The sequence below is a fragment of the Strongylocentrotus purpuratus genome, unplaced genomic scaffold, assembly GCF_000002235.5.
Source record: "Strongylocentrotus purpuratus isolate Spur 01 unplaced genomic scaffold, Spur_5.0 spur5_scaffold_9, whole genome shotgun sequence".
In the NCBI taxonomy this organism is placed as follows: domain Eukaryota; kingdom Metazoa; phylum Echinodermata; class Echinoidea; order Camarodonta; family Strongylocentrotidae; genus Strongylocentrotus; species Strongylocentrotus purpuratus.
In genome coordinates this window covers 24,285,207-24,352,527 of record NW_022145615.1, presented here as the reverse complement: position 1 = coordinate 24,352,527, position 67,321 = coordinate 24,285,207, and the positions used below count along the sequence as shown (strand labels likewise).

Sequence of the window (67,321 nt, the reverse complement as noted above, 5' to 3'; positions counted from 1 at the left end):
CCCCCCCCCCCCCCCCCCCCCCCCCCCCCCCCCCCCCCCCCCCCCCCCCCCCCCCCCCCCACTGAGCGACTTTTCGGCCGGCGCGATTTTCAAATTTTCGGGAGCAAAAAAAAAAAAAGTTGGGCCCCCTCCCCTAAGAAATCCTGGATCCGCGCCTGTCAGAGAGTTTCCCGATGCTACTAGCGCATGACGCTAATAACAATTATACAATGTCTGTGACTTTAAATTTAAAATGCATGCAAGGGCATGCAGGTGATAAAACGTGAGTGCAAGTCAATGTTAATTTTGAACAGCATATTGGCTCAGTATACACAAGTTCGTCTGCTTTCGATTGTGTGCCTTTATTGCACTCTGTGGACGCGTCCATACCAACCGTAGTATAACTACATCAACACGACCGCAACAAAAATGGACTGAAGGGTAATTCAAATATTCAACTATAATTATGTCCCATAAAAATTATGTTGGGATTACGTAATATTTCACACATTTCAATAAATGATGGAATGGCTATTGAGTTATCAATTTCGTCATCCTCATAAATCTTTTTTTTTAAATCACGATCAATCACTCCGGTATCAGTTCATCACTAAAATTAATCACCACCACCATCATCATAATCACTATCATCACCGTCATCATCTTTCATCATTACCACCATCATCATCACCATCATCATCATCACCATCATCATTCATCATCACCACCATCATCATCACCGTCATCTTGATCACCATCATCATCACCATCATCTCCATCACCACCATCATTCATCATCACCACCATCATGCACTATCATCATCATCATAATCACCATTGTCATCGTCATAATCACCATCATCATCATATCATTATCATTCCCTACTTCATTATGCAACCAATCCCAAAACGTCACAACGGCCACACCCCCACATCAAGATGCAGGGATGCTTAGATTTCATAATCGCACGCATCAAATCTAGACTCGCTCAGCGAACTTCACACAGCGTTTGCTTTTTTCACTGAGCAACAATCGTGAGCTCATACATTGACAACAACATACGAGGAGTCACCATTACAACGATTTGTTCAAGTAAATCCCAATTCTGTTTCTTTAAGTTTTTTTCAAAACTCATTGCTGTTCAGATGGTCTTCATATTTCAAACCGACCACACCAAGTGAGTGATTTTGTTCAACCAAACTGTCCATAGTGACACGAAATCAACGTGGAAAGTTGGGCAATAGACTGCATCGATTCCGGCTCCTCATCATTCATCTACCGTAATTTCCATGCGTCCAGTGCCTGCAGTTCTGGCGAAGGATTTCGTACCGTCCGTCGAACCGTGTTTAAACGTGCTGAAAACCGCATCGTTATCATCACGACGACGTCTGAGCTGAGAAACTCACGAAGTGTCCATTTTGATGATCATTAACATAAATCTTGGCTTTGGAGTATCGAGGAAATTGTGGCCACTTAGCATCCGACACTGGTAAGTCTTTAGTTTGATATGGTAGCTTCCTGACAATGTGATAAATGTCATATTATTCCATTTCCATGACAACGCAGTATGCAGTACGACATTTTAGAAATATTAGTGTTGACTTTTTATTCAGTGTTGCCTATGGGATGTGTTACTTTTAGAAAAAATGTAATAAACTCAGCAAAACTAACAAAAAATAAACTAAGCACACAAAACAAATCAAAACAATAACAAACATAAACACAAAAACAAAACAGATATCATTAAACAAAAAATTAATGTATAAAAAGGAGAAACCTTTTTTGCTAATAAATTAATTATTATCATTTTATTTTATTTTCTCATTATTTATTTGTTTTGTTGATTTTTTATTATCATCCTTTTTTTTGTTGGAATTAATATTGGATGGGGCACCTTAGCTTAGGTGTACCAGATTTCCTTTTTATTGGGGCTCACTATATCTTTGAAACCAGATAAATCTAATACTGTTGGTCTAGATCTGAAGTAGATAGTTGTATCTTCAATTTTTGTTTCTTTCTCTTTCATGTTCCATCACTTTTCATGTCACAAAGGCTCTTGGACTGTATAATGTACAAACCACACTACATGTAACTGATTTGGAGAGCATAGAAGACTTAATGTATAATCATTTATAGTGAATTCCTCTTTCCAGGACAGCACCAAAAAAAAAGCTGGACTGCCAAAATTGCTGACAAGTTTTGTCTAGCATGCGCATGTGGCAAGATAAGGTAATTCCCTGCAATAGGTAGAAGATCAGCCTGAGCAAAGCAACCCAGACTAAAGTTTGAAAGGGAATCCTCGTGCACATACCCTGTACTGAGGAATCACAGTGAAAATTGGCTCATCGGCCACTCTATGTGCATTAACCTCGCATTCAGACTTCCAAAATTCACTGTATAGTTGTACGATTTATAATTAATTTAAGTTTTCTAGTCTGAAGGTCATACAAAAAGCATTGCATAACAAAATGCATATTTGAGCATTGTTTTGAATGAAAGCTTAATAAAGAATCATTGTCCCTTTATTTTCTGAACATCATGTCGTACAAAAATTCATATACACTGTTACTGGGAAGGGTCTATTGTGAATGTGTACAGATGTGTGATGGGCTAGCTGTCATCTCAAGTATCCTCTTCAAAACTAGATGTACACCCCTTTCGCTATACGATTATTCTTTATTTGACGTTTCTTTAAACGTGTGTCATATATATTTCCTTTAGTATGAATAGGCTATTGGACAAGCAAGGAGTAGCAGTATGCTAATCATGTATAGCATTACAGAAATTGAGCACTCTGGGCCCAACGTTCTTAGGAGTGGGATTTTTGAAAAGCAGCTGAGCAGAATTTGTAAGTCACTGTCGCTCTTTGAAGGCCTGCTGTTCAGCATTAGGCTGTCAGTCACGATCCAGGAGTACAGTATAACCATGAATTTGAGATCATGGGATGATGAGAAAGAGAAAGAGAGAGAGAGAGAGAGAGGGGGAGGGAGGGAGGGAGACAGAGACAGAGAAAGAGGGGAGAGAGTGAAAGTCGGTTAGAGAGAGAGAGAGAGAGAAGGGGAACCACAAAGAAATAGAGGGAGAAAATATAATTGGAAAGAAACTGAAATATAACAAGCCACAATACTTTCTTGTACATTAAGGATGATAACAATAAAGAGAAGGAAAAACAAACAACTAAACAGGAAACAATATACATAGCATGAGGGCCACCACTACTTTTCCTTTCCCTTCTACTACCCCAATGAATATGATAGCAAATAAGACACTTAGATTTAAATTGTTGGAAATCAGTTATAACAAACCACAAATAATGTAATCACAAAAGTATCCAAGGTAGGCAGTGAACAGGTTGAAAAAAAGTATATACTTATAGTCTGAACACAACCTATCTTCCTGTTCCTGAGCAGAATCTTACTCCTTTTAGCATACCGTCTGTTTGGAACCAGAAGGTCGTTCATGCATATACTTCAACACAGAATTAATGCCCTTTTGGCTTTGAACATATATACAAAAAGGGGTATATCAGAAAGGATCAGTTCGCATGAGGTTACTCAGCCCCTTGTTAAACTGATACTTTTCCAATTTCCTTTTTCCAAAGAACTGGATGACTACTGTACCTTGTTATTTGATCTGGGGGGTGTTTTACAAAGATCCTAAGTAGAACTTAAAAATTATGGACAGCCATTGGAGCCTTAAAATGAAATGTATTCAAAAGCAGAAATTCAAGTATTTTAGACTTTTTTTTATAAGTTCCACATCAAGAACATGAAATCTCCTTGATGATGGAAAATATGAATGATTTGAATCAACATTTTATGCCTTTCAAAATAACTTTTACAACATATTTTCAAAGATGCTAACGGCTTTCCATAATTTTTAAGTCCAACTTAGAGATAAGTTCAACTTAGAATCTTTGTGAAACACCCCCCTGCACAATGAGCTACCTACTCTAGTTACTGTTATGTGATTGAGTGTTGGATCTAGATTAGATGTAAAGCTCTTTTCAAGCGTGGAATCAGATCATATGTACCTCCTTTGGGGAAAGACAGTATTGGTTGTTTGATCCCAAGGGAAAAACATGTAAAAGGATTGAAGGTTGGGGTTTGGGCAGGAGTGTTATGAAAATCTGTGAGCTAATAATGTTTTGTTATAAAGTGTGTATTGTTACTTATCACTTATATCATCATTGATTAATTTTTCTCATTCATACCAGAGATTTTGATATTCATGATGGCAACATGTTCCGTCCATTATTATCATTGCAATGTCATAAATTAGATAACGACTGTCATGTTTGCATCATATACTCAAATGTGACGTATTTTTAGTGTTTGATCTAGATTAGATGTGAAGCTCTTTGAATAACGCATTGAATCGGATCACATGTACATCCTTTGGGAGAGGGCAGTCTGCATCAAAAAGGAGAGATGATTTGAAGTAGGGGAAGGGCTGGCGGGAGTTGGTGTGTCCTGAAAGATTGTGAGGAATAATAATAATATTCTGTTCTTGTGTAGCGCATTTCACATTAGGCCTAAAATAAAAACTTGTTGTATTGCCCGTTAGGTGCAAGAACATGGGTCAGTCGGTCAGAAAGTTTTGTTTTTTTTAAACTTTTTTTTTTTGTCGCCTTCTGTGGGCCGATATTTTTCAGCTTTTATTTTTTTTACCCATCCTCTTTTGGCTGGTATTTCTCAGTTTGTAATGCTTTAATACATGTGTTTCAGCGTCATCATTCCATTCATATCTTTTTCACCTCATAATAATCCATGGTTTGCAATGTTGTGTTGAGACAACACTCTATACTTTCCTGCTGACGAAGTTGGTTTTCAACTACTTGTAAAACTTACTAGCAATGTGAAAATTGTTTGGAATAATTTGATTTTATGCATATATATCCTAAGTCAAACAAAATACATATTTTTTTATTCATTAATACAAAAAATTCTAAAAAACGGTTTTAACAAAAAAACTTTTTTTAAATGCCAACCATAGATTTTCAGATTTTTGGGTCGGTCGCAAAGGGCAATACAACATTTTTTTTTTTAGGCCTTATAACGTCTCTATGCGCTTCCATAAAAATTGTTTGGAATAATTTGATTTTATGCATATATATCCTAAGTCAAACAAAATACATATTTTTTTATTCATTAATACAAAAAATTCTAAAAAACGGTTTTAACAAAAAAACTTTTTTTAAATGCCGACCATAGATTTTCAGATTTTTGGGTCGGTCGCAAAGGGCAATACAACATTTTTTTTTTAGGCCTTATAACGTCTCTATGCGCTTCCAAAGAGGAAGGAATTGTTCAATGCAGTATGTAGTGTTCCCTGAATTACCCATGGTTATGATTCAGTTGTGATTGACTTGTAACCATGAAATTAACAGTCATGGCAGTGACAAGATTGAATTAATCACATGTCCTTTTCATTTTTATCTTGTGCAACTAAATCTGTAGTTATCATCATGGACATCCCCTTTTCACACCATGTAACCTATCTTTACACCTGTTACACCAAATTTAAAAACTATTCTTTTACCCATGTACTCAAAGCATGGCCTATCGTAGAGCTTCTTCATAACTTATACTTTCCTTTTTCTTAATTTATTTGTCTCAAACTTCACCAACATTATTCAAAATTGACCAGTTTTACTAACATATTTAAATTCAAATGCATACTATTTATACAAAGGTTGTTCTTGAGAACATGAAAAAAGCCAGAGGCTTTCCCAACATAGCAACAAGTAATTTATGAGACTGGATTCCAATTATTGTAGTTCATTCATTAATACCAGGCTAATGGAATAACTAATCACTAGGTCCACAGGAAAGAAACATCCATGAATTTGAATATGTTAGTGAACTGGGGGGCGTTTCACAAAACTTGTCATCAGTGTCAAATGACAGATTTTGTTATAAGCTACTGAAATCCTTGCTTCTGATTTGTTATCAGCAGATTTGTCACTGATTTTTGTCGTCATTGAAAAAAGGCTTTGTGAAACAGGTCCCTGGTCTGTTGACCTGATGTCAGGGTGGACTAGCCCTTTAACTTGGATCAACCCCTATCTAACCTTGGCTCTGTGACGTATGAGATAGTATCATTGACAAGAATGCAGGTCTCTAATTGAGCTATTGAACGGAAGCCAGGCGGCAGGAATGCCATTCATACTTTCGCTGAATCCTCTAAATGAATAGCAGACTCCGTCAAGCCTGTTGAAAGGGATGTAGAGGAAACAGGTGAAGCGATGGGTTAGAGAGGTGCTTGTAAACTGTGAATTCTTGCTCATTACATTTTGAATGTTGAGGGATTATGGAGTTGCACTTACATTGTATACACAAACTTAATGGCCCGAATTCACAAAGGAGGTTCCGCAACAAACAAGGTTTATGTGCGAAACGCCCTTGGTGAATTCGGGCCATTATAAACGCAATAATTAGAAGTAGTACAATTTCAACTTCTGTTGTTTAACCATTAATTTTCATTTCCAGTATTGAAATTAAAAGCAAAAGCACAAAATTAATTTTCACAAACACTAGATTCTGCTAGATGATAAATGATAGTGTTGCCTGAAGTATTCAAATGATTTGTCTTTGCCTGGCTTTAAAATGGCTTCCCATTAAAAAAATTAAGTGCAGTGTATCACTGTGACTGAGACACTTCTGATGCTCGATGTCCGGTATTAAAAAAAGAAAAATCTAATGGAAGCATTTTTTTTCTATCTTGATTTAAATCAAAACAATTCTATGCATGGTCTAACTAAACTAGTCCTTGTTGAATAAATTATGGTATCACCCAGTTTATTAAAAGGTCTGAAATATGAAGTTAAAAAAAATTTGTTTAAAGCTAAAGACCAGTTATGGTCATGCGATTGCATTGTGAAAGAAACGTTGTGAAATCGATCAGAAAAGGTTGATCATCTAGCATAGATGTACTGCAAGGTTCTGGAATCATCAAAATGATAAGAAATTTGGCCAAGTCTTCATAAAGTTAGAAGCACTGTACACAGAAAGATGTATATGGGACTACACACACATGCGCAAACACATGCATTTCATATCTCTTAACAGGCGAGAGATACACTAATTTACCAAATATATCAATTAGTAGGCGGTTTGCCGTCAAAATTTTTATCATGTAATATTCAAAACATATTCTTTCACGTGATTGGTAATAAGAGCTTCCATTTCATTTTTTGAAATTGGGGCGTTTCTAATACTGTTCTTTACCTTTAAAAAACCCCAGTAGGAACAAGGCTGGTGTAGGGAATATGTACTGTTTGTTGGTATCCACTATCCAGTGTGATTTTTATCTAGTTGAACTGTCTAGACTAAAGTCAGACAAATCCATGCTTGGTAGAAAGAGCTATTCCTCAAGGAATAGATAAATGGCGTCAGGCAGTTCGTTAAAGAGGCTCAAATTTATGATTTCATTCTTCAGTTAGTTGTAATAGACTCTAGTAAAAAAGGCCTGTACAAAGAATATGGACTGAGTGTAATGGTACCCTGCGGGATTATTATCTAGTTGAACCATCTAGACACACAAAAGTCAGAATAATCTATATATGCATGGTGGAAAAAAAAGTAATCCTCCGCGGAATAGATGTATGGCGTCACCCAGATGCATGTTATCTCATTGTAGAATCACAAAGCTGAGTCATCGACCCCATATATAATAACGGGCATCATTGATTCATCCGTTCCTATAGTGATGGATGATTTCCACGGATTTGATGATAACTGCATCTCATATTGGGGTTGATTGTGGTGATGGAGGGACGGGGGGGGGGGGGGGGCAATGATGGTGATATCAGTGACACTGTCTGCTTGGTCTTATTTCTGAGAGAAAGAGGGAGAGAGAGAGCTTTATTCAGCAGTTCCCTTAGCAATGGATGATTTCCATGAATTTGATGATAACTGCATCTCATAGTGGTGATGAAGGATGGAGGAGGGGGGGGGGCGATGAAGGTGATGTCAGTGACACTGATTGCACAGTCCTATTTTTTTTAGATAAAGAGAGAGAGAGAGAGCTTTATTCACCAGTTCCTAACTTCCTATAGCAATAGATGATTTCCTTGAATTTGATGATATTGGAGGTGATTGTGGTAATGGAGGGGGTGATGAATATGGTGTCAGTGACACTGTCTGCTTAATTTCAGAGAGAGAGAGAGAGAGAGAAAGGGAGAGAGATAGCGTTATTCACCAGTTCCTATAACAATGGATGATTTCCATGAATTGATGATATAACTGCATCACATACTGAGTTGATTGTGGTGATGAGGGGATGTCAGTGACACTGTTTGGTCAGTTCTATGTTTTTGAGAGAAAGAGAGATAGAGAGAGAAAGAGAGGGGAGTACCAAGTAAAGGCTACACTGAGCAGAATTACAATTGCTTTCGAGAAATGAACTATAGTGCCAATTTCAATATCTTGTTGTATATCACATGGTGTTCAAATTACATAATATTCCATTGTTATATATGTTTGCACATTTCAATAAGTGATCTAATGGAAAGTCATATCATTCTATCACGACATGGCATGTTCTATTAGCTTGTTTTGAAATGTGAGGTGTAGTGGATACAATAACAGTCATGTTATTGTATTGCAAGTTAGAATATGCCTGTATGTATTTGATTCTTCAAAACTAAGAATTATTATCCTCTTTTTCAATGCTGTGATAGTTTGGTCCATTGTGTATGTCCATGTACGTGTACATGATTAAATGTTCCTAATCGTTAACATGGGGCTTGCATTACACTTTGCAGACCAGATTCTGTTTCTCTAAGAGTATTGATTTGCTAGAATGAAAGCAAACTTGTGTGTCTTCACAGGGGGCCTAAAAGGAAACAAATCGTTATCCCTTAGCCTAGGAAAGAAAATGCACCCTGTGTTCAGACTATGGGAATTCACCGTATAGCTATGTAAGAGTCGATTACGTTAAGTAATCACTTTTTTCCTAGTATGAATTGTGTGTAACAAAATGTCATGTAGCAAACACGTGTTGGAGCATTGTCTTGAACAAAACGTGAAAAAGTACCAGGGTCCATTTATGGTCTGAAAATCGTGTTATAAATACGAAAATTATATTACTGGGCACAACTGTCAATATTTATTGACTTCTTCAAAAATAGTTTCTTTACACAATGTTTCTTTATACAGTGCTGTTGCCTATTCTGTATGCACCTTTTCACTGTATGATGATTCTTTATACAGTGGGTTTTCTTCATACGCGTTTCATATGAATTTCCTATAGTCTGAACGGACTGTTAGATTCCTGCAGGAGAATGGTGATCCAATGTGCGTAACATAAGCATGGAAGCAGTCTGTGGGGAAAGACACTGAGAGAGGAAAGACAGAGACAGGGAGAGAAAGGGAGAGAGAGAGAGAGAGAGAGAGAGGGAGGGAGAGAGAGAGAGAGAGAGAGAGGGAGAGAGAGAGAGGGAGGGAGGGAGGGAGGGAGGAGAGAGAGAGAGAGAGAGAGAGAGAGGGAGGGAGAGAAAGAGTGGGGGGGGGGGGGTGAGGAAGGGGAAAAAGAGTTCATTGACACCTGAGTTTGAAAGGCAATATGAAAATGTTAAGTGTTTTAATTGAGAGGGACGTTTGAGAATAATGAATTACAATTTAGGAAAATAATGAAGATATTGTTGGACTCGAAGCAAATCCTGTATCCTGTAGGATTTGCTTGGAGTCCAACAATATCTTCATCTCTTCACCCGCTGATGCTTGCCTCCTTCCCTTCAAAAATCTATTCGATAAGCTAAGATAATAAAGACAGAGTTTCTATGGTGGTGCTTTAATTTAATAATATATTATTATAGTCTGTTCTTTTATAGTACGTATCGCAGCATAACATGCTTTGCATTTAAATGAACATGATGGAGGCATGCAAAGACAAAGTTGACATAGTACACAGCCAAAAATAAGAACATGGCTGATATTCTAGCAATGACATCATGAAGCTTCTATTCTGTAGGAGTTGTTGACATCTGGCATACAGATTAAATTTAAAAAAAAAAAATTGCAAGATGAGTATCAAATTTTGGAAATACAAATGTTTAACTTACTGATTTATGTCTACATAGGTATGAAGCCAAAAATCAGTTTTGTCTGAGGAAAAGAAACTGAATATATTCTACCAAGTGCCATGTTACAGAAAGGAACTAGATTAAGAGATTCTCAGCACGTACCTCAAAAGAAGGGGGTGGGGGGAGAGCAATGGAGTCGACTGCCTACCATCCATGGAGACCCACGACCGGTGACGAGGTGAGCGTGACGCACCTCCGTGGTAGAGAGGTGAAGACGGGTTAGGCTTCTGAAATCGCTATCAAAACCAGATGTGAATTCATTTACGCAGAGAGTATGAATGAATGCTGGGAAGGTTCAGGAAGCGGGACGTCATCATGACTCTAGGCAAGGACATTGCTCTCAAGGGATGTTTGGGGATTTGTAGAGGGATACCATGCCCTAATTCAAAATAAATCTTCGGAAATCATGAATTTTTTATAGCCTTGTCTGCAAATTCCTAAAAACTGATGACGTTGTTTGTTTGCATGTAGGAATAATTCTGTGAACCTCTCTAGGCAAATTTGAAATCATGAATAGCAGATTTAATCTTCAATCTGAGAACCTGTCTGGTTTGTTTGTTGAGAAATTGCCTGCTGTCTTGTTGGCAACCTTGGCCAGAAACTCCCCCTCCCATTCAAGATGGATGATCGGACATTTGCTCCTGCAATATTTGATATGAGCTTCGGATTTAATTAGGTGTTTGGTTAGATTTATAGTTTGAGTCCAAGGATGAAGCTAAGATTTCATTAAATGTAAGAAATTGAATGCAGAGCTTTTGTTGTCAGATCATGAGACCCACATGCTCAAAATGGTGTAGTGATCGATGCCCTTGACTGCTGATGAGGTGTAGGATGCATGGGCAGTGGCGTCGTGGTCTAGTAGCTCATATAAGTATGGATTGATTATGAGGTGAGAAAGATGAAGGAAATGGTATAAGAAGAAATGATTTGTTGTTTTGACAGTGTTCATGTGGCAGATCTTTGCCATGAGAAATGCTCAACTCTTTGTCAATGAAATCACTCTTCACGTCTCAATGAATCAAATTTCATGACTTTCGAATCATGAAAGGTTGTATATCAATTTGGCCCTTGAAAAATTTAGCAAAATATTATTTATTCTGGTTCAGTGATTCTGCTGTTGCTGCTGCAGTGGCAGTTTAAAGAGACAGCTCCTGCGACTGCTACAATACTACAGCTACATTAACTTCTAGTCTTACTTCTTCTACTACAGGTCTTGCTACTGATGTTGGATTTGTTGATTTCTTGACATTATTCCTAATAGCATTGATTTAAAAAAAGGCACAGAAATTCAGAAAGAGAGGGAGACAAAGACAAAGAGACATAGAGAAAGAGACAGAGAAAGAGAACAGAAAGAGAGAGAGAGAGAGAGAGAGAGAAAGAGAGAAAGGGCAATGAGAAATGGTAAGAAATAAGACAAGAGAAATTTAATTTAAAAACAGACATAGGAAGGGGAGGAGTGATGAAGATTAAGGAGCAAGAAGCCATCTCTGCTCTGGAAGTGTCATCTAAATCAGATGTGAAGTTTGTTACGGAAGGCATGATGAAGGGATCATATGCATCATGAAACCTGGGCAGACAGATGATCATGGGCTGTGATATAGAAAGAGAGAAAGAGAGAGAGAGAGAGAGAGAGAGAGAGAAGAGAGAGAGAGAGAGAGAGAGAGAGAGAGAAGAAAGACAGAGATAAAGACAGAAATAAAGAGATAGAAAGAGAGAGAGAAAGAGAGGAAGAGAGATAGGGGTAATGAGAGGAGAGGAGAGGAGCGGGGAAGGGAGGGGAGTGGAGGGGGTAGATAAAGGTGTTATTTAAACAGGGAATGGCATTGGGGCAGTGAGAAATAGTTAGAGGAAAACATTTTTAAAAGAGCGAGAAAGTAACAAGAAGCCAATTCTGGAAGTGTCATCTGAACCAGATGTGAAGTTTGTTACGGAAGGCATGATGAACAGGTCATACGCATCATGAAACAAGACAGATGACCATGGGATATGACATAGGAAGAGAAGAGAGAAAGATAGAGAGAGAAAGAAAGAGAGAGAGAAAGAAAGAGATAGAAATAAAGAGAGAGAGAGAAAGAGAGGAAGAGAGATAGGGGTAATGAGAGGAGAGGAGAGGAGCGGGGAAGGGAGGGGAGTGGAGGGGTAGATAAAGGTGTTATTTAAACAGGGAATGGCATTGGGGCAGTGAGAAATAGTTAGAGGAAAACATTTTAAACAGAGCGAGAAAGTAACGGGTAGCCATTTCTGGAAGTGTCATCTAAATCAGATGTGAAGTTTGTTCATGAAGGCATGATGAAGGGATCATACGCATCATGAAACCTGGGCAGACAGATGACCGTGGGCTGTGATATATAGGAAAGATGTGGGATGTTGCAGGGTGGCGTCACAGTCTAATGGGTCTCCCAGGCCTCAAGATGGTCTTCTTGATGTAAAGACTCAAGCAAGCATTTCTAGGAATCAGACAATGTGACTGTTCAGTGTAGTATGTGTATAATGTACATAAGTGATTAAGAAGCAAGTGCTAGATGTACATGTAAATCATGCTGGCCTCAACAAGGAAATAAAGATATTCCTAGATTGTAACTCTACCCCCTCCCCCACCCCCCCCTAAAAAAAAAGGCAACATGAACATCATGAAATTCAATTCCTGATGAATGGTGAGAGGTACAGTGTGGAAGACCATGTAAGCTTATCAATCTTTGATAGATAACGTTGTAGAATTCTAAATTTGCATGGAGAAATTAACCTTCAATGAAATTTAAATTTGCATTTTTTAAATCTTTCAGTGGAAATGATAAAAAAGGATTTAGAATGATGTGATGAGAAACAAATGGTATTATGTTTACAAAAAGAAACTATCAGGGCTTCAAGTCATACATGTTTATCCCTCAAGAAAGAGTTAATGTAACACCCTTCTGGCTCGAGATTAGGAATTAATGCATGAATGAAGACATCTTCAAAGAAAAAAACCCAAAGATACTGGTGCCCTTTGAAGGATTACCGGTATGCAAATACAAATTTATGTCGTGAATATCAAGACAGAAATGCATGTGCTGGAGCTGTACATCTAGATACATTGTCGCATGAGTGCACCTTGTTTCCCCTGCCACATAAAATTACCATTTTTCTGCACATCTTTCACGTGTGGCGGGGCCCCCATTGAAAAGGAAATGACATGAGACTGCATCGCTTTAGGGCGTTTGCTTGAACTGCAGAGTCATACATTAAGAATGGGGTTTGTGGGTGTACATGTATGCATATTGTCTTTTCCTCTTTAGCTATGTTCATACGACAGTCCCTAAACTTTAAGTTTAGCTTGTGGTTTTCAGCTTCTAGGTTATTTTGAAGTTAAGAACACTGCTGATGCACTTGTTGATTTGGAAACTACAAGTTTTCTCAAAGTTTTAAATCTCAAGTATTATTATCTTTAACATGACAACTGCAAACAGTGCAAGGTCCTCATTGGAGGTTATATGCAGAGCAAAATGCAAATAACTTTGAGGTTTTGCTATCTTGTACTACAATGACTTGCTTTCACATATATGCTGTGGTAAAACTGGTTAACGGTTCGTACTGCGGCATAATATATTAAACCTCAAGAGGTAGTTGTTTTGGGCCCAGGTGAACCCTCTTCTCCTGAAGAAGGTTGTTGGTTAAAACTTCCAATATTTTACAAACTAAAAGTTATAAAACCGTAAAGGGGGGTAATGATAATGATAATAGTAACATTAACATTTATACAGTGCATAAATATTTGTATAGTCTGTCCTATTATTACCCCGGCTCTAGCCAAAACACCCTAACATGGTGCTCCGGTGTTGAAGGAATTTCTTCGTACTGGGTACTCATTTACGTAACGTGTGCGGAGAAAGGCAAATGTATATTAATGTCCTGCCAAAGGACTATGACTATGCTGTTGAACATAACGTTTGTATCACATCTCTTGACAACAAACATATCATGTTTGTGATTGATGTACAAGCTGGCTCACATTCATAAACACGGATATCAACTTCAATTATCAGATCAGCGATGAAATAGAACCGTGTGGGAGCTTCATCAACACCTAGAAGTTCAGGTGAACTAGGATGTTGTGATACCTGGTAGTGAGAGACAGAGAGAGAGAGAGAGTGAGGGAGAGACAGAGAGACAGAGACGGACAGACAGACAGAGAGAGAAATCAGAGAATGGGAAATAGAGACAGAGAGAGAGAGAGGAAGAGAGAAAGAGAGAGAGAGAGAGAGAGATAGAGAGAGAGACAGACAAACAGACAGATAGACAGAGAAATCAGAGACTGGGAAATAGAGAGAGAGAGAGAGCGGAGACAGAGACAGAAATGAAATAGGAGTGGGAGAAAGAAAATGACAGAGAGATTGATTTCTTGTAAGAGATAGAGATAGAAAGTTAGACAAACAACTAATTTAAAGGGAAGGATCCCAAGGAGGCGGAAAGATTGAGAGAGGCAGAGAGACAGAGAGAAAGAGAGAGACACAGACAGACAGAGGGGAAAAGGGGGGGGGGGGAACTACATACATGTAAATCTGGACAGCCAAACTAGGAAATTGAAAATATCTTGGATCAGAAGAAAGTGTGAGACAGAAGGAAGAAATGCAATAATGTTATAAATAGACCAAAAAAATGGAATACAGCATCCAATACCAGATGGAAATGATGAATGGTAATATGCTAAATGATTTCCTTTTTTGTATTTCTCCCCCACCCACCTCCCCCCCTCCCTATTTTCTTGGGGGCGGCTTTCTTTTACCTCTTCTTTTGGTACATCTATGTATCTATCTATCAGGCTATACATGTAGTTCATCCAGACGTTAGACAAAGCCCTCCTCATAACATTTCCATTCTCTTCTGTCTTTAGCTGTCCTAGTCCAAGCGGCCGTTCCCATGTATGACGTTAGGTCATCTCTCCATATTCTCTTCAGCCTTCCTCTTCTTCTCTTTCCCATCCTTGGTTGCCATTCTGTTAAACGATTTGTCCATCTATTGTCCTGAAGTCTTGCTACATACATGTAATCTGTATCTAATATACACTTTCATCAAATATATTTAGAAACATCCCTCACTTAAAACTAAAAGCACCTTTTGATATCAAAATGAAAAGAAAATCTTCATTTAGTCAGGTTGTCAAATCCACTGAAGGTCATGACGTGCACTTTTATGACACATCCATGTACGATCCATATTGAGTCACACCATTGTGTGTGTTTATCCAGGGACGGTGTTTTGATCGGTCTGGTATTATTCCGCTAAGTATTACTTTGCATTCTATAGCGTCATGGCCTCGTCATGCCCTCTGATGTACTTCATCAAAAGTGCACTGCTGTTAGAATGTATTATCTGAATTCATAATGAAATTGTTTACAGAATGCAAATGTGAATATCATTTGGTAGTGAATGACTAATACTTGTCGTTTCAGTGTAATATCTGTTTTAGCTTTTTGTTCCATGATATGATATGTTTCATTGATTGAAAATTGACAATACTTTTAATATCTAAGCTTAGATTTAGCTTACAATATGCTCACAAAAGGGATGCTGTATATAAACTGTATATGTCAACTCTTGACATGCAGTGGCATAGCTCAAGTTCAATCATTGAAGGGGAACTGGTGTCGGGGCTGAGGGGAGGGGTCATCAGTTTTATTAGGTGGATGAAAAGAGAGAGAGAGAGAGAGAGAGAGGGGCCATCAGGTAAGGGGAGGGGGTGCAAGAGGTGTTGATGTTCATTCAAATTCAAATTTCAAATTTATTCATGTTTCCAACAAAACATTACAAATCAATTAAAAGCATTTGAAACAAATTTAAGAAATACATGTTGGAAACAGAGGGGTCCACTATAAAGCAATGCTTGTACAAGTGTGAACACCTCAAATGAAACTTAGGAATAATGAGTAACTAAATTCCACTTTACATTCTCTCCTTTTCCTTTCCTTCGCTCCCTTTGACTGTCTTTTGTTCTTGTTTCACTGGGGGCACATGTGGTCAATCTGGTCATCATTACATATTAACAGAACAAAGTGACACATCAAATGTGAAAAATAAGAAGGGAAAATCCCAACTTGAAGAGATAACATCTTGAGTAGTAAAGGGATTTTCTTCTTAGAGGTTTATTAAAAACAAGATTACCAGTATTACCATGAAAAGACCATTAGCTACACTGTAATCTAACCAGACTTCCCATGGGTCTTTTTTAAAGGGGTCCGTTAACCAAAATAATATTTTGTTCTATATGTGGGGGGAGGGGGGAAGGGGGGATTCAATGTGGCTATACTAAAAAATGTAAGCTTCAAAGGTTATTCCTATAAAGAGATGAAATAACTTTGAATACACTCTTAATCAACATAAAAGCATCTTGTTACGTAGACAAGGTGAAGCACACGGATGCACCTGCATGAAATAAGGCACACAGTATGGAACCAAGTCAGACTTATCATCATGTACACTGTATATTGTCTTTGTACTCCTTAACCGTTAAACCATAGAATGCTGATAAAGCTGTTATTTTTAAGGTTAATTTCATATATTCTAGCTGTACACAATTTAAGTTTCTAGATGATTGGTACCTTTCATTTGCTCACCCACTCAGATTTATATTCATTGCAGTAAGTTGGAAATCAACTCGTGCATATGCCTCAAAAACACTTCCATCATCATCCATGCCGTGCTTCCCCTTCGTAAGATTAAAATCGATTCCGGGGATGATATCGAATCGTCAGAGTCGCAACAAAATACCCTTAAAACGTAACCCGATCTTACTAGGAAGGTATCGCCCGCTAATCAACATGGCAGCCATTAGCGTGATCTGTAATTGATCTGATGCGAGGAAGCTAGGCCAGAATGAAAATGGAGCCTTTTTAATCAGATGCATTTGACCTTGTGGAAGCTGGATGAAATGGATGAAATGCAACCGTTAATTGAAATCCAGTTCAGAATGCATTGTAGCATCCTAGTTGATTATGAGGTCACTCCATAACGATGTTTATATACATGTACGCCATTTTAGGCCAATGGTATCTATAGTAAATCCCTTTGTTTATCATTCATTGCAGTGTTAGTATATCATATCGCACCTACATGTAAATGGTTGATGTGTTGGATGATGTATCCGCTTATCTTATCTTCCCAGCTTGTTAATTTGGCTGTACAATTGATATGATGTGCCCATTAAATACCAAAATTAATGTCACAAAGCTATAACAAATCAGTGTGCAATAATGAAATCATTTGTAAAAAGTACTTTACCAAAAGTATATTGCTAATCAAGGTTGGTCTCTGTAAAATGATCTACACAATTATTTGACATTCTATGAATTTACACTTTTTATTGGAGCTAATACACAATTTACATTATTGACACAAAAATGATAAAATAAATACAAATGTGCCTTTTTTCTGAATTGCAAAGTAGCTAGAAGCTTTTATTTATAAAGTTATCCTGCTTAATTTCTACTGCTCCTAAAATCAGTGATCCCCTTTTCAACTTCAATGCATTAGAAACCAGTATATTTTATGCCTGATATGGTGTTGGTATAATGAAAAGACACGCTTCTCTCCCAAAAAATTAAAGCTAAAAAGCTAAAGAAACTAAAGATACTAAATTTTAGTAAAAACTTAACCGGGAACGAACTTGCTTAGTTTCTGCTAAAGCATTTATCTATCTTAGCTAGAGTAATTAATGGATGCTTCACATCGACTAGAAACACCATTAGTATTTTTCTGAAAGTGTTTTGCTCCACGGGTCTCTGTTTGTCACTTAAGCAATTTAGCAGGTGCAGCCGAGCTCCTAAACAAGCATTGTGGGTAGCGCAGGTAATGAAGTCAGCGACCCAAAAGGGTCATCTAGCGGTGGATGTCATTGTGACAGAAAGGGAATCAACTAACCAAAAAGAAGTCCTGACTGATAGTCCAGTGAAGGGTACTTATTGGAATCCACTGAATAGATAGAAGGTATTAAAGCAGGAACTGACAGGGGTTTATGACTAGATATCAAAGCTGACGGCTTTAAGTGGGTAGGAGTACGATGACTAAGTGTAGACGGGCATGTAGCGCAGGTGAAAGCTGGGCGAATGTATGCATAAGTACAGAGTGGTCAAGTTGTACAGATTTCCGGTATTAAATTTGAAAATCAATCAATCAGAACCTATATCGCATTATGGATGGCTGTTTTTGTTAAAGGAAAATCCATGTACAAGTACATACTTCTCACATTTTTAGTTTTTTAATTTTTTTAAATTGAGGTGGACATGTTTATTGGTCTCGGAATGCATTGATGGTAGATGCTTCCCAGTAATCTCCTATGTACACATATAGGCAAGTGTAAGCTCGACTTCAACATGATCCCCTTGAAAAATCAAACAAAAGCACCCTTACCCCCCCCCCCTGCAATGACATTTTGAATTCATTCATTTATAATGGCATGTACATGTGTATTTACGACAGGATATTTTTCTTTAAAAGGTCCCTCGCCTACCCCTGTGTGTGTGTAATTGGGTTTTTACAGACGTGTATCAATCATGTATGATTATTTACGTCTGGGGACCGACCTTTAACGTCACCATCCAAAAGACGTGACTCAGTTTCAAACCAGGGTCGTCTGAGTCAGTTTTCATAGGTCTTGTTTGATATTGTGTGTTCACAGAAATCTCAGTGAGATGTGAACGTAGAGACATTTGTATCAAAGGTATACTGTCTTTGAATCCTTGCCATATAAAACAGAAGACATTAACAAAGGAATCCCTTATATAGTTCGGCACATTTATACATGGAATTACCTTTGCCAATGTGCTTGAACGGGCCCACAATATTTTAATATTTACAGGATTCAACTTTTATTCACATTTTTTTGTATGTTTGTGCTCATAGTGTAAATTGAAACATTTTCTGTGAAAGAAGAGTACATACATAAAGTTCTCTCCACATTTTATCCTCATCTTCAATTTATACAGAAATGTCTATGGTTTAGATGTATTGTCCGTTCAGAGCTAGGAGGGCAGTAACAGTGTGTTGAAGTATATGAGTTAATGTCCTTCTTGCTCTCAATGATGCAAGTAAACTACAAACCAGACCAAATGTATAAAGGTGCAAACTTCATTGTCTCTTGAGACAGCTGGTAGCCAACTCATGTGTTGTATGACCAAGAAATAAATGATGAAAATTTTGAAAATATCGTTGGCCGGAAAGGGTGAAATTCATTCAGATTTTTAGCATCATGCTAAATGCATGAGTATGATATCTTCTGTTTGGGGCCAGAAGGTTGTAAACTCACATACTTAAAACAGAGTTAATGCCCTTCTGGCTCCAAACAGATAATATTATCCCTGAACTTGTAACTGGCAAGACTAAATTATATGGAGCTTTTTCTTTCCTTTGAGCAAAAAGAGTAATTACATGTACATGCACCTCATCCTGTTGATCTTATTACCCAAGTCCTAGCTTACAGTCTTACAGATAGGAGCTACACATTAGACGTTAGACTTTTTCTGAGAATAACGCAGCAGTCCCTTATTTTTAGGAGTCGGCCTCCCCCGCCCACTCGATGTTACTCCATTTCTTCTGTAAGCACCTATGCATTTAGCACGAGACTCTCAAGGGAGTATTTTATTTGGGGCAATGTTTGCAAATCAAAAAAGAGCCCTGCCGCTGACAGAGAATTTGTTTTGTATGTGTGCAGTAAGTGGAAAGTAGTTCTCTGTCAAATCATGTGCAAGTAGCTGGAAAAAGGTTATGTCGACAATCCTTGAGATTCAAGATTTTCTATTTGACCTTGTCTGTTTGTTTGTTTTACCTGACTGCTGAGAAAGCATGTGTATGCTTGTAAGTAAGCAACCAGGGCACCGACGGCTTTAAGTCCTCTCCAAGGGACTTGGTAATGGGGATTTATTACCAAAGGGCACTATAACCCATCGACTTGGTTACGAGACCACTGGTCTACCACTGAGCCCTGCGCCACTGCGCCTCCTTTAGTGCGATTAATTGTATGATGGTACTTATGATATGGCAAATTCTTAATTTTGGGAGGATGCAGTGTACTATCAAACTACAAATTTCATTCATGCATAAATCTGTCCATGATAAATGATTTCTTTTTATAAATTATAAAGAAACAAGATTACCCTTTGTTGTGTCATTTGTGTGTATTCCTAAATATGTCATGGTACTTCTTGAATCTTTTCAGCAGATGGTATGGCATGACACCCGAACCAAACAATTTAAGCGCATAAGTTACCATGATGAATGGAACTTTAAGCAAGCTTTACAAATTGTTTATTGGCACTTTATGTAAGAATTACACACCAATAAGAAATATGATGCTTTAGGCAAAGCAATTTTCCCGAGGTCTGTGCACCCGCTTGTACTATCACCCATATAAAAGTTGACATGAGTAAAATCCATCATCCCAGTCTCTGAACCGAGAGTACCGGCCAGTCTGAAGCGATGCTCCTCTCCAGATCCCAAAGAGAAATCAGAGTTGATAGTTCTTGACATCTGTCAGCGCACGGAACCAGGAGGCGTAATTTCCTCCTCTTGTCCCGAATGGGCAGGGGCGCTCGCGCACGATTGCCTCCGGGAAGCACGTGCCGACCTCTTTCGGAGGCTTCACTTGGTAGACAGACCTTAGTTTGCAGGTACAAAACCTTGTCAGTTGTTATGAGTAACTAAGTGCCTGAACTAAGAGACTACGCCAACTGCACGGTGTACTGCCACCCATAGGCTCTGTCCTTTATCTGCTCCTGACATAGCCAAAGACTGACAGAGCGAGCCTCTGCTCAAGGCTTTAGGAATCAGGGTAGAGTGTCAAATTATATTCTGTGCTTGTAGACTAGACAGACCTAGTGATTGGAACAGGGCAGACCACCGGTAATTAAACTAGTATCAGCGTCAAATCTTGGTTGTCAATGCGTGCACAACGTCAGATTTTGTTTCTTCTAAGTGGTTCTTTTCTTTCAGAAGGGTGTTATCATATAAAGCTCTTTACTTGCATGCCTGATTCTAAAAAAGAACTTGTTCCATGCTCAGAGTATGGCTACCATGTTAAACCATAGCCTTGTTCATTCATGAATAGTAAATGGCCTGCAAAAAACAGCAGTGGCAAAATGATATCAGGTTCTGCTTCAAGGGGACAATAGCCTTTGCGTTTTTCCTCTTTCCATATTTTAATTTCATCTTTATCCTTTTTTGGGAGTATACTGTACTGCAATGTTATTTTCTAATGCGTATACTTGCAGTTGTACGCCAGATTTTTGTGCTTTTAATGGATTACTTAGGAGTGGAATATGGTCAATAAACTTGAACTTTAACTTTAACATAAAAGGGTGGGCTTCACCTTTTTGTATCACATAATACACATATACTACATGGCCCATTATGTGCTGCTTTTTTCCATCCCACTTCCCATTCATATCCATGTAATATTGTCTTTATTTTACTGTGGTAGTTTCTCTTTTTTTGGCGGCAGTTAGCCATATCTTGTCTGAACAAGGCTTTTCACACTTTTAAGCTCCTTCTGACATCCCCACAAGACACCAGAGTTTTCATCATATTGGAGTCACATTTCCAATTGCTTCCCCCTGTTTCCTCCTCTCTTGTTAATTCTCTCGCTTGAACTGAGATTTGGCTTATATCCACAGGAAAAGGGAACCATTTTAGCCTTTCAGGTCATCCATGTTCATATCATGGACTGAAATAATAGAATTAGGGGAATTTTTTTCGACAAGCTTTTCTGCACTTTATATTGGTCAATTTTCTTAAAACAAATCAAATTAGTACAAAGGTTGGTAATATTTATTTAAAAAAAAAATATTAACTGAGGATTTGTTTTTTAATTCTTTATTCTGTAAAATTATTATACATGATTTTAACATGGTTGCTGAGCTTTTGATTTGGTGCGATTATGCTTGCACTAATGAAAAAACTAAAATTCTGTTAGTTGTGTCATATCAAGCTTTGATGCAAACATCAATAAAAAATGTTGCTGTCTCTCTCCCTCTCTCTTCCTCCCTCTCTCTCTCTCTTCCTCTCTCTCTCTCTCTCTCTCTCACTCTCTTCTTCCCTCTTTCTCTCTCTCTCCCTCTATCCCTCTCCCTCTCTTCCTCTCCCTCTCTCCCTCTTCCTCTCCCTCTTTTTCTCTTTTTTCATTCACATCAGTCTGATCAGTCACATGATGTCAGTGGATTTCTTTTGCTTATAATCTGCGAATGTGTAATTCATGGATGGATTGCTATAATCTATAACATTAAAGTTACCCATGCATTTTCACAGCTCTTAATGCACTTTGAAATGTCAGCTTGCAGCTTTAGTTCTAAATCTGGAATAAGGTGCCTGCAATTAACTAAAAATTCGTGATTTGAATACCAGTCTTGTTTCCATGGCATTTTGTTGATGACGTAAAGCTAAGCTATTTACCGTGCAAGAAATTATGAAGTATATCTCATCATGCAACAAAATTAATAGTATTGAATTACACTGGGGATTCATTACAGTTAAACAAAAAGTGATACTTCACTGCCCAAGGCATCAATTTTCTAGTTGCTTCGTTTAATTTACAGCTGCATATTTTTGTCTGTTAATGATTTAGTTGAGTTATAAATAGAGACAGTTCAATTCTGGTCAAGATGGCAAAGAATTTGTGAGTAATTCTCATTCTTTCTAAGTCAGTTTGGAAGAATATGACATGAGAAGTGTTCCCCATAAAGGCTCACTCTCAAAATTCCCTCATATTTCATATATGACAAGAAATAGCTGACAACTTTGGACCTAACATTCATGCCAAATGTGTGTGTAGTCCCATGTATCTATTTTTGTGTGCAGTGCCTGTGATTTTCAGCCAGATTGAATCAATTTCACAATATAAACCTCATGATATAATGAAGCTTTTAAAATTGCTTTCAGACCCATTTCTTTTATAATTGAATTGCTTGACTACATCTCAACTGTCATCTCTAAGGAATGTCTCGAATATAGCATGGAACGCATTTGCCTTGTTCTCTCCATCTTTAAGTGATTGATAGCAGAAATGTGCAATATAGTCTATCACATGTAATTTGTTTAGTGCAGTGTTTATGGAGCTATGTGCTGTAAAAAAAAATTGGAGAGCAAAAACTCATCTATTTGCAGGGCAAAAAAAGGATGAAGTGCATGTTATATCTGGGTTTTATGAAGAACTTGAAGAAGGATCAGTGCTAGATATAGTAATTATAAAAATGTGGCATTCTTCTTAAATGCAATATTGTCTGCTGAGTGTCAAAAGGGCATTAACTCATGTAATAAAGAGTTAAAGAGTTAATGCCTTTCTGGCTATCAACAGATTTATATTAAGAATTAATTTAGTTTCACTTTTATTGTGTGACTGTGAATGCATTGTACAAATCTTGAATGCCTTACTTGACCTGTACTATAAATAGGGATACCGATTAGAAACTATTACTAATTGCAAACCCCATTATCACCCCCAATGAGATAAACAAGCGGAGTAGAGAGAAGTAAAGGAACAGGTTACATAACCTGATATGAGGGATAGGGAGCCGAGAAGAAATAGGTGACATGCTGTATCTCTTACAGATATATTATACATTGGCGTTTATCTCCCACGTTGCTTTTGTAGCAGAATCTAAACATAACAAGACTTGAAAATGAGACGCGTTTGCAAATCCCTCTGGCAAACATGCTGTGAACGTGATGAAATTTCCTTGTCATGCCAAACACTGATGCCTCTAGTGAGTAGAAAAGTGTTCTGTCAGGTAAAGTACGATATAGAAAGGGAGGGAGAGAGAGGGAGAGAGAGAGAAAGTAAGAGAAAGAGAGAGAGAGAGAGAGTGACAGGGAGAGAGAAATAAAGGAAGATAGATCAGGAGAGATGGATACAGAGAGGGGAGGAAGGAGACAGAGGAGGAGGCACAGAGAGAGAGAGAGAGAGAGGGGGGGGGGGGAGGAAGAGAAATTGGGAGAGGAAAAGAAAGATTCAGTAAGCAGCATACTGAGAATTGGGTGGAGAAGGATGGACATTTATAAAAAAAAAAGAGAAGAGGCTATCATAAATTACCTTAGAAATTACCATGAAGGCAAAGAAAACAAAAGTTTTGGATGACAAAGAGACAAATTCATGAAGACAAATGTACTGACGGGAGAACAATTATTAGCAAGAAAAGGACATTATCTAAATCTATTTTGAATTCTAAGTGAAAGATGCAATAAGAGGTATCATGAGAAGAGAACAAGGTGTAGCTTAACAATGTAAAAATACATTTATACAGAGAATAAAATGAGAGATGAATTCCATGCACACAAGGATATTTGAATGATATCTTAATGATACTCTAAATTTAGTAACGCTCACCATGGAATGTTATGATGATGATGATGATGATGATGAACAGCATTTGTATAGCGCCATTTATCTGCAAAAGCATTCAATATGTGATGCATATTTGCACTTTAAGAACTAGAGCTGCATGATAACACAAACTTCTTATAGTTTGTCTTGACTATTACAAAGCTTTACCCATTCTTATAAATAATTCAAAGTGTTTATGATCAGAACTTGTCCGTCAGGGACCTATTCATAGCCAGCAAATTAGATTTACAAATATGTCTTGGAAAATCAAATATAGTATTCTTTGAAGAATCTACATTGACATCATGAAAGCAATGCTCGTATTTGCACTCTGTTCTCCGGCCGTTCCTCACAAACACACCAATATGATTATCTCATATATATTAGAGTTGACAGGAATGAAAGGAAACCAGAAGTCAAACATTATTGCACGCAATGTTTGCATGATGCAAATGGCATATTAGACCAACGCGACCAGTAACATTGGTTCAATATTTATTTAACTACCACCAGTCTTTGACAATACTGATGTTTGATGTACTTCATTTATCTGTCAGTCTGTCATTTAAAATGATTAGAATGTTTGTCAGAGTGGTGTTTTTAATTTTACATGTAATTTATTTTACAGACCAGCATTTATCTATTGTCAGAGTGTTTTCATTCAATATGTTATTAGAATGTTTTTTAGATTGATGTTATGAATCAAACATTATCTTACAGCACACAAATATAAAACATAAAAAACATCATCTTACAGAATGCTATTTCAATGATCAGAATGTATGCTCAAGCAATTTTCTGAATTGTGCATTGTTTGATTTTGTTCATTCACAGACCGTCATTTCAGATTTTCATAATGTTTTTTAGTCCAAGTGATATTATGAATTGTACATTGCAATTCCAATTATCAGAATGCTTTTAGAATAATGTCATGACGTATGTACTTTACCTCCCAGACTGCTATTTCATATTTCAATTATCAGAATTTTTGCTTAAGTACATTTTTGAATCCTGCATTGTGTTAAAGATTACCACATCAAATCATTGAATTATTTAAAGTGATGTTATGCTATGAATTTTACATGGTTTCTCAAACTGCCATTTCAAATTTTCATGCTGTTTGTTAGAGTAATGTGATGAAATACACATTTTTTTCACAAATTGTTGTTTCAAATTATTAGAACGTTGGTTAGATTGAAGTTCTGACCTGCATATTAAGTCACAGACTGTCATTTGATATGATCAAAATGCCTGTTATGTTGATATTATGAATTGATCATTATTCACAGACTGCCATTTTCAATTATTAGGATGTATGTGAGATTGATTTTTATGAATAATAGAAATACCAGCTTCCACAAACTGTCATTTGTAATTACCATTCCAGAGTACCTGACTGACTATCTTATGATCACATTTAATTGCTACTGTAAAACATGACACAGTTTCCAGCAGAAAATTTTCAGGAATTTTGCAAGTGCATCAGAATCTCAAGTTTTATGCCACATTTTGTTACAAATATTGACATTTTGCAGTTTCAGACAATCTCTTGCCCCCCCCCCCCCAACAAAAAAGTTGTGCTTTTACATTATATGATAGCAGATGCTTGCTACTTGAAGTCGAGAGCAATGCAAACTTAAGAGGAAGCAATTATTTAAGCAAATGACGTGAGATGTGGCACTAATGACACAAATGAGGAAGAAACATGTCCATAAAGAGTTGATGTGGTTATGCAAGTTGAGCTAGAAACATCTGGACATAACTGTGTCAACATGACCATTTGTTACCATCCATTACTGGATAATTATGCTAAGCAGTACAACTTTCCTGATCCCCTTTATTTAGAGCATTTTTGCACAAAATACACAATGTTCCAGGTTACATTTTTTGTCTTATCTCCCTCTTAATGTTCATCTTTAACTAAAATCTTTCTGATGATTAAAGATGTGAATTTGATGACATTGTCATGTTCACATTCATGTTGGAAGTTCAGAGCGTTCTATGAGAACACATTTAATTTCAGACCCAATTTAAGTTGATCTACGGTAGATGTGAACATGCTATTGTTTTTTGTCTATTTTTACTCATCGCCTGATATGTCATTCACATAATATGTAAGTTGTAATTATTGTGAACTGTGCAAATTATTGTAGGCTTTCAATAAAAAAAAAAAAACTTGCCTTGATTGCAATTTTTGTTGGCATACACGCTTTCGCAGCTTGTTCATGACTGCAGTTCTCAAGACAATATTGAATATAACAGCTGTTATTCATTTTATTTTAGGACTAGCAACTTGACCAATTTTGACCACTTAACCACTTTTCCTTGTAACATTTATGGTTACTAATAGAAAGTGGAATGAGAGCCCTGATTAATAAAGTGTTTTTATTAAAATCTTATGATGTAGATCATGAATTCAATTTCAGATATTGAGCAGTTATGTTAGTATTTTTAAAAATTCTTTAGAGACTTGGCCCAAGTCTAATCTTGGATGGAATTAGGGAGATGTGAGTTGGTCTAGTGGTATTGTCCGTGGTACGGTCAAATCTCTGTCTTAGCTTACAAACTGACTCGGTGGACCCTGGTTTGAGACTGAGTTACATCTTTCAGATGGTGATGTTAAAGGTCAGTCCCCTGACGTAAATAATAATATCTGATTGATACACGTCTGTAAAAACCCAAATTACACACACACATATAATGATATCAGTAACTGTGGCTTCTTCAATAGTGTTCACGTCTGCCAAACCCTGATGCTTCTGGCAGTCTGACATTTTTTAGGAAATGCATGTTAAATGCTAATGAAACTGCCTTCAATGAAGTTTAATAAAAGTCTCATGTTTCAACAGGTTCTTACGTGAATAAGAAACCATGATTGGGGGAAGGCATATTGTTCTAATTATCATTGCCGTAACATGCGGGCCGCCTGCTTGCGGTGCCTTCATCGTACATCATTTCTTTTCCTTCCCACGTCTTCTTGCACCTGACTGCCTTGTGGGCATGCAAGCAACAATAATTACGCTGTCTCCTTGTTTCCATCCCCATCACAAAATAGTACATGCAGAAGAAGCGAATGTACTTGTTAAAATTTACCATCCAGCCGGACCCGATATGCCGTTCCAGGAGCGTGCAAATTTGATCATGCGGGTATGCAAATCAAAACCTGCTTGGTAAAAGTCGGACGACGTCTGACATTTTAACGTCCACAAATTATCTTCCTGCATATATTTTTGGAGGTTGCCATGGAATTAAAGTGAGAGAGAGAGAAAGAGAAAGAGGGAGACTGTTAAATTGCACAAGGAAAGGTTAGTGAAATTACTAAAATCTAGGTCATGCATTTTCTTAATTTGCTAATGTGTATGTCTGATACAGAAGTGTCAATACAACTTGTATATTGATCAAGCTTCCTGGAAGATAAGTTTTTTTTGTAAGATATTTCTATTTCTGTTAAATAAAATAAGTATTGTCTAACAGATATCTCATAGTTTTGGGATGCTAAAGTGAGAGTAGATATTTTTTTGTTTTTAATTTTGCTTTTAGTCACTCTTGCTTTTATTTTATATCTAATTGTTATTCATAGATCTCCCCTCTCTCCATTTCTAGACTCCTCTCTCCTTTTCTAGACTCCTCTATTTCTATTTGTCTTTTAGCCTGTCTTTGCTGCTCTCTCTCACTATTGCATGCATATGACTATCTCATCATGTACATTGCTCTCTCTCTCTCTCTCTCTCTCTCTTCCTCTCTCTCTCTCTCTCTCTCTTCCTCTCTCTCTCTCTCTCTTTCTCTCTCTCTTTCTCTCTCTTTCTCTCTCTCTTTCTCTCTCTTTCTCTCATCCTTTTTCTCTCACTACGGCATGTATATTTCTCTGTCTGTTCCTCTCTTTCTCTGTATCTCCCTCTTTTTGTCTCTCTCTTTCTATTTCTCGCATTCTCTGTCTCCCGGCTACGTGTACCTTTACATCTCATTATTTATACATATCGTGCTCTTTCACTGAAAGTGCTGCATGTTCATGTATATCAAACACACCTTGCAATCTGTATCTCAACCAATACTCAGGTACAGGCATTGTGTTCATGGTTTCATACCAAGCACAAATTAAAATCTCGTGATATCTCTCTTGTTAAGAAACAAAATATGATAAACAGGCATATATCTGAAAGCCTTAATTGTGTCTGATATGAAGGTGTGACAAAACTCATCTTGACGGACTCTCCCACTTCATATCGAGGGTTCAGTGACACAAAGCCGTTTTTGCCGAAATAAGTGTTTGATATCAAAATGTTCAAAAAATTGTGGGCTTTCAAGGAAACACAAAGACTTAACTCCACCCAACACCCCATCAAAGTCAATGGCTAGTGAAACATAGACTTAACTCCTTAATGCCCAAGTGCTCAGTGACACATAAACCACTTTTTCTCAAAATGGCCAAAATGGAGTTATGTCTTTGTGTGACTAACCCCTCGATATCATGTATTCGAACCTTGACATTTGAAGTCTGATTACTCCTGTTGAAGTCACTCCCTCTGGTTCTCCATCAGACATGTTCCTTTGCCTTATGAAAGAAAATGGCTATGCTCACACGGGACCATTGTGATTCAAATTTAATCCTCAAACTTTAATCTTCCTACGACTTTAACTTTCCTTTGTGGTTTGATCTGCTTAATGCATGAATTAACACAGGTCTTATGTTGTATCTTTTCCCTCTTGTATTTCCTCCATTCTATCTGTTTGTTAATGTCCGTAATTGTTTTTGTGATTTTTTTTAAAGAGAAGGTTGAGTTCTGGGAAGAGGTGAAAAATAATTTGTGAGCATTACTCATTCTTATTATGCAAGTGTGGAAGAACATCAATTAAGACATGTTCCCTGAAAAGCATGGCTCTTCAAATGCCTTCATATTCTAAATATGCATGTAACATCGTAAAAATCGGGGGCCGGCTTTTTACGCCACGTGTTCGTGTAGTCCCATATACATCTTTCTGTGCAAGTGTTTGTAACTTTACCAAGACTTGGCCAAATTTCTTATCATTGTGATGATTCCAGAACCTTGCAATACACACGAATTCTTATATGCTAGATGATCAACCTTTTCTGGTCGGTTCCACACCGTTACTTTCACAATGCAATCCCATGACCAGAACTCAACTTCATCTTTAAGTACACACACAATATATGTTGATTGCTTATTTTTGTGTATGTACTGTGCATGTAAACAGAGTAAGTCTTTGTTGATATGGACTATAAAGACCCTGAGAACTAATGGTCGCAAAACCTATGAGGATTAAGCCATGCCCAAGTAGCAGTAAAGCAGGTTCACACAAGATTGAAGAAATCAGTTTTTGAAGTTTTCAACTATAAGCCTGGCAAGCAGTCATTGTAAATATGAGCTGGCAAACCTCAAAGTTAATTAAATCTGCACAGCACATATCTTCAAGTGTTCATAGTTCCGGTTTCACACCAACCGTAAGATCACTCAAGATTTAGAACTCTGAATGACTTAAAAGTTTTCAAAACCTCAAGTGCATCTCCAGGGTCCTTTAATAACCACAAGATATCCTTAAAGTTAAAATCCATGAGCTACAATTATGAGCTACCTTTATCCTACATTGTGGAGCAAATCATGAAGCACTTTGTTTAAGGTAAAGACCAGTTTTGGAAACGCCTCCCTCTCAAAAAATGAAATGGAAGCTCTTATTACCAATCATGTAAAAGAATATGTTTTTACTAATACGTGATCATACAAATTTTGCCGAGAAACCGCCTACTAATTGATATATTTGGTAAATTATCATATCTATTTGGACCTGATATATATAATGCACATGTTGGGTAGTCCACTATACATCTTTCTGTGTACAGTGCTTGTAACTTTATCAAGACTGGGCCAAATTTCTTATTATTTTGATGATTTCAGAACCTTGCAGTACACACCAATACTTATATGCTAGATGATCAACCTTTTCTGATCGCTTCCACAACGTCTCTCTCACAATGCAATTGCATTACTATAACTGGTCTTTATCTTTTATGCAAGGAAAAGGAGCTCTATAAAAATCTCTGTAGATTGGATTGGATTGGATTGGAAACTTGAATTTATGGGACACTCGTGCGAACCTAACTATAATCTTCCATCTGACTGGAGCTCAATTGATACCTTTAGGGTATCATTAATGCTTGATTTGATTTTTTGTGACGAGAATTATTGAGTGTATTAAAAAAAAAGGTGTAGTGCTACTTGTTATTCATATATGAATAAGCACTTACTGAAGTAGAACGTTTGATAAACTCTTGTGACAGTGAGAGTTTATATTAAAATATAGTGCTTTAGTTACTACTATATAGAGTTCTTTTTATTTGTTTTGTTTTGTTATTGTTTATAAAATGGTGTAGGGATGATCTATCCATCTGCATTATAGAAGCTTGTTCAAACACATTTGCAAAGACCTTTGGATAAATCAACCTTAAGGCAGTTTGAATACCCTTGTCCATCGACCTTTGAAACGTGTGAATTGCAATGGCATATTAAATAATACAAGCATGATTTAAAGAGCCAATACAATAGTGCAGTGAAATTGCCCTCGAGTTGATTTTTTGAACGTCTTTGCAATCATGAGTATTATTGGGAGGATAAGAAGTGGCTTCAGCTGCTGAGAGTGAAAGCCAGAAGGTTGTTAACACTTTTAGATATTAGATAAGACAGAGGCTCTCGGCAGACAAGTCTTCTTTAGATACCTTATACAAAGGGATAAGCTGCCTGATCCTTTTCCTTGTGGCATACCCCTTCCTAGAGGTTCGTTCCGACCTGACGCGGTCTTTGCGATCATAATTACTATTGGGAAAATGAGAAATGGCTTCATCTGCCAAGATTGAGAGCCAGAAGGGTGTAAACTCTTTTAGATTGACGTAATACCCTTCTGGCTCTAAGCAGACAAGTCTTTTTTAAATACCTACAAAGAGATAAAGACGCCTGATCCTTTGCCTTGTGGCATACCCCTTCCTAGAGGTTCGTTCAGATTTGATGCAGCCTTTGCGATCATAACTATTATTGGGAAAATGAGAAATGGCTTCAGCTGAGACTAAGAGCCAGAAGGGTGTAGTCTGTTTTATGTTGAGTTAATAACCTTCTCGCCATCAGCAGACAGGTCTTGTTTAAATAGTTAATACTAAGAGATGATCTGCTTGATCCTTTTCCTTGTGGCTTTGGCATACCCGATCTCTAGAGGTTCGTTCAGGTCTTTCATAGACCTCTATGGGTCTTTGCAATCATAATTTTTATTGCAAGTTGCCATTCATTTACACATTGCGATGGTTTAGGGCATCGTGTCTGAACTAGCCTGTAGAGTCGTTCCAATTTCATTGGTGCCTAACTTGTGACCTTTTGAAAAGATACCATGGGGGATCTGGGTGTCTCGATCAACTTCTTAATGAGAAAGACAAATCATGAAAAGAAAAAGCATGTTTTAAATGCATTAATATCTAATAATGTGTTTCCGTTTATCTGTTTACAAGGGATGGTAATTCTAGGTTGCCCTCTGGTACATATTCCAAAGAGCTAGAAAGACATTAATTCCTGTCATTTTATCAAGCTAACAAGTTCTATGAAAGAGGGCCCTGAGCTAATGGACTCTTTACACCGGTGACTACATTATACAGTAATAAAGCATTTAGGATACTCTTGTTTTATGTCATGCATCAAATCCAAAGCTGTATGACAGGATCATGTCGAGAAGCCAAACACTTTGACACATTGTGGACATTATTTAGTGCTTGCTTGTTTGATTGCATTGGTGTAGTATCTGCCTTTAGGCTCTTTAATTCTGGTAAGAAAATTGCATATTGTATTGCAATCATCCATAAAATTTCAGAGACACCTCCTAGTCTCCCGACTGAGAGCTTTATAATCTTGGGAATCTCAAAAAATTGGGGCTGGAGGGTTTTGAGAAGGGTGTCGGATAAGGATTGCCAATTTTTTGATTAAGCATAAAATCAGACTAGAAATCCATATGCTAGCTGCTTATTTATTCTGGTATATTACTAATAATTCTGCAGTTGTTGAAAATTCATTCATAATGTTAAACTGATATTGCAGCTTACATGAATAAATCATTGCATGCAGAAAAATGCAGGAAAGAGAACCACTACCATCTCTGCAGATTTCTGGTGGTAATGAAAACCACCTTGTCAGTTTAACGCCATCCAAAATCTTCTACATCACTTTGTCTAAGACCATCCAAATCTTCTTCCTCACAATGAGGTAATACCTCTAAGGCTTAGTAAACAAAGATTTATTATGATTCTCTGAAGGGCCTCTGAATAGAACATACTTTTCCTCAGGATATGTCTTGAAGTACCATAGAGATGTGTTATTACAGACGTCATGAATACCCAAGTACAGGGTGTTGGCAGGTCGAGGGATTTCCTCTGATCCAAAGACAGTCACAGCTACAGTGATTCAGGTAGTCTAGAAGGTATAGTGAATGCCAGGTTTACCGGAGGAAAAAAAAGCACAGGCAATCATGTTCTGATATCTCTTATTAAATATAGAAATGAGGTTCTGTATTTGTATTAAAGTGAATTAAAGGTTTGTCTAAACACATTCCATCACTTCAGTGTAAGGACTGAATTGACATGGCCCCACGGTGTATATACACGTATTTGCATGATAGGGTCAACAAAAAAGATTTAAAAATTCATGTTATTATTCAATGTTAATGTTCTATATTTCTATTTTGCAAATATGTTTTCATCATGTTTTGCATTTTACAATTAAATAGATCAGATATGATTAGGAGGAATGTAATATTGAATGCACAAAACCATCAATATTCAAACTAAATATTTTTTCATTTCTATTACTTTACAATTATATTGTATCTTATTAGAACTTCTATAATATTGATTGCTAAAAACCATGAATATTTAAAACTGTATACATAAAATAAGATCTTTTCTACTGAAGAAAAAAAAATCAATAATTAATGTATAACTCCATCAGGTTTCGTATTAATGCGGCCTCTTTTTGTTTTGAATGCTGCGATGTTGAATGTGGTATCAAAATAACATTTCCCCCATTGGTGCAGTAGTGAATGCAGTGATATTGCTAGTCTATGCTGTTATTGCATTCCCTGTGGAAGAGATACACCAAGCTTCTCTGCTACCTCTGCTGACCAAACACACATGTACCTACAAGAAACATTCTCCTATCGATCTCCGCATCCCGGTCCCACACATAGCAGAGATACAATCGAGCCATGCGAACACGAAGATACCGCCAAATTCCAAAGGCTTATTGATTGCGATGCGTAGGAACGGGTCCGTGACAGGATGCGGATTGGGGCGGTGAGTGCACGCCCCCAGGAAACGTGTCGGGATGAATCGATGGCAATAAAGGCCAATTATGTGAACGCATCATATCATGTATGCATTTAATATGCCCAGGCCCCCTGCTACAATGACAATATTATCATTGCTGTGGGTGTGCTGCTCTGTGTGATTGACTGTTTTGTCGTTGGATGCTCCTACCTCTTTGTTTTCATTGAAGAGGATTTACCGTTGCTACGTATAGGAATGTACAATGTCTAGAGGATGATGTAGGATGCAATTCAATTGTTGGGGACAAAGCAGTAATTTGGGTATGGTAACTGTATTGATGTGATTAAAAAACTTTTGAAGGAATTTTAAACTTGTTTAAAAGTTTTGCCTGACCTAGCTCCCTTCTCACTGCTCTTGAGATGCTTCAGATTGTATTTTTTGTTAAAAAGAAGCTCTATAGAATATACAGACTTTATATAATTCTTTTAGATTTTAGGAGCAATATTACATTTATAACTTTTCATCAGCAGGCCTCCATGTATATAACTACATCATAATACTCTTAAACCTTTGCAGGAGGCTTTAATTTCTGATTGTATTATAGAATTAGATTAGTAGTCTTTTTTCTTTATTTTGCAATGGTAATAAATATTAAGTTTTCTTTCTTTGAAATACTCCCTTTCTTGAGCTTCCCCATACCTTCAATACTCTAGAGGTGAATATTTTAGTCTTGAACAGAACAGAATGAAATATTCTGTTTGCCTCGATTGTTCTTCAGAACCCAACAAAATTGACTGCCTGACACCCCAGAAGCGTGTGTAATAGGATCTATAAATCAAGAGGACCCTAAATCATTACATGGGTCGTCGCTTTCGATGAACCTTTCTTCACCTCGTTTGTCACTTTGATATTTGTTTTATGGGTCTGCACCATATCATGTTTCCACATCGAGAGTCTTTTCTTTTATATGAATTGAATTAATTTTGGTAGTGTTTATGGACATGCTATATGTCAAAACACCTATTTTTCTATTTGGAGGGTTTTGGTACATTGTTCCTTTAGATAAAAGATAAATAAACAAGAAAGAAAAAATACAGAAACATGAAAGACAAAGATCTTACTATTCATTTGATTTAATGAAGAAAGAGACAGATTGCAAGACAGAGATAAGAAAGACAGTGGGAGATAGAGAGGGAGAGAGAGAGATAACAAAAGATAGATTATTTTAATAACAGAGGAAGAGAGATAGGAAGACACAAGAAGAGAAGTATTGGGACAGAAAAGAGCAGATATACATGTGGAGGGAAAAGGGGAAGAGAGAGGATAACAAGAAAAAAAAAAAAAGAATTCTTCATATTTGTAGCTAGCATACGATATGAACTTTCTTCTCCAAGAGTTTAAAGCAGAGCGAAGACATATAGAACAAACAAACAGATACTTGAAGAAATGTTATGTTTAATCTAGATGTATATATCTCCATTCTCCCCTGAATCAAGGGAAGTGAAAACTGTGTGTACAGTAGAGCTCTCTATCTGTCATCGATACTTCCAGACATGATCAAATCGTTAAGCGCTGTAAAAACCCGAAGCTTTGGCTCTTGCGACAATCAATTTCAGTTTGTAACAGATTTGTCATCTATACTTTCTAGAGTAGATCAAATTGTTGAGCACTGTAACATCTGAAGATTTAGCTCATGTTTTGGGGTTTGTCATGACATGGTATTTACGTAAGGGAAGGGAAAAAACCTCCGTAAAAACTGATCAAGATTTAGCTGTAACTCGATCCCGCGACAATCACTTTGAGTTTGTAAATGACAGGGGTAAGCGTGGATGGAAACGAAGAAACCAAGGAGAACCAGAAAAGATATCCTTTTCACTCTCGCTAAAAGTCAAGGCAACCGGTTCAACAACCTCGACCATAAATAGCTTTCTACATTAGCAATTGAAACCTGAGCAGGCACAGGAAAATATCACCAACAGCATTTTACCAGCTCCGCACTTGGGCAAATATCCAACGGGTTGTGGCACGAGTCGGGTGTAATCAAGCCACTCTTCTCTGAACAAAAGAATCTTGTCTGAAAGAGAATAATTATCATTTTCAAACCTAGGGGAGCGATTGCGAGGTTGCAAATTTGTTTAATTTCCTACCTTTAATCATTGAGCATTGCTGTCTACTATAATTTTTTAACAATTTCAATTCAGGAAGTGCATTAGTTACCAAGGATATTTATTCCTAGCTCTCGTCGTATTTGACTGCCCTATTTTAGAGGGGAAGCAAATTTGGCCTTCATTATTGAGATATAAAGTTACAAGTGAGATCTAAATGCCATTCTTTGTTCAAGAATATATATGATCAATTTAGAAATTTAAAAATAGGTTAGGAAGAATGAGTATTGCTAATGACGTAAGGCCTGAGATGTAATGAGAAAGCTATTTAGAGGAGAGCAAAATCTAAAGAGAGGAAATTAAAAGTGGTCCATGCAACAAGGGTATGGTGAATTACTTGCTTGACTTTGCTACTGGGTATTGGGTGGCTATCATCAGCAAGATAAAAGGGGGGAAATATTGAAGAACTCTTGGGCACTTGCGTTTCTGTTTGTAGTTAGCTCTTTCATCTCAGATTAGTAATATGGTTTCTTCTTCATCACTGTTAATAAACATTTCCTTTTTTTACTGGAATGCCACAAAGAGTTTGCCTGTTAAAAGCCAAGAAAGGCGTTAATTCATTCTTTCATTTTACATTTAGTCAAATAATTTCCTTCTGTCTGTCAGTAGACAAGTTTTCCTTATTTCATTTCAACTTTTAGCATGTTTCTTCTAATTTATTTCGCTCTTTTTTTCTTCTTTGAAATTAGATATATACTCCCACTATTTCTTTACACAAAGTTCATTGCAAGTAATTAATTGATTGAAAATTTGATTTTACAATTTGAGGTTTCTTTCCAACCATCATAACTGAGAATGAAACAGAATCAAATAAACAGGAGTTCACTAACAATTTGGCACTTTCCCTGAACTCTCCTCCCGACATTTTTATCAGCGGGCATTCCATCGTTGCCATGCAGAACTCCATCCTGCTCACAAAATTACGACGTTGACATGATGATGCGCCCCTCTTTCTCTCCTCATCATTTTGAATGCTCTCCCACAAGCAAACTAACATGACCAGAACATACCTCACAGAGCTCGTTCATCAATGCCACAGGCTAGACTGGGGGCAGTTTACGAGGGACTGTGACTAGATTAGATATGTATGGAATCCAAACACGGCCATATTATGATGTCAAATAGAAGGTATAGCTAGAAGTCTGGATGCAGAAGAAATGTGGTATTGGTGAAAGTGAGAGCTAGGTCCTGGGTTTTGATCAGTGATTTGATAAATCCGAGGGATAGGTATTATATTCAGGTGTATCGATTGGGTACCTTCGGGAAGAGCATTCATTATAATGATGAGGCTTCCCTTACATGGATATAGATGTCATGGTCAAATGGAAACATCACTGGACTGTGGATCACATGGTTTGCAGTCCAAGTCCTTCCTTTGGCAAGACATTAATTTATATTTGCCACTCTCCATCCAGGTGTTAAATGGGTACCTGGTAGGGTACAAACTTTACATGGTTGGATTAGCATGTACGTGCTTGTATTTTCATTTCATTTCATTCATTTATTTATTTAATCAAGCTGTTAGGTAGGTAAAATAACGAGGGAAAAATTTTGCCATCTTCCAAGACATATAGTTTATCATGTGAACCCACAATAACTTTGGAATTCGAGCCATTTTGTCTGAAAAACATCTGCATTTCTATCACAGAAGAAGGAAGAAAACTCTTGTCATGTCAATAAATTCATTTTTCTCTGGGTAGTCTACACGCACGTACTCTAACTTGACACTCGACCATGATTCCTAAAGCCTGGAGTCAAACCTAGCTCTGCTGGTCTCTGGCATGGTGTGCAGTAGACCGTGCAGTCTGTATAGTCTCACAGTGCAGACACTCTCTCACTACACACAACAACTGACGAGGGTTAGTGTCTGCAAACTAGTCTTCAGATAGATGGTCACATGTTCTCATTCACATCACGAATAGCTACCTCACGTTCGGGTCATATGCCCAAGCGAGGGCTCCGGCCTCCTCGCTTCATCAAGTTGGAGCAAAATTTAAGACATGCGACCGCCTTTGGGGATAGATAATGCATTATACATAGGATGGTGTATGGATGAGCTTTAATATTCGTTACTCCCATCGGTGCTGTGAATCGTCTATTCTATTGTTGTACGATATGCGTGGGCACTGTGAAAAAGTAGTAAAAACCTTGTCACAGCACCAGACTGACTCTCCAATGACCCAAACATGCTTCTCCTTGGCCGTTCAATGTAATGTAATCTCTTTGTTTTTCCACTGTTGGTCCGGTATCGCTCTTCTTAATATGACTAGGGTAATTTTGTTTGCCTTTCAATAGCAAGGTTGTTGATTTAAATCCCTACCTGATTTTATGCCATTGACCAAGGCATTTTATATAAAAATTGCCTGTCTAGACCCAAGTGTAGTTAACAGGTAACTAAGCAACACAAATTCTAGGAATGCTTTGTGCAAGCTTGACAAGGTTTTTCAGTTTAAGCCAGGGGAGAAAGTATGAAATATTTTTTACTCTCTTTTTAGTTCATATATTTTAGAAATATATATAAGTTTTTTGATTGCGATACAGTTTGTTACTGCAAATTAACAAACTTGAAATGTTTGGATGTCGATCTGCACATTTTTTTTCTTCTCCTTCTTCAGTTCATGCCTTATAGACAATATATTTCATTTGATCTTCAGTACTTGTATAATTTTTGTAAGTATAATTTTGTTTGTCTTGAAAATTAATTATGTTTTTTCTCTCTCTCTTGACAGATAACTTATCCTGCATCCACCTGGGCAGAAAGGGAAAATGTCAAGATTATCATAGAGGCTGAATTCTGAAGAGGTTTCTCCCACAGGAGTCTACATTTGGTAAGCCTCACTGCATTCATTCTTTAAAACTTATGCATACTTGATTTATATCTTAAATGTACTTCAAAAGAGTTGCTTATTCGGTCCGCTCAGTCAGACTTGAACCCTTACACAAGTGATGAAAGTCAAGAGAGTCATACAACGATCTGATTGCGCCGCACCGCTTTCTTTTGAGGTCGCTTTCATATATACACTCTAGCCATACTCAAATTATTTTCTAAGGTCTTTGGTACGCTTTAAAGCCCCACTGCACTACTTATAGCTACTTGCGCCCTCTATATAGAAAACAATGCCTAAGCGGTACCTGTTGGTCCCCCAAGATCCTCTTTTTCTTATGTTAATTGAGAGCTGATTTGATGAGATAACCACCTGTCAGTGACCTTGCAGGGAGGTCTAATCCCCCTGGCCAAACTAGTACAGACTGGCTTTAAAGCCTTGTACAGATATGCCTCGGTAAACTGTGGCATTAAAAAAAAATCATGATATAAGTGTGATACCCTTCACATTTCTATGTCTTAGAACACAGAGCTCAGTGAATATGCGTCAGATCTTTGTTGCACGCAGTTGCCAATTCATTTAAATGTTTTAAAAAATGTAGCGGTTAATTGCAGCATAACTGAGTGAGGCTTTGTACATGTGCATGCTTGACTGTGTATATAGGAGACCATTCTGTTTGGCTTTTTCTTTGTTTTAACATAATGTTAAAGCAGTGGACTGAAGGTCCAGTAAGTTTCAAATGTGAAACTTAAAACCAAGTAAATATCACAGGCTGTCATGTTTGTCTTCAGAAAGGGCAAAAGTAACCTAAGTCTAAAGCACACTGTTTAAAAAAGACTCAAAGTGAGATAAAATGAAGAAACAAATTAGACTGATAGGACATGTATTATGTTTGCTGTCACTCCTGTACAATTTGTATGCCTTTTTTTAATGATATCCCTATATTTCAAAATCAACCCCTCCTGTATACAGTATTCAATCATTCTTCTCTCCCTTAGCGATTCAACATTTAGCTTTTTACTTTTAATTCAATTTGGCATTTCCATCATAATCCCAGATGGCTAGACAAGCCAAAAATCATTCCATTAACAAACTGTCAAAAAGAGACCGAAAAGGGTCTTTTGAATTATGGACAAATATTGATATTCTTTCTCCTTCTAATTCTCCTCTGGGCGACTAATTCTCTGCCTTCCATTAATATTAACTGTTGTTGCATTTATCCAACGTCGGCGCCTGCTTAATCCTCTAAGCATACTCCATTATGAAGAATAACAGGGAAATATTAGTTTGACATTTAAGGACTCAAATAAGGTTGAACTTGTATGTCTGAAAGTGTATATTTAGCTCCTTCTGTAGAGAGACTTAAAGGAATCATGCAGACCATGGAGATGTCTTACGAAAGTCTTGTATTCTTTAATATTCTTAGTTTTTTATCAGGTTTTGGATGAAAAATTGATGGTTCAACATTTTCTATGGTTGAAATAGCTCCGTAGTCAATTTCATCAAAGATAGAAGTTAAGGGTTAAGTTTGCAGTTGACCTTAATGTTATCTAAGAGGTTATAATAGGTGTCATACTCATAGTCAACTGGTTAGAAGCTCTTGACTGGAAATGCAATGGTTGTGGGTTCGATCCTGGACATGGCACCAATGTCCTTTGGCAATACATTAATCTACATTTGCTACTCCATACCCAGGAGAGAAATGGGGACTTGGTAGGATGTGATAGAAATTGCATGAAGCCCTCACTGCGACCATATGGTAGCAATACTCCCCAAGGAGTGGAAATTGTGCACACTGTGCATGAATAAATCTGATGACAGGGGTTATAGTAATATTAGTCAATACTGACTTCATCTGCAATCCGAATAAAATTTGACCCCAGGTGATTTAATTTAAGGGCAAATACCTTGCACCTTCTATATTAAAGTATCTGACTAAGCCGTGGTAGAAAATGAGGCAAAAATGGCTCCTCCAATTCTTCTCTCCCCCAAATATCAAATCATCTACACAGAGTCAGAAGGGCATTAACTCTATGTCAAAGTATGTGCAGTTATGCCCCTCTGGTCCTCAGCAGATGAATTATAAATTTGGAAAAGATTGCTGGAAGCAGTAGACCAGCGGCCATTGATGGAATAATGATCTAGTCTCACCCCTCACTTGATTTCCAATTACAATCTACCAAGGGACTCATTAAAATTGATTGCTACTAACCAATGGAAGAAGTATGGGGTTATAGTCCTGCATGTTATTATCTCAAAGTGCATGCGGTAGAGGTCACTAGCTGGATTGGGGCCTTGATCTACTTGAACATCGGTCATTTTGGATACCTTGGCCCCCCTCTTTAATACAAAGAGTTGATATTAATCGCAAGTACGTACATAAGAGATAGGAGATTGCAATCAATTGGAGGACTTTCGGGCCCTGATGTCTTGAATTTGCAGTGAGAATTGAAGTGTGCTATTTATACTTTTAATAATGAGTCAATTTTCATTAATAGGAATGGCTCCATGGGCAAAATACTTTCTGACATACTGATTGTCATGATTGATAATGATGATAGTAATTATAATAAAACATTAAAACCTGCTTTAATGACCACCTGTCTACAAAGACCACATTTGTTTAACCCTTGAAAATGGTTTCTCATATACCAAAGAAACCTGTCTACAAAGACCACTTGTGTCGCTATACACAGGTCTGAATGTATGCAAATTTGGAAGGTACCAAATTCAATTTGTATTTGAGTGGTGAATTCAGTGAAAGTGATTAATACAAAGAATGATGCATGTGTGACTGTAGCTTATTCAATTTGATAAAATAAATTAGAAACATTTTACACGCATATAGTGCTACACTGTTTATTTCTCCATAGGGTTATTTGTTTTCGTGTAGCGAACTTGGACGGTGCAGATGAGCCTCACAGAGACAACAATCTTGATCACTCAATATAGAGCTGCCCGAGCTCATGTTTAAACCTATGCATTACATGAAATTCATTTGCACTAGGATTCTATGTGTACATGAAAAATACCACAGAATTACAGTGACAGTCATTGCGAGCATATGTACATAAACATGACAGCGTATGAGTTAATATAGAACAGGATTGTTGATATAGGTATCTCAATAAATGATCCTCAAATCCACAACCCTGTCATTCCCTGGCAATGCTTGAGATCCATGTAAAGCCTGAGCTGCTTTAGAGAAGCAAAAAGATCATGGGAAAAAAGTAAAAGTAAACCAAAGATGAAATGTGATTATCCATTCAAATGTCATGATGAAACCAAGATTTTTTTTCTTTTGTGTTGGGTATAAAGACAATTATCATATTCAAGGCTACTATAGCCAACTCTCATGTACATACATATAATGCCAGCTAGCCTCATATAATTGCATCTGAGCGCCCCATTGTCTACTCATGACCTGTTCTTCCTATTCTAATTTCCTCCCATTATGTGAAATTCTGAGCTGGAAACTGCCCCAGGCAATTGCCCTAGAACATGTGATTCATACATCATTATCATCTATGCCATTGTGCTTGAAAAGTTGAATGGGAAAAGGACTGTGTCCTAGGGACTGTGTCATGCTTGTCTACATGTAGATCAAGTCTACGTTGTACTAACCAGCACCTGTAGATCGGATACCAGTTATAAAAAGGTACATATTTATTTACTCATTAGAAGAAGCAATTAATTGCATAGATATTTCATTTCTGTCAATGGTTGTGCCAAAACTTGCAGAGGTAACACTCAGTTTTAAAGGGAGTGTAGCATGACGAGACTACATTTCTTTCCCGTGGCCTGACTCACGGCCAATCGGGTATAATAATACTACGGACGATGCGACGGCAACAATCATGTGTGTGCAACATACGCGAAACCATAGCATGAGGAGAAATTTGGTCTGTTTCGGGAACGCTGACCATTCAGAGATTATGTCGTTAACTACCGTTAATCAAGTCCATTCGTTTACGCGCAGTTGTCCATATGAAGACGTAGAGGGCGTTAATTAGTATTTGTCAAGCTACACTCCCTTTAACATAAAATTTATGTTAGAAATTACTGTTATATAAATCATTGGCGTGATATCTATCCTAAACAAGTGAACTGAACACAACTGAATAGTTAGCTTTCTATCTTACTTAGATATGAACCTATGCGCATGAATGTATTTCATATTCATATAAAAAAAAATTGCATTTAAAAATCTTTTTGTAGAGAGAATATGCTTGTTTGATTTAATTAGGCCGTATCCTTGTAGAAATAAACCAATATAGATATGGCATGGACATACTGCAGTTGAATTGGTTCAAATTTGAGTTTAGGTAGGGTGATTAAGGGAGCGCCGGGAGTGTCAAGTCGGACAGACATGAGCGCTATACAAAAATCCAGTATTAGTATTATAATATGGTTGAGACCCTTAAGTGATGGTTCTATGATTTCAAGTTAATTTGTGCTTTTACCAGTACATGTAAAGAATTCCCCCCCCCCTACTGTCTCACTTCCCATTCATCTCTTTCTTCCTCTCTCCTTTCTCTATTTCTTCTTTTTTTTTCCCACCCCTCTCTATTTTTCTCCTTTCTCACTGATTTTTGGCTATTAGCAATAATAATAATGATATTAATGACATATATATAATAATAGTTAAAATAATGATGATAATAATGATAATAAGATGATGGTGATGACAATGATGATAATAATAATGATAATAATCTGGGTTAATTTAGTGCTTTGTGTGTGTGTGTAAAGTCTCTAAGTGCTGTACAGAAATGTTATCTGTACCTCCCATCTAAAAAAAACATAATTATCATGGAATCCACATTGGCAAAAGTCCTTCTCTTACAATATCACATCTATTTCTAGCAGTAGTAATTACTCCTATAACATAACACCCCTTAGAACCAGAAAGGCTTTAACTCCCATCATCTCCTACAGAGAACACCCTTCTGCCCCTCAGCGGCCCCTATCAGCACTCGGGCAATATACTGCAGTGGGGTCCTTCAGATGTAATTGCATGGCTATTCCGGAACAAAAATATGTCTGCTTCTGATTGACAGAGTGCCAAGGGATGAATATTGCAGTGGATTTAGTACTATTACAAGGACAAGCATACCGACCAGTCATAGGCGATCATGGTGGGAAATAGGTCACTAATGGCAACATGCAGGGTATGTCTCATTTTGTGAATGTGTGCGTCCGAGATGAAATCAGTGTTATTTCAGGTCTGTGTCCATTTACTAATGTTCATTGTGTATTGCAATTATGTTTTACACATGATGACTAATTTCCCTCTTGTCAATATTTGAAGACCCTTTTAATGTTTTGATACAAGTATGGTACCATTAGAATGTTGGGAATCATCATTAAAATAGACTACATCACATCACCGTCTACATGTACATCACCGCCATCATCACATCATCATCATCATCATCATCATCATCATCATCATCATCAACATCATCATCATCATCATCATCATCATCATCATCATCATCATCATCATCATCATCATCATCATCATCATCATCATCATCATCAACTTCATTATCTTATCATAATCATCAGCATCAGCATTATCAACAGCACATATGAGAAATACATTTGGTTATATATATCCATAATGCAATTTTAAAATTATGACAAAAACAAAGTTTAGAATCCCCCCCCCCCCCCCACGGGTATACATCCACTGAAGATGTGAATTCTCTATGATACTGATATTTTGCAGTCAATTTTATTGTAAGGCTCACAGATATACCAGTATTTACATTATCACCATCCTCATCCTTATCACCACCACCTTCAACACCACAATTTCAAGGGAAAACAATCTTGATGAAGATACAAAATAATTAAATAAGATTTGTAAGGCGCCAAATCCACTTGACAATTAAATGCTCAAGGCGCAGCTTGTGCAAAAGATGAAAAACATGATAAATATATACAAAAGTGCAATAGGAAAGGTACCATCATAAAACTTAAAGACTGCCAAATATACAACTTTACCAAGTACACATCTACTGAAGATATGAATTTTTAATATATATTACTAATTCTTATAATTTTTGTTTGTTGTTGTTGTTGCAATTACTTTTATAGTAAGCCTCATAGAAATACTTGTACAGTCAAACCTGTTTTAGTGAACACCTGTATAGAAAGGCCACCTGTCTACGAAGACACCATCTTTTGTTTTCCCTTGAAAATGGTTTCTCATTGAAACATGTACTAAAGGAACCTGTACCTAAAGACCACCTGCCTTTAAAGACTACTTTTCCTGTTTCCCTTGGGTGGTCTTTACAGACAGTTTTCACTGCACAAACTTGTGTATTTCCCTCTGAGGATGAGGGTTGTCCTTCTGACCTAAGATATCCATTACCAAAGTAGTATAGCTCTAGGACTTTCGGTGCAGTACACATTATCAAGATTACCTGTGGAATAAATAGCCCCAACACAAGGTATCTGGAGCAAAATTACAAGTTTGATCAACTTCCATTTGGAATTAGGATGATTAACAAAGCGGCTCTTTAAAGCAATCTATGATGTACAGCAATGATAGAAAAGTAAGGGTAACAAACTGGGATTTGAATGTTAATTGCACAAAATGCTTTGTTTTTTATATACATGTAGTTTGGATAATGGCTGCAACTGAATATATTTTGACCAAATATAAGTAAGATTGTCCATGAATTTTAGCTAATTAAGCTTTGAGGTATAAGCCATGTGAAAGTATTGTCAGTTTGTAGGGTATAATAGTGTCAATGACAATAAGTACCATGTTATGCTGTAGTTGCATATAAATTGAACACATATTATTTGAACTCTAAAAAAATCATTTGGTTTTGAAGACTCACATGTCATTACAAAATTATAATTAAAAAAGACACAATATTTAATACGAGGATACCAGCTAGGTTGTCCCACTTGTAATCTTGTATGCTCTCATATTCTGCGGACACTATAATTGCCAAAATGCATTTGTGTGTTTGGCTTCATCATGAGGATAGCTTAATTCTGAATTAAGTGAGTCCTCTGACCTAATTAAATTGATCAAATACTAAATGTTGTTCTCATGTAGCCTTCACACTCATATGGCAGCAAGATGTCCCATTCTAAGCTGTCGTTATGTCTTTGCCTGAGTGACTCTATGAAATTTATCTATATTGAAGAAGAAAAAAAAGAAGATAGTCCAAATTATTTTGCTTGTAATAACTTTTTTTCCACTGAGAAAAGTGTACCCAACCTTCAAAGACATATCGCAGACAACTTCATGCAAAGAGATAAATGTTATGTCAATTGTCAAAATTGTATGTTACTTCTTGCATATTCTTTGTTGCCTTTATACCCTTCTAGTGCTTCTAGAGCTTATCAACTTCAGTTATGATAATATGCATTTCTATCATTATCTATTTAATTATTTATTGAAGTCCATCTTCTAAAGCAGGCTCATACTGATTGGACTACCCTTTCGAACTCCATGTACATGTTTGTGTAGTAAATTAAACCATAAATACATAAAATGAAGTTCCCCTTTCCAGCAGCTTTCCAAAAGCAGGAACCAGGCAATTAGGCTATGACATGGCTGCGCCCAGCGAAGCGCATGATTAAAATTTGACTTAATAATAAGACCATCTGGAGCAATGCATTACAAAAAAACATACTTATATTTCATGACCTGTAAACTAGGTTGAGTGTGCCATAAATTTGGTAGTAAGCAAAGCTGAAATGGGTGCGTTCAGGCCAGTGACCTACATTCATTGTATGGTTATACAAGACTTGCATAGCAATACAATAAGTTATTACATTGTTTTCCAGCATGAATGTGGTGAGAAACGTATAACGAAACGTGTAACGAAACGTGTGACGAAACGTGATGCATAGAAATGTTTGTTTGAGTATTGTTTCGAACAAAAAGCTTGATAAAGAATCAGGGGCCTGTTCTAGTCTGAATGTTGCATCATACATAAATTGTAAAACTGATCAGTGCTCATGTTAACTGATCAGTTCTCATGTTAACTGATCTCTTCAAAACAGTTTTCATACAACATTTCTTTATGATGTTGCTGTCTAGTCTGTACAACCCTTTTGCTGTATGATGATTCTTTATTTGACGTTTCTTTATTTGATATTTCTTTATTTGATGTTTCTTAAAACAAGTTTTGTATACATTTTGTATAGTCTGAACAGGTCTGGAGTCTGAAAACGCGTGCTTTCTAGCTAGCTAGGGCACCACTGCAGGAAGCTAATTATGGTATGCATATATCGCAAATTGAATATGATCGTAAGCTCTACTCTGAATCCAAGCTCATTCTGCAATAATGGATTTTCCAAAATTTGAAATATTTCTTTTGTTAATCACTTGCAGGACTTAAAGCAATGTTGCTATGAATATATCTATTCTACAGGATATTTAACTCTCTTTAAACTTATGCAACATATCTACCCCACTATAATCTTATTTTTAATATAATATAGTATATAATATTACATCAAATGGAATACTGTTCTATCAATTGTAGTATTATTGTATAGGGTTTATCATAATCTCATAATGTGATCTTTAATAGTATAGAATGATTTTCCATTCAGAAAAGACTTACCACAGCCTTGAGAGTTGAGAGCATTTAATGCAGGATGAATTACAAAGTTGTACATGGGTAGAAATGTCACCGAGAGCTTCAGGGCTGAGAATCGTAGAACCGCTTATGACATCCACATATTAAATGCATTTTGTATAATTAAGTGTGTGTAAGTCTGGATGAATGTGTCTACTCCGGAGTAGACTGAAATTTGTATTATCAGGATTATCCAAACCTCGTCTGTTTTTTCAATACCATAATGCAGGTCGTTCATGGCCGTTCATGCCACTAGTTTCCTTTAACCATTCCTTGCATTGGTTTTCCAATGAACAGATGGTGGTAACAAATCTACCGAATATACTATTTTTTATAGTTCATTTTGAAGGAAAAAATATTATCTAAAGATCATAATTGAGAGAACAGTGGTGAGAGCAACCAGTGGCATGAATGGCCTGCCATAGTTCAAGTCCAACTTAAGTTGATCTTAGTCTTTGTGAAACACTCCCCTGGTGCTACAAGTTATAATCATTGAAACAATTCATGAAATGCACAGAATGCATTTTGTATCATTAAGTTTGTGTGACTGAACATGAAAGAGGATACTCTGCAATTGCTTCTAAAAGAACAACCAAACAGATCAAATGGAGAGCAGAACAATCCTAACCCTAGTCTATTTATTCAATACCTTCAAAAGATCTTGAATTAAGTATGCCTGTAAAGGTATAGAAAAGATATTATTCATTCATGAGCAAGACTTTAAATGAATGAGGATACTCTGTAATTGCTTCTAAAAGAACAACCAAACAGATCAAATGGAGAGCAGAACAATACTAACCCTAGTCTTTTTACTCAATATTTGAAAAAAATCTTGAATGTAGGATACTCGTAATAGTACATTAAAAAAAAAAAATTCATTCATAAGCAAGACTTTTTTCTTAAAATTAAATCACTTGAAATTTAGGATTCTTGAAAGGCCCCAGTGAAGGATCAGTTACGAAGGCTTACACCAGCAGAATGTCACCAAGGGCTTCAGGCTGTAATCATTGACACAATTTATGACATGCACATTTTCTATCATTCAGTACGTGTGGCCGGCATGAATGACGATGAACTCCATGCGGTACTGCAAGAGAGTGCATGAAAGAGAAAGTCTGTCATTATAAGAGATGCATTTTTCTCAACAGGAAAAGTTCTATCATTTTGCTTGAGGTTTCATGGGATTTGAAGCTTTATTAAGTGTGGAGTTTATACCTGTTTAAAGGGATTGGGTGTCTTTGCCTAAAAATCGAAATTTCAAAAACTGTTTTCCCAACGGTTTTTATAATACTACAGTCTATTTGGGAAAATGAGTATGGTTAAACCGGTCACTCTAAGATTTTTACTTTTGGAGGCACTTTCTGGTCATTTCGAAGCCCAATTTTTTAGGGATTCAATATTACACCATATCACAGACACTAATAACACGTAGGGCCATGCATCTCAGATTTTAAAAAACTGGAAACATTGTTAACCCGTTCACTACTGAATTCTCTAATTTCCATAGGCTTAATACAGGGACCGCCCGGTTCCCGTAGCCAATGGGTTAAACAATGCCTTTTGGAAGGCCATTCAAGGAAAATCTGAAAAGTGACAAAAAGTGTAATACGCTTCACATTTCTGTATCCTGTAACACAGAGCTAAGGAAATACACGTAGGACCATTGTTGTGCACATAAGGCATTCATTTACACGTAATAAAGCAAAGCGGCCTTTTTTGTTGCGGTTGTGATAATGAAGAAATATATTTTCATCATTGTCTCACTGAGAGATAGATATTCAACTCTGTGGATGTTTCTGTATCCAGACCTCGTAATAATGCACTCACCAATCAGCTTTTTGTGTATGATAGCGTCTCCATGAATTAAATTCATCCTACACACATTATGCGTTTCTATGTCAGGCATCAACAAGTTTTCGCCTACCAAAAGTAAGTTGTGATCAAATTGAATACAGCAGTGAACTTGTATCTCCTTAAAATGGCTCAGTGAAATATGCTGTAGAGATGCAATGATTTTTTTTATGGTTTGTGTTAGGTTATTCATTCTGTCAGGAAATGGACGGCAGGACTGTATTTTTCATGAATATTTTTAATCGGTCATTCTCGTTCATTTCTACAATTGTAGCCATTGATAACACTTAAATATGAGGGAGGTGAGGTGCTAATAAAAACCTTCTATTCCACATTGTATGATATATCATAGGCTTAGTGTCAATAAGATTATTCATGCATTAGCCAAATTTGGTCGCTAGGCAACTAGCAATCCCACTATAGTTAGCTCCGTAGAGGATAGTTTGATGAATCATGAATAGTACTCAAATGTCAAGCCAAAGTCCCAAGAGCAAGAGACAGACATAGAGAGGCAGAGAGAGAGAGAGAGAAAATAGAATGAAAGAAAGAAAGAACGAGAGGGGAGAGAAAGGATTTTTTTTGTGTGTGTGTGTTTTTTGTTCCATTTTAAAGACAGTCTACAATATTATTGGTTCCGTGTCTGACAGTTTGATGCATTGTGAATATTACTCAAATGTCAAGTCAAAGTTTCAAGAGCGAGAGAGAGGTGGACACAGAGAGAGAAAGAGAGGGGAGAGAAAGGAAGAAAGAAAGAAAGAAAGAAAGAACAAACGAACGAACAAACGAAAGAAAGCAAGAAAGAAAGAAAGAAAGAAAGAAAGAAAGAAAGAAAGAAAGAGAGAGGGGAGAGTTGGAAGTAAAGGAAAGAGAGATGACAAATCCTTCTACAGTTGTCATTTCTTTATTTAATACTAATTTTTTTTTTTTAAGGGAATACAGCAGAAAGTCATTGAGATGTGGGCAACTCTTGTGTAGCTCGTCTTGTCAAGTCTATAGGCATTATCAGCAAAGTTTGTGAAGATGAGTTTGGGTAATAAAAATATGTTGGAATTTGGCATTTTATAAAACAGGTTCTAGAATGTAGGCATTCTATTTGGTCAAATGAAAACACAAAAGCCATGCATAATTTTTTTTCCTTCCATGCCTACTGGCAAAAAAGTTTCCATCAAAAAGTTTTTACCCATTGCTGGCTAAAACGGATAATGCATGGCTTAGGTGCAGGTATGTATCTCTAACGCATTATAAATCAAGATGCGATGAAATGAATGTAGCGTCAAATGGCAAGGACATTGATGCGCCCACTGAGAGGAACATTATACTGTTTAGTTTATCTCATGTGTTGTCATTTAATAAAGCACATGGTGCCTCTATACTGTGCGACTGTTGGCATTTCGATCTGGTTTGTTCATATGGCCAACCCTTTTTTACACAACAAATTATTCATGTGTTGAAGCTTATACATTGGTGATATGCACTGCACTAGCTCTGTTCGGTCACGATGAGCTGGATAATGAACTCTACAAGCTAGGCTCTTTCATTATCCCATTGTGATTTAATCTGCGTGCAGTTCATATTCAACAATGCACTCACAAACATGAATTATTTGTATTTTGTTTCCCCTGACTTGATATGACAGTCAAAATGTTTACGCTTCATGAAATTATTCCATCATCATTTACATTTTAGTTAGTCATGGTTTTGATAAAAACACTAATTTACATGTACCCATAATCTTGTCGTCGACCTTATAATTCTACGGTCATTTGCAGTGCCAGCCCCCGTCTTATAAAGAGATGTGATGCAACCTATTTTCAACTTATATCAATCGCAACTATGTACATAGGGGATAGTAGACTGCAGAGTTGCGATTGATAAGAGGAAGCAACTTTTTATAAGATGGGTTCCTGAACAAACATGCTTTACTTACATTTATACAATTGCTCCTAACAGTCACTTGCGTGACCAGAGAATGGAGGATGTCCTTGCAAGCTCTTCTGCCAAGAGGAACAGACTTCCTGACTCCCCGATGAACTGTATTATGACTAAAGGGTAAACGTTGACATGTGCAGCTGTGTGATGGATGGGTATTAAGCAAGTTCCTGTGTTGGATTGACTGATAGAAGTCTAATTGGTACCTAATCACGACCATTTGTCATGGATTCAAGTGTTTATCATAATTAAAGCATATCATCATTCTGCATCTGTTGGTGACTGAAGTGGAAATCATTTATTACAGAGATATGGAAAATATTTTTCATTGGGATATGCGATGATAGTTAATGCTTTTAAAACAAAGAAATGTTTCTTTGCAATGTTGGTGTTTGCAGGCTCAGATGACAATTGAAAATTAAAGATATCGTCTGATGGGCGTTGATAATTATACTCTAACTCGAGGTTAGTACCCTTCAGGCTCTAAACAGACGTTATTATCATTAGTGGCCCAGAGTGATCTAACTCTTGCACTTCTTTCTCCAAATATATAAATGCCAGGGCTATAATATGTTACCTGAAGTTTTCTTTCAAAATTTGAACCAAGGAGAATTTCCAAGAACTTCCTAGTAAAATGTTCAAATCATTAAGTGCTAAAGGCTTCCTATAGCAATTACAATATTCTATGGGGAACTATATTTTTTAACCTACTTAGCAGCCTTTTCACTTTCTAATAGGATTTTTTTCTTTGTGAAATCGGTTACATCCGATACCTTCCACAAACTCCTGAAAACCTAAGGAAGTGTGATGGCTCAGTGGATAAAGCCGTGGTCTTTGAATTGAAAGGTTCAGGGTTCAAGAACAAGTAGATAGATGCATTATAGGACCCATGGATTTGCCATTTATCTGTGTTGAAGAAAACCCTCTGGATAGACGTCAAGCCATAAGTCCCCTGGTTGATGATTTACAAAAGATGTGTTTCTTTTTTAGTCTCTTCCATGCCACAAAGTTTTTGAGTAATTGGTAAAAAATACCTTCGAGAATTGAATGCGAAGTTCTAATGAGTTTTGTGACTTTAAGTGTAAATAAAATAAGTTGCATGGGAATGAATTTGTTATGGAATGAAAATGGTGTGATTTCTATTATTTGTGGAATAAAAGTAGCCATTCTGAACCAAATAGGACTTTAACACTTGGGCTGGAGTAACACTGCAAGAGTGCACTAGAATGGCAGGGTGCAAGCCTGTTTGGAGGAATGTTATGCAGTCAGTGTCCAAGCTTGAAGAAGGAATGTTGCAGTCACAGAGCTACCAAGTGTCACGCATTATGTGTGATGTCACACATTTTGAGGGTCTGAAAACGCTCTAACGCAAGACGCGCGATTTTGAAAAAACACTTTACGTGTGTATACTCACACCGAGTCATGAAAATATCACGCATAGCTGATCTTTGAACTTGGCGTCTCTGCAGTCAGTGTCCAAGCTGGGAAAAGATAACGTGATAGCTAGATTCCGAGTCCAAACCAAAGATTTTCAACACTCATATTCTTATGTGGGATTTGCCATCCATGGCATGGAAGGGGTAGAAGTCAGGTATTGTTACATCAACATATCATATCAAGAAAGTTATGATGATGAACCTAATTACCATCCCCTTTTCTGTACATGGAGGCTTGTGGGCAGACACAAATCCTTGGCAGTCATGGTGCGTAATTATAGAGTGTCTGAACAAAGAGACAGTCAAGTCTGCTTGCAGTCTACTCCACCCCATGCATACGTAGAGGTGTATAGAGGTCGGGTGGATATGTCAACGTACTGTGGATCACAAGGTCTGCGGTGCGAGTCCCGCTGTGGTACTAATGTCCTTTGGCAAGACATTAATCTACAATTGCCACACTCGACCCAGGTGATGTAAATGGGTACCTGGCAGGAATGAATGCCTTGAAATGCTAGAGCCCCGTAATGACAGTCATGCTCAATCTAAGGTAATAACTGTGGAGTACCAGGAGTGTCAAGTCTGACAGACATGAGCGCTATACAAGAACCCACTATTATTGCTATTATTATTATACGCTCTGGTCTAGACACAGCTGTGCGTGAGTGTGTTTTTTTTTGTTTTTTGTACAGACATGTATCAATCAGATATGATTATTTACGTCCTGGGACTGACCTTTAACGCCACCATCCAGGACTTTAACATGGAATTGTATTCAAGTGTCAAATTAGAGTCTGTGCCTACAGACTACTTAAAGGCAGTGACGATATGAGCAAAAAAATCAACCCTGTTTCAGTAGGAGTGGTCTTTGGAGAATGATTGAGTCCTAGGGGGTGTTTCACAAAGCCTTTCTTCAATGACAAATATCAGTGACAAATCTGCTGATAACCAATCAGAAGCAAGGATTTCAGTAGCTTATAACAAAAACCGTCATTCGTCACTGATGTCAAGTTTTGTGAAACACCCCCCTGCTCCTCTTTCTCGTCGTCGCATATGCAACAGGGAAGGTTCTGCGGCCAAGGGCTCTTCTATGAGTTGATGGAGTGGTCATCAAGGATGCTTGTAGTCGCGCCCCTGGTCATGGGACTGTGTGATCTGGCCGAAGATCGATTGCAAATTGGATTTTGATTACAGTCATCGGTCAAGAGCGGCCGGGCGGCATGGCAGCAGAGATACGTACCGTAACCCAGAAGAATACCAGTAAAAAACAATTTCTACCTAATTGTAGGAAGCTGAGGAAGTATAGAGGTGTTTTGGTCTAGTGGATAAATCAACAGACTGTGAATCCTCTGACGCTTATCCGAACTAGGAAGTGCGATATTTTTTAGTTTTTAGTTCTCAGTTTTCAGTTTCAGTTTCAGTTACAGTTTTGTTTCTAACATTGCACAACGATTCCACTAAGTTAATGGTTAGCATGAACATGGATTATATTAATAGAGACAACAAAATAAAATAAGAAGGTGTGTTACTTTATATCAATTTGTTTGAATGCATTGGATTAAAAGACTGAACTAAAAAGAAGAATGAAATATGGCTGGGCCTATGGTAAAAGCTATGCTTGTAAATTATAGGCCCCCAAGGGTAGTGGATTTTATGATAGTCTTTAAAATAGAGGGAACAAAGCAATTAATGTAAATTGCACTAACAACAACAATATGCTCTCCATTCCAAAAAAAAGCGTTGATTTAAATAGATTTCATGAAGAACATATGGATATGAAGTACTTCTTAGATAAATTCTATGGTAATTTTTTTTGTTTAATTGCATTAAAATAACTGATCACAGTAGTCTATATTTAAAGCTTAATCACTCATGCACTATTACATTGTATGCATAAGTAAAGCTGCATAGAGAACTTGATTTTTACTTCTCAACCTCCTCGTCTTCCTCCTTCTCCTCCTTTTTCAGTTGCAGTACATGCTACCATTGGGTGTATTGCCATAATTCTGTTGGCTTGACAAAAAAAGATATATTGCCTCCAGACAAGTTGGCTAGCATCTGACCCTGGAAAACCAAGATTACAACATTCATCTCAAATTATTTGTTCTTTCATAAGATTTCACTTTACCAGAATGAAAGACTCTGAAATAAATTGAATTCTACAGCAATTAAGTATCATTCATCAGTCTGATAAAATGTTGAAGGAATATATCATCTTGATTTAGTTTAAAACAATTAAGTTTGATGAATTGGAAATAGAAGGCATTGGTAAAAGTCACTAGCAAACTAAGATTCTCTCTTTCTAGTGTTAGAGTTAAAAGCTAATGTGGTAGCATTATTGATGCAATGCATTAGTTCCATTCAATTGAAGCCACTATCCTAAAAGGTTAGAATATTATGTTGTTTTATTTTTAACAGGTAATATTGATTATCTTATTCAAGACTGGAAATGTGTAATTTTGCAAAAACAAGCATCTGTGGAAAGACACCCCCCCCCCCACCCCTCTAAAAAACACAACACAACACCAAAGCGTTTACAGATTTATTTTGTTCTTTGTTCAAGAAATATGAAGACCAATATTATTGATTGGGTGGCTTAACCGCCTAAGGCACTGATGATAAAAAATTGATCTAGAAGAAAAATGGTATACAGTTTGTGAATATGAGTTCATTCAACCCTTGTGGGGGAATAAAAGGATAAAATGAGAGGCAAGGATGGGTATCAGAAATGGCAATATTAAAGGTAATACAAAGTTTTGGTATGGGGTCATGAATTTGGTTCAAATGAACATATTGGAAGCATATGCGATCCGTAAATATTCAATGATCGTTGTCGCGGTTGAAATCGAGTCTGAAGTTATGAAATTGTCAATAATAAACTCTTTATGTTGTATAGCACCCTCTCAAGGTCAGTATATTAATTAAGCTATAAAGCAATATTTCTTGACTGAAATCGACCGATTAGCTATTCCCGTTTGGAAATTATATATCACAACTACATATTCTGAGATGTGCATGGTCGCAGCTACCATTGTACGGCAGTAGGCGATATTTGAAATTTATTAAAATTTACCGGGAGCACCAGTAAATTTTTATATTCCATTTTTCTCGAAAAGCAGAAGTGTTTTAGGGGATAAAAATTAGTGTGCTTATAATACATCCACAGGGGAATCCAAATATATCAAAATTGTAAAGAATCACTATCCACCCAATTTTCAAAATTTACCAAAACTTTGTATTACCTTTAACCCTTTCACAATGATAATTCCATATTTTGTGATTTAGATCAATTACTTTTGATTCAGAGCCTAAGAAAATATGCCAGATCCATGAGTTAGAAGGGCAAAATTTATGCACACTTTGTATCTATTTTGGTCTTGTGGCAGCTGTTTAAAGGAAGGAGAGATAAAGAGAAAGAAAGCAACTTCAAAAGAGGAGAAAAAGAGGAAGGTAAGAGAGAAAGAGAGAGGAGAGAGACTGTGAGAGGAATGAAAAACCTCAGTGAAAGAGAGAGGCAAGAGAGAAAGAAAAAACAAGAGCAAAGGAGGGAAAAGAGATTTGCAGAAAATTGTAAGATAGATGAGAGCAACAGTAAGACTGATAAAGAGAAGAGAAATATAGAAAGAGATAAAGAGACAGAGCTAGGCAGAGACACTCTGGTAGATCCATAACACTTGCATACATTGACAATCAATTCATCAGTTAGGAAGACTGAAGTAAAGATGTTCATTCTAAAGTCTACAATCTTCTCTTTCTCAGTGTAGTGCTCAGTTAATTTGTTTATCTTCCATCTTCCGTGGCAGGAGATAAATCATTTCTGAAGAGATAGATTTGTCTTATGAAAACAAAGCACATGAGTATTGACAAGTGTAACTGATCTTTGCAAGTACCTATTTGTATCCTTTATCAGTCTTGTCTAGTGGAATGTCTGAGCTTAAATTGTACACAAATTTGTATGTGGAGTAGAAATGATAAAGTAATGTACACAGAAAAAACGATTGTGAGTTGAAATAGAATTAGGTACTTGAAATCTTGATTTAGCTTGACTATTGTGGTCAAGTTTGTACTGCTTACATGATTTTGGTCACTCAATGATAATTGTTTTCAGATGAGACACCTTAGCAGTCAGTTAAAATTCACTTTCCATTGTAAAAAATAACAGTGGCCTCTGTGAAGACCATAAAATACACTACCCTTTCTTGATTCATAATGAATATTATTTTCATTTTTATTTTTCTGCAGGATGATTTGATGTTTCTCTGCCTCGACATCAAACCTCTTCATGTTCTAATTGCGTAAAGACTTACAGGTAAGCATTTCTGAAGTCATTTTCAGGCATGTAAGATGAGTGTTTAGATAAGAAGTAAAAAGACGGTGCTTATATTGTCAGGCATCTAATCATCTACTGAAAGCCAGAAGGGCAGTAAGTTGTATACTTTAATGTGAAAGCAGCCCTTTTGACTTTTAACAGATTTAAGGATCTATGAGGTTCAAAGGTTTCTTGGGTGTGTTGTAGGCCACAAGCCTAAGAACCAATCCATAGGGTCTCTGCATTTTCATATCTACTCTGGATATATAAGCAAGTATTTATGTTGTGTGGATCCATTTGACACAAAGATTGGAAAAGGTACTTTACGACTTGCTGATTGTCAAGAAATGGCTTTGGATTTGTCCACAGTGATGTGAGTTCTGAAATGTAAGGATGATTTATAGTAAATACATTAATATCTACTGTAGATATACAGATATCACTGCTGTAAGGACTTTTGAAAAATCAACAACATTTTGTCACTCAAAAAAAAAAAATCCTTGTTGCTTAAGATATCTGTTGAAGGCAGAGAGAGGTGCACGTCCTTCGCAATGGTGCAAGCATTCTTGAGATTGGTTCTAAATTTAAATTGTTGAAGCTCGTCAAGCAAACAAAGTTATGTCTCTTTCAGTGCGTGCTCCTTGGTATGCAGGCTGTAATTTGCTAACAAATTTAATTTGTCAGAACCCTTTGCAGTTGTTTACGGGAGGGATATACTGTTACCGGGGACTCTGATGTAACAACAAGGATAAGATATAATTTGATTAGAGGGAATGCGATAGGTAAACAAATGGAGGAACAAGCAACAAGGCGAGAGAGAGGGGGAGAGAGAGGGGGAGAGAGTGAGAGAGAGCGAGCAAGCGCTAAGAGAGCTTAGTAAGGAGGGAGAAATGGGAGAGAGATGACGAAACAGAAAGAGTTTTAGGGAGAAGAAAAGAAAGGAAGATAGAGAGAGAGAGAGCGAGCAAGAGGAGGTGGAAATAGAATATTGGAGGAGAAATGAGGGGGGAGAGAGAGAGAGAGAGAGAGAGAGAGGGGGGTGGGGGAGAAAGGAAGTGAAAGGAGAAATTATAGGAGAGAGGAAAAAAAATTAAAAGAAAATAATGCCTGCAATGCAATGTAGAGAGAAACTTAGAATAAATCAGAAGCATAGCTATGGAATACAATATATTTCAGGATTAAGAAATTGTATGGAGTGAGGTTTATTACGTACCTTTAGTTACCCCCAAAAAAATGTTTATAGAAGTATTATGAATAGATGTGGAAAGGGTGCTTCTTCCAGATGAAAAAAAAGAAAAGAGATCAAGGAGATACCATATGAGAGAATGAGATGGGGGGGGGGGGGAATTTACCAAGACATTAAGAGAAAGAGATGCGATGAAATTGGCAACAATAGTCAAATTTGACTAATAGCCATTATAATACCAAACAAAAAAGAAGAAGAATGAAAGAGTCAAATGTCAAATCTTTCATCAGAACAAAAGATAAGTTGTGATGACAGACAGGACAGGTGTGTAATAGACCTTTGGCAAATAGATAACAATTACAAACGAGAGAGGAAGGTTACATTCTGCACACCAGGTGATGTCAGTATTTATAGTCTGATGGCATTACCTTAGTGGTCTGTTTAGACTATAAAGAATCATCTTGCAGGAAAAAGGGGCATTCACACAAGAATTGCTTATTTCTGTAGCCCTCCTGCATCTAAAGTATGTTAATTATGCATTCAATGTATTCGTTTAAATTCAATATATTTGTTTAATATCGTTTATTATCTGTATAAAATTATATACACTTGAAATATTGTATCAAGCCATATTATGTTCATGAAAATGTATGATGAAAAAAAGAAAAAAGATGCAGAAACCAATAAATCAAATCAAAATCAAATCAAAATCAAATCAAATCAATAACAATATTTCATAAACAATTGTATTAAGTAACTGGTTTTGAAGAGGTTAGTCGACATGACAGCTTTCCAAACATTGGTGCATGCTCACGATAGGCACTGTCCAGTTTAATATAGATTTTCGTACAATGCATCATTCATACTAGAACGGGACTCTGATTCCCTATTGAGTTTTCATTCAAAACGATGCTCAAACTATGCGTTTTTTCGCTATACACCATTTCATCATTTGACGTTTCTTTACACTATGTTTACATGAGAAGAGAAGTAACACTTATCGTATAGCTGCAAGGTAATCTTAATAGCAATACGGTGAACTCCAATGATACACTGAACAGGGGGGTTCAAGTTTGGTATTTCTGTGGTGGTTTGCAGGTGTACAGTCTATGCCTTGTACTATTTTTGCAGCAGGCAGGCGGTGTGTAATTACCGGTGATTGCTATCGATTTGAATTATGAAAGCAATCATCTCTCACGGCTAGAGGGATATTATAAAATCACCCAGGATATATTCTGCTATTTGGGAAGTATATTAGGAGATTGAAGCCCCCCCCCCCCCCTCTCTCTCTCTCTAACTGTTAAACATATTATTAAAGAGTTCTCTTCTATCTCTCTCTCTTCTCCCTCAACCCCCCTTTCTCTCTTCCTGCTCCTCTCTCCCATCTCTCTTTTACATGTCTCTTTTTCCACCCCCTTCTCCTCTCTCTCTGTCTCTGTCTCTTTCTCTGTCTTTCTGCCTCTGTTTCTCCCTTTCCCTCTCTCGCCCTTTCTTTCACTCTGAACTCTACACTCGCTTCTCCCTTCCTCTCATATGTTTTTAGGAAGAAACGAAAATGCACACAAGATGTTTGATATTAGTTGTGCAGGCATATTCAACTTGATATGAAGAAATGACACGTAGCTGGTGGCATCAGAGAAAGATATATATATATATAGAGAGAGAGAGAGAGAGAGAGAGAGGCAGATATATAGCGAGAGGTAGATATAGGGTGAGTGAGGTAGAGAAAGAGAGGGGGAGGGAAGAGAGTGGGAAAGAGAGAGAGGTTAATAGGGGAGAGAGAGAATGAAATAGAAAAAGAGAGTGAGTGAGTGCAGAGAGTAATAAAGAGAGAAAGGGAGAGAGAGAGAAAGTGGGAGGGGGAGGCAAACATGCATGGGTGAAGAAGAGTGACAATTAAACAAACAAGTTGGCTGTCACCAGGTATACTAGATCTTTCTTTATCAAGAAAGACAAATACATTATGTTTATAATCAATCACATAGCGTCAGACCAGCCAGGAGTAGAATAAATCGGTCATCATCACCAGAATCCTCATGTACATACTGCTTGTAACTAGCAATAGAGGGACGAATGGGAAGCTGGTGGAAAGAAAGTGTATGATAAAAGTGGAACCAGTTGCAGAAGATAATGAAAACAATAACATTGAAATAATTTTTAAAAAGTTGTGTGTGTCTGAGAGAGAGAGAGAGAGAGAGAGAGAGAGAGAGAGAGAGAGAAAGAGAGAGAGAGAGAGAGAGAGAGAGAGAGAGAGATGAGGGAGTGAGGAACAGATATAGTGGCAGACAGGCAGAGGGAGAGATATACTAGAAGAGAACAAGGAAAAGAGAGGAGACAGCTTAGTACGGGGAATAGAGAGAAAGGGATAATCAGACAATGAGAGATTCAAGAGTGACACGGAGAAGAAGATCATGGGAAAAAGAGGGAAAGACAGGGAGAGGGAGAGAAGGAGGAAGAGAAAGAGGAGGAAGGAGAGAGAGAGAGAGAGAGAGGGAGAGAGAGAGGGGAGGGAGGAAGGAAGGAAGGCAGGAAGAGAGGAGAGGGGATGGAGAGATACCTCAAGCAAGATAATTCGTCCTTGTTTTCACGAAGTGACGGTAGTGAGGAAAATCGTAATGCAAAGTGAATGCAATTTTTTTTCACTACCGTCACTTCGTGAAAACAGCGACGAATTGGTAAGTGAAAAACAGAAGAAAAAGGAACAGACCTCAAAATTGATGATGAACGTGATCTCAAAACGTGCCAAGTGTTTGGTTTTTGTGCGAGGACGCTCAACTATTGTATATGCAGCCTCTCATATTTTCCTCGCTCTACCATCGATCTGAAAATTGGCATGTCCATATTTTTACCACAATTCCTTAACAACTCATGTTGTTTGTTCTGAATCCCTTTATAATGGTACTTGAATAGGTATATCATTACAGAACATGTCAGCTTTTATTGATGTGATGTCGATTTGAGGTACCTTAATTGCTTTCTTCTTCTGAGTCAACATGAAGTATGGCTGTTTTTTTTTGGCCCAAATTCCATTACCTACATTTACCTCACCTTTTTTTTAAGATGATGGATATATACAATGTCAATTGGTCTGTCAAGAGCCCTGCCATTTTGAAATGTGCTGGTAATATAGAATGGTTACCAGTAATAATAGAAAAGGAAATAGATTCAGGTTATAATATATAATTATTATCTCTAATGGACCTATGAAAAATGAATGTGAACTCCCCCCCCCCCCCCCCCCACTGGTCCTGCCCTTTTCATCATAATGACCTACTTCAGAAGGGAAAGCCTGACTATTAGTCTGTCCATTAATGTCTATCAAATAATACTCTTAGAATAGGCCTAATTTTGTGTAAAATACACTTTATCACTTTATACATTTTCTCTCAGCACAAGTTTTGAAAAACAACAGGTGCAATTAACTTGCTCCTTACAGTTTAGCTAAAAAGAACCCACAACTCTCTCCCACTCTCTCGAGTATTGTGGAAGTAAAACATCTGCTGTACCAGGCTTATGATATAATTATATGCAATCAGATTGACCTATTTTGTAAGCCAAGTAGATGGATTGAAGATTATCTTTTTTATCTTTTCAATCAGTAGATACATTATACCTCTGGTCTAGATATCATCTGATATGATAATTGCGTTCAAAGGTAATGAATAAATTTCCATGGAGAAAAGCTTTATGCAATGATGGTCAACTATCCGTATAAAAATATCAACAATGATATTATCCAAGTTATGCAAGTCTATCTAGCAATTTACAAACATCTGTTTAGAGTCAGAAGGATGTTAACTCGAATAACTTAGCACACAGTTAACACCCTTCTGGCTCTGAGCTGATGTTTGTAAAATGCTAGATAGACTTGCATAATTCATGTTGGTGAAGGATATAGTCTTCACTAATGAATAATAGTGGAAAGTTGTATGGAATAAGGTTAGGTTTTCTGTAAAATAAATAAAGATGTAAATTTGCCAATAGAGAGTAACATTTTAGTGGAAGAGATTTTCTTGCGGAGGGGAGAATATATTGGCATGGCGTGGAGGTCAGGTTTGCTGTAAAATGAATAAAGCAAATATGTTTGTGAGGGGCAGAAGGATTTGCAAATTAGTGAAGAGTCTCTTTTGGGGTGGCAAATTAGATTTACATGATGAACAGCTGTATGGAATTAGGTCAGTTTTGCTGTAAAATAAAAACAGTTTTTAAGATGGTCTTAAGAAGTATAAGATGTCGCAAAACATATGTACCGTATCAATGAAATATCATATACAAGAAAATTATGACCAAAACCCCCCAAAAACAAGCATGAAAGCTAGAAAGTTCACACTTGCAAAGCACTTTAGTACACTGATCATGCTCAGAAGCTCTTTCACATGTATCCTTTTCAAATTTCTTAGTGCATTTTGACACCACTCAAGGTAGAGCTAGATTCAAGATTCACAGAGAGAGTTTGCAGTGTGCCACTTTTCCAAGGTGATAAATCTTTGAAAATCACTTTAGAAAAACAAATTCTCAAAGAAAGTTTGATAACACTTTTTGTACATAAAAGAATGTCTCGGGAACTTCATGAAGACTAGTAACTCCAAACTTATAGAATATTCTACTACACTGATCACGGCTTAGGAGCCCTTTCACATTTACAAACATCGCTTGGTGCACGCGCTGATACCTCACGAGGGACAATTCCTTGAAGAATGATCCAGCAAAGCTCACACCCTTCACTTAGTTCATGATTATTTAACCACTCTGTATTTCTCTCTCTCTCTCTTTGGTTGAAAGGGAGAATTCAAATTGTACCACTTTTAAAGCTTCAAGACAAATATTTTCTAGAAGAAAGACCACTATTGATTCTTGCACATGCAAGTATTTTTTAGACTCTCATCAAATTAAGGTAGTGCGAATTGAGGTAGTGCAAACTTGCAGAAAATTGTTGGTGCTTTTACAATGTGATAAATATTGAAGAAATATATTTTCTAGAAGAAAGACCTTTATTGATTCTTGCACAGACAAGTATTTCTTAGGCACTCATCAAATCTAGGTCTGTCAAATTTTCAGAAAAATGTTATAATCTGATCATGCTCAGGAGCTCTTTCACATGTATCCTTTACAAATCTCTCACACACCTCTCTGACACCTTATAATGGAGAGCTACAATACTTTCAATTCTGGATTTTACCAGCATTGTTCAAACTGCACTTAGTAAATGATTATATGCACTTCTCTCTCTCTCTCTCGCTCTCTCTCTTTCTATGGTTGAATGATAGAATTTGTAGTGTAGTGCAGCATTTTTTTCATTTTGATAAATCTTGAGGAAAAACACTTTTTGTGTGAAAAGGTTTCTTGCACGTCCCTGTCAGGCACTTCATAAAGCTTGGAAAACTCAAACTTGCAGGATATATTAGTACCCCTATCACGACCAAGGAGCTCTTGTATCCCTACGGCCTTGTTCAGATATGCGACGCAGTGTGTGGTATTTTTGTCATGACACGAGTGTGAACACTTCAAAAGGCCCAGTGAATATACGTAAGAACTCTGTTGCGCTCAGTTGCTAATCATTTACACGCTTTAAAAATAACTCGACGATTCATTGCAGCATTTGAGAAGGAGCCTTTACAATTCTCTTAGCGTGCATGCTAACACCTCACAAGAGACACCTAGAATATACATTCCCTTTCTGGAATTAATACCTGGTATTGCAGTATAGTTCACTGTACTATTTCTTGGACAATTATATAACTGCTGCACTATTCTCTCTCTTCGTGTATGAGAACCAGTGGTGTACTTTCCCCTCATTACTTTCTAGAAATTTGTTTTTTGGAAGAAACCTAAGTGAAAATTCTTGTTATCATTCTTTTCATGACAACTGGAAAGTTCAAATTTGTAGAATATTTTCAGTACACTGATTCAGACTCAGGGCATTTTCACATACAACTAAATTAACTCAACTAAATTATTCAGACCCCCAAGTTTTGTAATTGTTCAAGTATGCGAAAATTTGATTTGTTCCAATTTATGTTTCTTGAGAATGTGACATATCAAAGTTTAGATCTAAAAAGTATTCAACAAATTAAGGCCATAATTCAGCAGTCCACCTTTCATTCTTGAGTTACAGAAAAAGAAAAAAAAATTGTCAAATCTCTTGGTGCATTCTGACACCTACTTTATACACCAGCACGGTTCTCACTGCCATCTGTGGACAATTCTATAACGATCTCTTCTGTCAATTCTTCTTTCTTTGGTCGACTGACGGAACATGCTGCAGTATACTTTTGTCATGTCAGATAAGACATTTGAGTGCATGCTCCAAATTGTGTGGCAGTATAAGGTTTCAGTGCAGCAAATAAAGACATACATGAAAATTCTCTCTCAAAGGAAAGAGTGGTTGCTGGATACTTTGATATTTTATTCCCTGAAAATTATAGTTTGCACTGCGTGTCTTCTGTCAGTTTGCTTTGATAGCTAAAGTGATAGTGGTTAATTATGGTTAATTAGGGCCTATTATGGTTACCGCTGAGATAGATTGTGGACCAAAATAGTATATTGGAATGAATTTGTTTCATTTTTAAAAAAGAGGATAATGTACAGAATTTAGAAACTGAGTTGGTGGGAGGGAAGCAGTATTAGATTATTAAATTGGGACAAGTTTGAGTGGAAAGATAACAAAACATAAAAAAATTGTGATAGAAGGTGCATATGAGCAAGAACTGAGAGTAAAATAGGGGGGAATGAAAAAAGGAGAGGTTCAGATGGTGAGAGAAGGAGAAAAGAGATATTGAAAGAGATCTTGTGTAGAGAGGGAGAGAGGGGTGAGGGAAAGGAAACCAGGGAAAATGGGACAGAGAGAGAAAGAGTGGGGGGGGGGTGGAGGTGGGGAGAGGGGTAGAGAAAGAGTAGTGGGAAATTGATTAAGTGAAGGGGAGAGAGGTGGAAGAGAAACAGGAGGAGAGAGGAGGGGTGAGAGTGACATGACAAAATCAAAGAGAAAATAGGTATACATTGCAAAAAAGGTCAATGGCTTTATGATGGGGGAGGGGTTGGGGAGAAATATTATTTCCCAGCTTCGTGAACCCTGACATCCACAAAGCATTTCCATGCGTAACAGGAGTATTATCAATTCATCCAATACCCTATCAATATTTAGCATGTCTAGAGTCTGGCCTCATGGGGGAGACATGATGATAATTCATACTTTAATCTTTGTGTGAGTGTGAGTGAAGACCTTCATCTGCATCTAGAGAGGTTGTATGCATCTTAACCGCTTTACAAGCTGAACAAGATGAACTTAGCAAAACCATATTGAACTGATTTGAAGTAAGGTAAATATGATATGTCATGAATTAAGCATGCATAGCCTGATTAAATTCAAATATTGCTTAGATTAATCATGTTTGAAATAAAAAGAGTATATCTATCAATTTTAATGAATTTCACTTGAATTTCTTAGAAAAAAGTTTTAATAGAAATGAATGCTTAAAGATGAAGTTGAGTTCTGGTCATGCGATTGCATTGTGAAAGAAACGGTGTGGAATCGAACAGAAAAGGTTGATCATCTAGCATATAAGAATTTGTGTGTATTGCAAGGTTCTGGAATCATCAAAATGATAAGAAATTTGGCCAAGTCTTGGTAAAGTTACAAACACTGTACACAAAAAGATGTATATGGGACTACACGAACATGTGGCGTTAAAACCTACCCCCGAGTTTTACGATGTTACATGACATATTTAGAATATAAAGGCATTTGAAGAGCCATGCTTTTCAAGGAACATGTCTTATCTGATGTTCTTCCACACTTGCATAATAAGAATGATAACACTCACAAATTATTTTTCACCTCTTCCCAGAACTCAACCTTCTCTTTAATTAAAGAACCAAACTGTGAAATGAGTCTTGCAGACTCTTGTACAAAGGTCTTTGAACCAGGTAGCACAGTAAATGACTTATTGACATATAATGTAGAGGAATCGTGGCATTTTTACTGCTGCATGTTTTTGTAATACAACATATATATATATATATATATATATATATATATATATATGTAAATTAATGCAATTAGGGATGACTAATGTATTACACATACTCACCAACTTTCTGCTATAGGATAAAAAAATGTGACGCATTTGGGAAGGAAAATATGTTTTAATTTGTACTCTCTATCTCTGTGCTATGAGATATAGCAATGCGAAGCACAATTCCGCTTCTACTATTATAAAAGGAGCGCTGGGTTTTAGCGCATCATATGTGAATGTGTCTGAAGGGTTAAGCATGATGGAGGCACTGAGCTTTGACTGATGACGTGACTGGATCCTGAGCTGTATCAATATTTCATGTGTAGAGAGCGAACTACCTTGGGGATTGGAAGTTGAAACCGAGACTTGTGAATTTGCTCTTTTGCTTGCGGATTTACTCTTCTTATCTATAGGTCAATGAATTCATGACCAAGTGCCAACAGGCTGCCCATGCTTCCCCCCCCCCCCCCCCCCAAAAGAGAAAAATGAAAACAAGAAGAAAGAAGTAATCAAAGTCGGGGGAAGTTTTGCAGCCGCTGATCAATGCATATGTATCAATCCCTCATGCTTGACCTTTCCATATCATACATTACTAATGACCTGTAAGCAAGCTATCTGTTGACTGTGTGTTACAAGCACTGACAACATTGCCTGGGGGGGGGGGGGCAGAAGGAAGAGAATGAGGGGAACTTGCCCCATACCATATCAAATGGCAAAAACAAGGGGGATGGGGTAGGTAGAGTGAAAGTAAAGTGGAGTTTGAAGGTGACGTAACGAGAACATAACTCCTGCCAGATGCAATATGGCCTTGTTTTCTCCCATTCCACATGCTTGTTAAATGATACCGACGCCCCCCCCCCCTCCCCCCTGAATTTTTAAAAACAAATTCTGTAGGTAGATCTATGTTATGCTATTGGCTCTCATGTACAGTCTTTCTATGTATTAGATGTAGCGTAAAGATCACATCACTCATGAGCCTTGTAAGCTAAGGAGACGGAAGTACAGTGGAGGTTGAGGAGAGTTCATATCTCATGTAGACATATGCCTGTTTCAAATACCATGTGCAGCCAAGCAGAACTGTCACGTTGTCTTGAGACATCTATACCCACTTGTTTGTAAGTTACCTTCTTACGATGAGAGAGATATAGGGAGAAGGAAGAAAAAATAAGAGTGAGAGCAAGAGTAAGAGAATGAGTAAGAAAATGAAGAGAAAGAAGAAAAGAAGAAGAAAAATAAAGAAAGAGGAGGAATAGAAAGAAAAAGAGGAAAAAG

General features: G+C 37.1%; 1 long non-coding RNA gene across 1 annotated transcript; it reads left to right on the top strand.

The window, feature by feature from the left end:
- The first annotated feature begins 38,666 nt into the window (after window positions 1-38,666).
- Window positions 38,667-58,141, top strand: LOC115920750. Its single transcript, XR_004062516.1, has 2 exons — window positions 38,667-38,711; window positions 56,782-58,141. It is a non-coding gene; the product is annotated as an uncharacterized LOC115920750 (long non-coding RNA).
- The last annotated feature ends 9,180 nt before the right edge of the window (window positions 58,142-67,321 follow it).